This window comes from Humulus lupulus, chromosome 8, assembly GCF_963169125.1.
Source record: "Humulus lupulus chromosome 8, drHumLupu1.1, whole genome shotgun sequence".
In the NCBI taxonomy this organism is placed as follows: Eukaryota; Viridiplantae; Streptophyta; class Magnoliopsida; order Rosales; family Cannabaceae; genus Humulus; species Humulus lupulus.
Window position 1 is genome coordinate 5,918,166 of NC_084800.1, and position 72,089 is coordinate 5,990,254.

Consider the following 72,089-nt stretch of genomic DNA (forward strand, 5'->3'; position numbering starts at 1 on the left):
TTATAGTGCAATTTGCACTATGGCCTAGTTTCAATAGTTTTTAGCTAAATAACCTCTTTTATTAATGAATTTTTTATATTACCCATTTTACCCTTAAAATAAAATAATAATAAATTAAAAACAAAAATCCTAATAATAACTATCATCTTCTTCCTCTCACCCATCCACCCACACCCATCCACAACTACCCACTATCATCCCCCACCGCCACCACCACCACCACCACCGGCGACCACTGCCCCCTACCGCCGGCGAACACCGCTCATCACCGGCTGCCACCATTTCTCCGCAAATCCGGCCACCACTCATTCAAAATATTGGTTTATAAAGCTTTTTTTATTTTTATAAAATATGAGATTTTTTATATTGTTTTTGTAGATTTAAAATGCAAAATGATTGTTTTAGTATGTTGAAAGTATAAGTAAGAATTTAGGTTTATTTCTTGAGTTTTATGGAGGTTAAACCTTGAAAATCTGAAAAAATTAATGGTGGTTTCGGTTATTTTCGAGATTGAAAAATCCAGAATTTTTGACAGCTTGTCTAATTTTTCGACAAGGAGTCTAAATTTTAGACCAGTTGTCTAAATTTTAGACCAGTAGTCGTATTTTTTCGACCATCTGTCTAAATTTTCGACCACCTGTCTAAAATTTAGACAGGTGGTCGAAAAAATATGACTACTGGTCTAAAATTTAGACAACTGGTCTAAAATTTAGACTCCTTGTCGAAAAATTAGACAAGCTGTCAAAAAATTCTGGATTTTTCTATCTCGAAAATAACCGAAACCACCATTAATTTTTTCAGATTTTCAAGGTTTAACCTCCATAAAACTCCAGAAATAAACCTAAATTCTTACTTATACTTTCAACATACTAAAACAACCATTTTGCATTTTAAATCTATAAAAACAATATAAAAAATCTCATTTTTTATAAAAATAAAAAAAAGCTTTATAAACCAACCTTTTAAATGAATGGTGACCAGATTTGTGGAGAAATGGTGGCAGCCGGTGATGAGCAGTGTTCGCCGGCGGTAAGGGCTGGTGGTCGCCGGTGGTGGTGGTGGCGGTGGCGGCGGGGGATGATAGTGGGTGGTTGTGGATGGGTGTGGGTGGATGGGTGAGAGGAGGAAGATGATAGTTTAGAGTTTTTAATTTTAATTTATTATTATTTTATTTTAAGGGTAAGATGGGTAATACAAAAAATTCATTAATAAAAGAGGCTATTTAGCTAAAATATTTTGAAAGTAGGTTATTGTGCAAAATGCACTATAAATGGGGTCTATTTCCACCAATTTCTCTATTTTTAAAAACTACCTATTTTTCGTGTTTTCGATATATGAAAATATTACAATTAAAAAAATATTTATATGACGGTGTATAATATAATTATTTAGAATCTCTACAAATTTTTGATAAATACTACAAATTTACAGTGCTAGAAATAAAAAATAGTTGTTTTGAAACTTGTTTTTTACGCGCGTGAAACAAATTATTTTAAAGTTTACTTTTTGTATTATAAATTATTCGAAAATTTTTAAAACTAGTATAATGATCTAAATAACTATAATATACAGACTCTCATATAAAAAAATTAAATTATAATTTTTCTAATAAATAAAACAGAAACGCCATTACGAATGGAAGGGGGCAAAAGCATGCCCTATTATAATGGTCCCCTATATTTATAGTATCTTATTTCATGTGACAAGCTATATATGCGTAACGTGCATTTGGAGTCATAAGTCATTCCTTAATAATTTACTATATATATATAAATATATATTAGGTAATGGGAAACCACATTGAAAATGTTCATGCATTTGCATTTAATGCACTAGCTTTTCTGAAGAGTAAATGTGCACTAGTTGTTTGTACATGTACAGTCGTTTCTTACGAAGTTTATTTATTTATTTATTTTGAAAAACGAATTAGAATTCATTATTAATTACGATCAGCAATTATTTACAGGAGAACTCTCACGAAGCTTATTTATATTTGTGTTAATATAAATTTGAATTAGAGAATTGATAAGAATAATAACGAGTTAGCATATTGTTATAGGTACAATTAAATATTAAATTTTATATATTTAAATTTAATAAGTATTATAACAGTGGGCATCCAAATAATAACACTATTTGAATTAATATATAAGACTGCACTGCACTATCTAACAAGCCGCCTCTTCAATCATTTAGTAGCTAGCTCATACATATATATATATATATATATATATAATATATGGTCCATATCTTAGTCAAAGGTTAAGACTATCACGTTGTGATTAAACTATGTAGTACCAGCTAAGAACTCCAGGAACAGTTTCATATATTGAAAATTAATTGATAACGTCGCCGGGGAGTGGCACACAGGAACGTACGTAGCCACTAGCCAGTATAGGCAAGTGGGTAATTGTTTAGCAGAAAAGAATATATATACATATATATATATATAAAAATTAATGTAACTGATGGATAAACCCCACCCAAGCTTTAGCAATGGCTTATAAAAAAAAATTTCATCCAATTATTACCAATTCAAATCGTGTCATCTAGATTTTTCAACCTGTATAAAATTCTCAATGAATTGTTCATGTTACTGAAACATGGGACTTCCGTCTAATTTCACTAAAAAAAAATAGTGATGTGGCAATTCGGACACTAATGTGATATTGCTACGTCAATCTCTTGTTTATAATTTAAATAATAAATAGGATTTTTTTTCTCCCAAACTCTTACCATTAACAAATTGTATCCCCCGAATTTTAGAAATTTAAAATTAAATAATCTTTCAAATATTAAAAAAAGAAAAAAAATGATTAAACTAAAAATCAATTGAAATTAAAAAAAAATTGATGGTGACAAAAAATTGGCTTAGTCTGAGTGAGCTTGAAGTTGGTTGGGTAGCGACACCATTAATAGTCTAGACTCATGTAAATTCCCCAACGACATTCAGTTTTGGTGTCGCTTATGTTTTCCTTCTGCATCTCTCTATTTCCTTGCCCATCTCATATCTCTTTTCTCTCTCATTTGTAAAGTGTCCTAGGGGATTTGAATGGTGTGCCAAAGTGTGAGAAAAAGAATAAAAATTTTGAATTTTTCGTTATGTTGTTAATATCATATTAAAATGTGTATAAATTGGAGAAATTGAAATTTTAATTTGTATATGTTGTGATAATTTTTTTTTTAGTTTTGTTGTGATAAATTGACGAGTATTGTTGAGATTGTTTTGTTAGTGCAAAAGTGATGGAAAGTGAAAGAAAGTAAAAAAAAAGTGAAAGAAAATAAAAGAAAATTTTAATATAGTTTTGTTTTTTATCTATTTGATTTTTTTTAATTTTGTGTGATTTAATTTAATTTAAATGGATTTTTAGTTTAATATATCTTTTCATTTTTAATATTTAAAATTTTGAATTTTGAGGGGCGTGATTTGGTAATGGTAATAGTCACGTCAGCATGTCGTTAGCAACATTTGACAAAGTTGGACAAAAGTCACACTTTACAACACTGTGAATAGTTCTGGGAGAATTTTTAATGTCCCAAAAAATCAAGGAGCAGAATAATGTATAAGTCATAGTTCGGGGGCAAAAGTTCTAAATAATCTTTAGTAATTGTATGAATTCATAATTTCATTGTGTATTTGTTATTGTTATAATTTTTTTTAAAAAAATAATTTTATCTTTTTTATATATATAAATTGATTATAGTTGTAGTTGTAGTTGATTAGCTGAATTAAATAAAATTAAAAGTGTGTAACTTTCACATCATGTATGTTTGGCACGATTGAATAAAATTCTAAAATTAACTTATAAAAATTATTCCTATATTTCTATGCCAAAAGTTGAACCAATTTTTTTTCTATTTGTTTTTATATAATTATAGCTAAAGTTGGATATGCTTTTATCTTCTTTTTTTAGAGGAAAGATATGATTTTATCTTCTTTTTTTAGAGGAAAGATATGCTTTTATCTAAGTATATATTTTTGTGCATATTTTTCAATAATAGTATATTTGAAAGTATGAAAACTCATAAGATAATGAATAAATTATAAAATAGCTAATAATTCTTTTAATAGTGTAAGTCTCTTGTTGACCAAATCAAATTCTTAGGATGTACATGTGAGCACGTGTTACGCATTATACTGAAAAGGCTTTTAAATAATTAATTGAATGAGTAATTTTTTATGTACTAATCGGTTTGTGATTGAAATTTTGTATTTTATAAAGAGTGAAAATAAAATTTTCAAATTTAGTATGTGGAAATTTATTTCTAAAAATGATTGGTTGTAGTGTTATTTAAAAAGTTGAATTTGAGTCTGGTGTAATCTTAAAATGGAAAAGTAAAATAATGTTGAAGTCTTAGCAAAAAAAAAAGAAAAGAATGTTGAAGAGTTTTTGGAAATAAAGTTCTGAATACTCAAAAAACATGACAAATTTGTTTTCATTTTTTAAAATGAAAACACTCGATCAATTACTTATATGTAGACTCCCAATAAAAATAATAAAGCTATTTTGTTTTCTCAAACCGATAAGATTCTTAATAATTTAAGTTTTCGTGTTGACCAAAATTATTAAGGGCGTAGTTCTTGGGCACATCACATTAAAAAATTGTAATTAGCAGTAGTGTTTCAAAGAATCAACTAAAACTCAAATATGTACAACACAAGAGAGCGAATAAAGCAAAAAACAAGTCATTAAGGCAGACTTACATCAAGCAATCGTGTAATTTTTGTTGTATATATCTTCACTAAAATAAAATTTATATTTTTTTTTTACTAGCAGTTGTACGTGAGTGTGTGTTGTATAAAAAAATACTAATGATATGTGCACTTAAAATATGCACCAAAACACACTGCAAGAATTGACCACATTAGCGGCGGGGTCATCTGCCGCTAATAAGTGTGACATCCGCCGCTAATGACCCGCCGCTAATTATTTGTTGCTATTAATGCTTATTAACGGCGGAGCTCGCCGCTAATATCTTTGTCAGATGCATTATTATTAGCCATGGGGTCCGCCGCTAATATTGTTTTTATAATATATTTTAAAATTTATTTGAAATAAATTAATAAATCAATATTTATTAAATTTAATTATTTTAAAAAATAATTCATAATAAAATTTTAAAAAATAAGCATTTAATTAATTTAAACATAAATGTTGACCGCGTTTTTTGCCAACGACGTGAGAACGTCAAAAACGATAAAGCCTTCAAGAGAAATAAAACGACACAGACGGTTTTTGAAAAGAAAGTAAATAACACACGCAATTTTTATAGTGGTTCAGCCCCAATATGTTGGTAATAGCCTAATCCACTTAGAGTTGTGATTATAGATCTGTACTCAAGATCAGATGAACTGAGCCAACTGAGTTTCTTCAGTACAGATTACAATAATACAAGAATTCTTTAAGATACAAGCACTTTCTCTCTCTAGAAAATTCAGACCCCAAATTTTCCCCCAAAAGTCTCAAAAGAAGAAGCCCCTTTTTCTAATCTCATAAGCCATATATTTATAGGCTTAGGATCATACGTCTGATATCCCCTAGAATCGGGATATTTTATTATATTTATTACATTTAAATTACAAAAATATTGAAAATGTAACAGAACACCAAATCTGTGGGAAGAATGAGAGATTCCCGTGTATGCCAAGACCGATTCTTGTTGAATCTGTTTATGGAAATCTTGACGTAGTCATGCTCTATCTAGTCGATCCATATCACCTTCAATCTGGTCGAACACACCTTCACTGGGCAGATTGCCTGTGTTGAAGTGCATGCCAGTATACTCTATGTGCACGCCAGTTGAAGTGCACGCCAGTATACTCTATGACTGGGCAGTCATGCACTTAGCTGGTAGGACATGCACTTGCATGACACATCTCTGGTCTAACATGGCATCTCTGGTCTAACATGACACATCTCTGGTCTAACATGGCACACTGGTCTAGCATGACACATCTCTGGTCTAACATGGCACACTGGTCTAACATGGCAATCTGGTCTAACATAGACAATCTGGTCTAACATGACAATCTAGTCTAACATGGCACACTGGTCTAACATGGCACACTGGTCTAACATGGCATATCTCTGGTCTAACATGACACATCTATGGTCTATCATGACACTTCTCAAGCCAGTCAAAATTCTTCAATGGCCTACTCGGCTACTCCTAAGCCAGATCACTTTATCACAACTCTCAGGAGCCAATATATTTATTGACTTATTAATATGTCTTTTACGGACCATGTACTGCCACTTGTCACCTTTATTGCCACGTCATCGATCTCCAATTTTTGGGGATAACATTTGCCCCCCAAGTTTATTATACGATTTTCTTCGTATGATAAACTTTTCTTCTAACCAGATGTACTCGAGGTCATTCAAAAGCTCCCATCCGATTGATAACTTTCACGTAAACCCCCACGACTGAACTTGTCTTGTGATTTCTTCAAATTCTATTTCTTGATATAATGAAAAATTATCATGGTATCAGAAACAGGCTGTTGAGTATCCTTGATTTGGTTGAGTATCCCCACGGGCATGCTTGGCTTGGACTCCCACGGCTAGGCACCATGTCAAGCCTGGTCCGCTCGGACCAAACTCGCACCTCTCCTCGAACACCTCCTCGGACATATGGTGTCCGACCGGACACACCCTAGCTCCTCGTACGCGCCTGCTTGGATGCACATGACTGGCCACGCATTTCCTCGGACATATGGTGTCCGACCGGACACACCCCTAGCCCTTCGTACGCGCCTACTTGGATGCATACGGTTGGCCACACATCTCCTCAAGCCAAGGGTGTCCGACCGGACATGCCCATCAGCTCCTCGTCGGATGCTAAGTACTTGGACATTAGATGTCCGATCGTATATACGGGCTAATGTTGGCTCCTCGGATGTTCTCTTTGGATGCCTAGCCTTCCTTGGCACTAGGCACAATTTTAAGACCAAGCATGGTATACTCCATGCCATATGCACTTTGAACACTTTTAGGAAATTTTAAACATTTTTTGGCACTCTTAGGCATTTGATTGGGCACATAGCATAGCCATTTAAGCCTATGCCTAAAACTTTCCCTATCAAAAACCACCAAAGCACCTTGCTCGAACCTCCCATAATTATTTTGAGAGATTGATTTCTCTCAATCAATTTTGGTGAAAACTTGACTTCTCCTCTCAAAGACATTTTTTCACTATGTAGTATTTACTTTGCATGCATTTGTTTGATTCACTCCAGGGAAGTTGATCGGTGATACATGCTTAGCCGACCAGGGAAGTTGTATCTGCTCTCCTGAGCAGGGAAACTCTGCACCTGATCAGTTAAACTTGTACCTGGCTAGTAGTTTACTCTTTATTTTTGTATAGCTGAGATGTTGGCATTTATACTTTACTTTTCTTTGTTAACTTAAAACATTCTAAGTCTCCTCTAGACTTAAAAAGTTATAAGTTTTTTGTGAATAGTAAAGTCACTCTGGTGTATGCCATATATTTTCGCGTGAGTACTTAGTTTTCTAACTTAGAAATTCTAGACATTTCATAAGTCCACACTAAGTATACTTTCTCACACTCTTATTGCTCTAACATTTTATGAGCATGATGTTTATTGTCACACGAATATCTGCTCCTAACTTGAAATTTTAAAAATTCCAAGTTACTTAAGCTTTGTCAAACAAGTTAGCTTAATGGCCTTTTTGGACTTCGAAAATTTACAAGTCAGCCTAAAAACAGATATATTAACTCATGCTCTTATTGCCTGTGTTAAATTATATACCAGTATACCCCATGTGCCCCCAGGTGATTGAGGGTTGAAAGATCCTTAGTCACTTACTACTTGACAGAATCTGTTCGAGCAGTTAAGTACTCGTGAAACACATAGAATATATGGAAAATATTCGAGCAGTTGAACACTACTTGAACGTATCGACCAGTTGAACACTGTCCGATTTTACCGACCAGTTGAACACTGCTCGGATAACTAACACACATGCATATTTGTAGCAAGAATCAACCACACTACGCGTAGTCTCTTTTATTACTCGTAAATTAAAAAGGACAAAACATGTCTAATAACGAGTCTTAAACAACCAAAATTGTTCAAAAATAAAATGACTGGTTAGCAAATAACCAGCTCATAAACCAAACTTAAATAACAAGTCTAACAACTCGAAATCAAGCTACCACTCTGAAAGCGGTATTTAAAAATAATATATCCTTCGGTGCTCGCCACTCCAGTGGTTTCTGATCCTAGCACTTCCGCTCAGCATACTTCTCCTTTGCTTCGTTGCTTTCCTCAGCCAAGTATGGACCTATGTGCACGCCAGTATACTGTTGAAGTGCACGCCAGAATACCTTATGTGCATGCCAGTATACTCTATGTGCACGCCAATATACTGTATGACTGGGCAGTCATGCACTTAGCTGGTAGGACATGCTCTTGAACTCAACTTTGCTTTCTTTTCCTCATGGTGATCAGACCCGTTATTTCCATGTTTCTTTCCACCATCCTTAGGAGAGCCAGTTGATCCGCCCGAATTATTTATGCCATTCTCCTCTTTCTCTATTGCATCATCCAATTTCATATACTTGTCCGCCCGGTCAAGAAATTGTTGAAGTGTTGAAATTGGATTTCTACGTATGCTATCCCACAAAGGACTCCGATAAGTTATCCCAGCGGATATGGCAACCATCTTCCCCTCGTCTCCTACAGCAGTTGCTCTATTGGCTTCTCTCATGAATCTCTGTATATAGTTCTTTAGAGACTCATCTTTTCCTTGTTTGATATCTGCCAAGTGGTTGGCATAAACTGGTGGAGTCCAGGCAGTGCTGAATTGTCTACAAAACTCCTTTCTGAATGCTTCCCAAGAGGTAATGGAGTTTGGCTTAAACATCCAATACCATTCTTAGGCAGTATTCGTCAATGTGGTGGGGAAGACTCTACACCGATAGTCATCACTCACTCCGAGCAATTCCATTTGGTCCTCAAACTTCCCAACATGTCTGATGGGATCTGCCTTTTCTGTATATACTGGCAGAACTGGTGCTTTATATTTTGCCGGTGGCTAGGCTGCTCTAATTCGAGCACAGAATGGGCTGCCACTCCTGTGGTCTACTGGATCGATCGCAGAGGGTTGTTTCGTTAGACCTTGAACCGCTGCTGTTAGCATATCAAGCTGGGCTTGGATGGCTGGTGCAACTGATGAGGTTCCAAGGTCTTGACCGCCTGGTCAGGCATTACCATCTGGTGCGCCACCATCAAGTATTTCTACTTGACTGGCAGGGCGGTCCAGATCTTGCCCTTCGACCGAGACGGTCCTCCTCTTGTTGGTGATAACGTCCCTTAGATCCTTCCGGGAAGCATGCTCTCCTGCCCGATCAAACACCGTACTCTTCAATTTCCCAGAGGGCTTACTACGCAGGATTTCCTTTCTCCTGCTACGCCGCTGGTCGGGGTGCAGTGGAGGCTTTTTGGCGCGCTCTGGGCAGGTTTCTCCTCCTTGTGGGTTGTTGTCTTCTTTATCCTTTGACTGGTCGATGTGATGACTATCAGCCTCATCACGACCATGCCCATCTTTGAACTGTGAAGTCCTCTTATCTTGAGGAGCTTTATTTTGCTCCTGCCCAGGTGGAGTCTTCTTACTACCCGATCGGTGACTTCTGGAGGGGGTTCTAGAGTGCTCCCTTTGGGTTGAGGCAGTGCCCGATCGGACCCCATCTTCTTCCCGACCAGGTGGGTTACTACCACTCTTATTTGGCCCTCGAGAATTGGTCTATCAGTGCTCTTACGACCAGCTTCCGTGGTCCTTGCTCCTGGGGTGGCTGCTCCTCGTGCTGCAGCTTGGGCATTGGCCTGGGCCAACTGGGTAGCTGCTTCTAGAGCAAGTGCTGCTTCACGATGTCTCCGATTGACCTCCTCATGTTGTCGTCGGATCTCCTCACCCCTAGCGTCCATATCGCGCCTTTGTTGCTCTAACGCGGCTTTCTGCCTGGCCATCTCCTCAGCGAATGCCTCCTGTCTGGCGTGGAGTTGTGCCATCTCCTCCTGGAAGGCCCCCATGGCCTCCTGGAGCTCTTCAACTTCTGGAGTCACGTCCTCGAGCATGACCCTAGGCTCATTCTCATGGTCTTGTGGGCTAGGACCTTCTGATCTAGCAGGCTCTTTAGAGGAGCTTGTCTTCTTGGAGGCCGCATTGGTGTTCTTAGGTGCCATATGACTTCAGGGACCGTCTGTCTTTCTCTTCAGGCTCGCAATGAAAGCACCAAAATGTTGACCGCGTTTTTGGCCAACGACGTGAGAACGTCAAAAACGATAAAGCCTTCAAGAGAAATAAAACGACACAGACGGTTTTTGAAAAGAAAGTAAATAACACACGCAATTTTTATAGTGGTTCAGCCCCAATATGTTGGTAATAGCCTAATCCACTTAGAGTTGTGATTATAGATCTGTACTCAAGATCAGATGAACTGAGCCAACTGAGTTTCTTCAGTACAGATTACAAGAATACAAGAATTCTTTAAGATACAAGCACTTTCTCTCTCTAGAAAATTCAGACCCCAAATTTTCCCCCAAAAGTCTCAAAAGAAGAAGCCCATTTTTCTAATCCCATAAGCCATATATTTATAGGCTTAGGATCATACATCTGATATCCCCTAGAATCGGGATATTTTATTATATTTATTACATTTAAATTACAAAAATATTCAAAATGTAACAGAACACCAAATCTGTGGGAAGAATGAGAGATTCTCGCGTATGCCAAGATTGATTCTTGTTGAATCTGTTTTTGGAAATCTTGACGTAGTCATGCTCTATCTAGTTGATCCATATCACCTTCAATCTGGTCGAACATACCTTCACTGGGCAGATTGCCTGTGTTGAAGTGCACGCCAGTATACCTTATGTGCATGCCAGTATACTCTATGACTGGGCAGTCATGCACTTAGCTGGTAGGACATGCACTTGCATGACACATCTCTGGTCTAACATGGCATCTCTGGTCTAACATGACACATCTCTGGTCTAACATGGCACACTGGTCTAGCATGACACATCTCTGGTCTAACATGGCACACTGGTCTAACATGGCACACTGGTCTAACATGGCAATCTGGTCTAACATAGACAATCTGGTCTAACATGACAATCTGGTCTAACATGGCACACTGGTCTAACATGGCATATCTCTGGTCTAACATGACACATCTATGGTCTATCATGACACTTCTCAAGCCAGTCAAAATTCTTCAATGGCCTACTCGGCTACTCCTAAGCCAGATCACTTTATCACAACTCTCAGGAGCTAATATATTTATTGACTTATTAATATGTCTTTTACGAACCATGTACTGCCACTTGTCACCTCTATTTCCACGTCATCGATCTCCAATTTTTGGGGATAACAATAACTAACATTAAAATTAATGTGAATAGTTTTAATATTTATCAACCTAACTAATATCGCTATTGTTATTAAAAATAAATACAGTATTAATTCAATCCAAATACATAAACTAATAACTAAATAAAAGCATTAAGATTAATATTGAAATTGTCTTCATCTTCAACATTTTGGTGTGGCTGTGAGGGCAACGGCTATGGCTGTGGCTGTGGCGGTGAAGGAATATAAGGTGGCTGTGATGATCGTCCGAGTGTGAGGTCCCCAAACTGATCTCGAGGCAGTGGCTGCGACCCCCCCCCCCCCCCAAACTCACCATATCTCACATATGGTTGCTGCGACGAACCCCCAACCTCCCCATATAGCGGATACTGCATCGATCCTCCTTGAAAATCGGTAAAGCTAAAATATAGTGGAGGAGACTGGGAAGAGCGTCCAAAAATGTATTGGTTTTGATACTGAGGAGGTTGTTGCGACAACACATGTGGTGGATACGGTGAATGAGGCTGGAACTGCTGTTGTGGCGGATACTGTGAAGGAGGCTGGTATTGCTGCTGTAGCGGTGTATGAAGGTCAGGATTGGCAGTGTTACTCTGAGAAGACGAACCACCTTCGGATTGTGGTGGAAAATACCTCTGCAGAAAACTGTCAAACCGTGGGTCATACAGATTACTGGGTTGCTCAGGTACCACCTTCTGAATCGTCTCACGCATTGCCTACATCATCAGAGCCATAGTAGTCATATCTTCATTAGGCGTAGTAGCAGTATTTGCTTGGGACTGACTTTGATCTGTAGAGCTAGAGGTTATCTTTCTTGCCTTCCCTTTCGCCCTATAACCCACTCCTCTTTGGTAGTCAGATCTCTCCCCGAGTACTTTACTTAGTATCTCGTATTGATCGACCGGGGACGAATCAACACCAGATACATTAAGAGATGCCTCACTCTGTTGTTGACTTTGTCTCTCAAGTTTTGACCTCTGAACCTCTGCCGCCATATTTTCCTGTATAAAGATAACATTATAAACAAAAATTAGAAACAAGAAAACAATACTATTCACTTACATAATCCTGTTGAGCTGCCTCATTGACAAAAGATTTTGTCGATTTTTTCATATGAGCTTCCTTCCAAGTATCAACAACATGCGCATCAAGGTTCTCCTATACAAATGTAAACAAAATGTTTCAAAATGTGTTATTTTATAAAATTAAATTAACATATTCACTTACATATTGGTGACGCTTAGCTGCCAATGACTTTGTGTCTTGTGTTGTTACATACTTCATTTGTTTTCTGTTTGCTTGATTTTTAGCAGAACGAGCCAAAAATATTTTGCTCAAAAACAATTCACAAATATTCTGCCAAGCCTCCTTAGTGCAATGGTCAGGTGGCTTAGAGAGGACATTCTCCAAATCTTCTGGTCCATCATAATGACTTTTGAAGTGTTTATGTCTATTGTTCTTTCTCTCGTGATATCTTTCGTCCATTTCCTTATTGGCAGTTGCCAGCACAAACTCACATTGTGGATGACCGTCTATATTATGGTAATACTGCATTAAGAAAAAAAATTAGATGACTTTGTAAATAATAGAAATAAATAATGAAAAGTACAAGATTTGTAATTTTTTTACCCTTATACGATCAAGCACTTGATCCTTAAACTGTTGAGGTACATCAGCAAAATCCAAGTAATGTCCCGGACACAAAATGGTAACTAGAGTGCCCAACATGCAAATAAAAGCTTGATCCTCCTGCCCAACCACTTTGTTCGTCACAGGATCAAGCTCTAGATCCAATGGTTTCCCAGCTTTTTTCCTTCGTTCTTCAAGAACATTATTACTAGCAAGGCCACGACCTTTTCTTCTCGTCGGCGGGGCTTTAAAATTTATTAACAATAACCAGTATTAGTATTGATGTTATATTTCTCTAACAATATAATTTCTAAAAATAATTTTGATATGCAATATTTAACCTGACTCGTAAGATGATGGTACCCTAGAAGGATCTGGCGGGTCTTGACCCCCACCATCTCCGCCGTGACATTATACTTCAGTTTAAAATTTATTAGTTAGTAATTAGCATTAAAATAGAAGTATATCACATTCAATTCATAATAATAATAATTGCAAAAAAAATATTTATTATATTTAAATATATAGCTCTGTTACACAAATAGAAAAACTAAACAGAGTAATCACTATCATTTCCATCAGTAATCGGAGATACATTTTCATCTTCACAAAGCTTAACTAACAATTCATCCTCTGCATCTGCGACTTCCTCATGTTCTGACATATCAGTTTCGTCGTCACCCTCTTCATCAGCTCCAACATATGCAGCAGGTTGATCAGATTGCATAATCAACTCTCTGAGGTCCACAGTCAACACAAAATTTGATGAACTTGTTTCATGTACAACATCAATAACATCATTAACCTCATCAGAATTGTCCTTAATGTCCCAAATCTGTCGATGATTCACATCTTCTACAACTTTCCAATCACGACCTCTAAGTAGATCATCAACATAGAAAACTTGCTTAGCTTGAGTAGCAAGTATGTACGGCTCCTCTTTGTACCATTCACCATTGACATTTATACTGGTGATATTATTTTCAATGACTGTTTTCTTCATTCTTGGATTTGTATTAAACCATTTGCACCGAAATAATGCCACTAAATATGCACCAGTGAAAGATAGTGTCACTGCTTCTTCAAGCGTGCCGTAATAATTAAAACATTCTATTCCAGCAACAGACACCCCATTATTCTGTGTGGTGCGCTTTTTATCTCGGTCGTGTGCAATAAATCGAACACCATTGACTATACAACCTTGGTAATAGGTTGCCAAATGATCTGACCCAGATGCTAAAGCTAACAATTCATCACCATTTTCCAAAGACCTAAGCTTGTGCAAGTCATATATCTAAATACATAAAACGGTATTAGATTCACAAAATATATCATTAATAAAATGAATGTTCAAAGTTCAAAGCTACCTTCTTATGAAACCACGAACGAAAATTTTTCATATGCAAACGATCATGATCACCATCTTGGTATTTTTGTCTAATCTCTTTTAGGTGTTCGCTGTTAATTAGAATAGTGTTACGATTCTTGATAACAAAAACTGATAATAACCACACATGTTCTAATTTATAAGGGAATAAATTTACTCTAAATAAGGCTCAATTTCAGGAGAATTCTCAAGTATGAACCACTCAGCTATTTCACGAGTGTTATGATTGAGAGACTTCAAAGTTCCCTTTGTGAGTGGACGACATTGAGATTGAAAAACTGTAAGGTTTCGTGGGATATAAGTTGCATCTTCATTTCGATCAAGACGGTTAAATCTTGTTTCAATGTCTTTGAAATACATTGAACAAAAGGTCAAAGCCTCATCTACAACATAGCCTTCGGCGATCGACCCTTCAGGGCGAGCTTTATTTCCCACATAATTCTTTAATTTTTTCATGTACCTTTAAAAAAGATACATCCACCTCATAAATACTGGGCCACCCAATATAGCTTCTTCTGGCAAATGTAATACCAAATGAATCATTATGTCAAAAAAAGCTGGAGGAAAAATCAACTCCATCTTGCACAATATCTTAATAAGATCATTTTGTCCTTCCTCCATATCTTTAACATTTAAAGTCTTCGAACATATTTTCCTGAAGAAAATTGCACAATTCCGTAATAGTGGTCGATATAGATTTTGGAAGAAACTTGCGAACACCGAAAGAAAGTAACGTTGCATTATCACATGACAATCGTGTGACTTCAACCCAAGAATATTTGTATCATTCTCGGAAACTTTCTTCTTCAAATTTGAACAAAAGCCATCTAGAAATCTAACTCCTTTTATAAATTGGCAAAACTGTTGCCTCTGCGCCGGAGTTAACACATAAGGAGCGTGCGGCTTCATCAGCTTCCCATTCTCATCTTCAGAAATCCACAATGATTCTCTCACACCCATCTTTTTCAAATCATGTCTGGCATTAGTGGTGTCCTTAGATTTATCATTGTCTAAGATGGTGCCAAGGAGACTATCACACACATTCTTCTCAACATGCATGCATCTATATTGTGTTTTAATTTGTTTGTACACCAATACTCAAGCTCGTAAAAAATACTTTTTTTCCTCCAACTACCTTCATCTACTCCTCTTTTACGTTTCACACCCCCAAACTGAACATGTTTTCCAGGAACTTGCGCTACAAGAGCATTAACTTGTTCTAGTATATCCTCACAAGTAAACCGTCTCAGAGGACGTCTTCTCTCAACTTCTCCATCGAACTCGGTGTCTCTTCTCATTCGATTAGTACTTGGCAAGAATCTTATGTGACCAACATAAGATGTCTTACTGATCACTCGAATGGAAGTTGTGTCCTCATTACACGTAGGACAAGCTTTGTATCCCTGACCACTCCATCCAGACAAACTACTGCGAGCTGGAAAATTGTTCACTGTCCACAAAAGGGTTGCCCGCATCTTGAACATCCTGTTGGTCGTACTATCTCTTGTATCAACTCCGTTAACCCACAGATCCTTCAACTCATCCACCAATGGTCTCAAAAATAAATCCATGTCCTTACCGGGTGATTTTGGCCCAGGAATAAGGAGGGTCAACATGAAATAATTATCTTTCATACACAACCAAGGTGGCAGATTATAGTTTTCCAACACCACAAGCCACATGTTGTATGCAAGGTTCATGTTACCAAATGGATTAAATCCATCAGTAGCTAAGCCCAGACGAACAATTTTGGGATCCCTTGAAAATTCAGGATGCTTGGCATGAAAGTCCTTCCACGCAGAGCCGTCCACCAAGTGTCGCATCACCCCTTCATCTTTTGATTTCCCGGCGTGATGCCATATCATGTGTTTCGCTGTAATTCTTGAACTGTATAATCTTTTCAACCGAGGGGTCAACGGAAAGTAACACATCACCTTGTGTGGCACTTTTTTTCCTTTCATCATTTCGGAAGTAATCCATCTACTACTTCCGCATACTGGACATGTCTCTTTAGATGCATGCTCATTGTAAAATAAGCAGCAATCATACTAACACACATTAATGGACTCGTAGCCCAACCCTAATTTTTTCAATCTCTTTTTCGCCTCGTAGTACGATCTAGGAATTTTGTTTTCCTTAGGAAATGCAAGCTTTAACAACTTCAACAATTCATCAAATATGTTGTTAGGCACCTTCCCTTTAACTTTTAGATGCAATAACTTTGCTAAAAAGTTCAGGAATGAAATCCAATCACATTCAGGATACAACTCCGCTTCAATCTCCTCAAATAACTCGTCATAATACTGACTCCCACCAGGATCCCTTTCTACTTCCTCAGTTGTCGATAAAATGAAGTCTTCCACAACGTGAATCATCTCATCGTCTTCATTCTCATCAACCACCTCATCAGCAACAATTTCTTCCACCTCACCATGAAAAATCCACTTATCATAAGCTTGATGAAAACCCCTATCGAATACATGTGCCTGAACTACATCCAAAGATTCAAATCTATTATTATTGCATCTCACACACGGGCACCTAATTCTTCCATCAGAATCTTTATGTTCCGACGCCATCCTAAAAAAAGCTTGCAGACCATTCCAATATTCTTGACAACCACGATTTCTCAATATTGTCCAAATCTTGTCAATCGCCATCTAAAGTGTTATAAGAGTGTGAGTTTTAGTAATGTGAATAGGAATGGATAACAAAGGAAATTTGTTATCATTGTTGAAATCTTATGCAATATTATAATATTTTATGCTATTTTATAATGTTTTATTAAATAATGTTATTTATAAACAAATTAATATTTTTTCCTAAACTAATTTATTATTTATTCTTAATTTTTAAAACTTTTATTAAATATAATTATCAATTTCTATATTCATGTAATTTATAACTATTTAATATTAGATAATGTTATTCAATAAAAAATTAAATTAAATTATATTATATCAAACTTTTATTATTTAATTAATTAAATTAATAAAAAATAATTAAAAATAAATTATTATTTATTCATAATTTTTTAATTTGTAATAATAATAATAATAATTTTACAAATTAATTATTGTTTGACTTTTAGACTAATTTATTTTTTTAAATAATTAGATAAATTTTATTAATCTTTATCATTCATTATTTTATTAATAATATTTTAAACTTATCATTTCTGTGCCGATACCCCTGTAATTGATGATTGTAGTCAACAACCATCAATCACAAACATATCAGGACAGAGAAAATAAATTAACTTCTAATTAACTACTAACTAATTTTTTTCTTCTATTTTTACAAATTATAATAATAATTTTACAAAATAATTATTTGTCATCAAATCATTCATCTTTGCAAGATTTCACAAAACCAAACCCTGCAAATATGAACTCAAAATAAAGAAAAACAATCCATCAAGTGATAACAAGAAGCTAGATTACAACACATCAAAAAAAACATAGTGATTAAACAAAATCTTCATGTAGTTTTCCTTTCAATAAATTAAGAATTGAATCGGGAACTTGGGAGTAAGTCTCTGCTTCAAGAATCTAAATTTCAAATAAAAATGTATATTTTTTAATGAAAAACTCAGAAACACAATTAAACCCAGAAGAACAAAAACAATCAAAGATGAAAATTCAAAACTGGGTTAAGATTATCAGAAATGGAGTTTATGAAAAAGTTTTTAAAACAAAACCTTGAAAAATCAATGGCCTAGTTTTGACCGACGATCTTCTTTTCCAACAATTTCTCTGGTGAATGGTCTTGTTGCTGCTGTTGGTGGATGTGTTGAGAATTAAAGTATAGAATTCTCTGAGAAAGAGAGAGTCAATGAAAATGGCCTGACTGAGATGAACTAAATCAATATTACAATTTAATCCTCAAGTTTTAATTATAGTAATTAAATTCTCAAAACCTAAAAGTTCTAGAATTTTTACAATTTTTTATGTTAAACATTTGAATACCGTAAGCTCATATACAAATGCGAAAAATATATATCATACCCATCATCTAGTACAAGGAATTTCTACAGTTTGAGTTTGGGTATTGTATTAATAACAATATTATTTTGGATAAAAAGCCAAAATAAAAACATGAACAGCAATTAAGCATTCAAGATTAATAAAAAAATAAAATTTTTGAAGTCTGAAAAATTACAGAGAAAGGGGGTTGAAGAAATTGTGTACCCTAATTTGAGTAGAGTTCCAAAATATAAAGAAATCATATGACATATCACGCATGCCATCAGATTTATTTTTGACAAATTCAAAATTAAAATTTATGAACACGCAGGTGCTTCTACATTAAAATTAATACAAATCTGTCAAGAAACCTCCTGTATCAGAGAATACTATAATTAGAGTCAATGTATTGGGAAGATTTTATAGGACTATCAGAAATATCACTCAAGAGCTAAATAAAGAAAAACATAATATATGTCCCTACCTCAAGAAACTTGAAGTTTAGCTCCAAAGTGAAACAGATTCCCTCTTGAGTCAATAAAGAACGAATAACAAGAGAAAACCTCTCTGGGATATGGATGGGATAATTATAGACTAATTGATTAAATTTCCCTGCAACACAGATGACACTAATTTTAACAAGCTGCTCCTCATTAGCACGTTATAGAAATAGGAACTATGTAGCAATTGAAAATGAAATGTAGCAGGTATTTTCAAGTGAAACTGAAAGGAACTTATGGGAGTCCCTTCAAACGACGAAGGGTGGCGACTGTGGGCGACTGTGGACGACGAAGGAGAGAGGAGAAGTCGCTGTGCAATGGAGGTTTTTTGGAGAAGAGAAGAGACACGGAGAAGAAAGGGGCTGTGCAAATTTTAATCTCTTTATTAGTATTAGCGGGGCCTGCCGCTATTATTAGTTGCCCGCAGCTAATACTAGTATTAGCGGCGAGAAGTCAGTTGCGAATACAAGTGATTAACTGCCGCTACTACTATTAGCAGCGGATAGTCCACCTCTAATAAAGGTGCTATCCGCCGTTAATAAAACTCAAAAAAAAAAATTCCCAGGCTTTTCATTACGTATATTAGCAGCGGAGTCCGCCGCTAATAGTGGTAAGTCCACCGCTAATGGATATTTTAATTTTTTTTAAAAATACTCAAACATTATTAGCGGCAGACCACCTAGTCCGCCGCTAATATCTTATACAATACAGGTGGACTGTGCCCGTCGCTAATACCCACGTCGCAAATTCATGTAATTGTTGTAATGACACTACATATAGTGATGTGTCAGTTTAGCATAGTCAATCACATTTATTAAAATTTGGACCACTATTTTAAAAAAATAGTGATACGTAACTGTGTGTAATATTTAAGTATTTTGGATGCACATATCATTACTAAGAAAATTACTCTTTTTGATTTGGCAAAACTACTATTGACTAAACACTACAACAATTTTGATATTCATTGACTCTCCCTACAATGTCTTACATCATTGGTGTAAGACATTAAAAATTATGAGGGATTTTAAATGACTTATGTTGGGAGACATTGAAAATTTTTATTAATTAATACAATTGTAAGACATTAAAAGTGCACAAAGACGTTATAAATTGGGACTCTAAACACGTGTCTGTGGGGACATCCAACGTCTCCCACTGGGAGGCGTGCCACGTGTCCCACATCTTTCATTGGGAGAAGTTAGATGTATATGACTTCCAACATCTCCCGTTGGAAGACGTGGGACACATGGCACGTCTTCCAGTGGGAGACGTTGGATGTCCCCACTAGTATTAACCCCCACTTTTCTCCCACTGGAAGACGTGCCACGTGTCCCACGTCTTTCAGTGGGAGACGTTGGAAGTCATATACATCCAACTTCTCCCAATGGAAGACGTGTGACACGTGGCACATCTTCCAGTGGGAGACGTTGGATGTCCTCACTAGTTTTAACCCCTTCTTTTCTTCCCTCTCAGACACACACGCACAAACCAGATGCATTCAAGGCGATTTCTAGGACACAAAAGGTAAGGTTTTCTCTCTATCTTCATTGTTTTACTCAGTTTTTTTAATAAAAAAATCTTAGGTTATGCATAAAAATGAATAGTAAATGCGATTTTGTGTTAGTTTTACATTATTATGAACTTTTCTCATAGATTGTAGGATTTTCTTAGATTTTCCATAGTTGGTTTCTAATAAAATTTATAATTTGTTTACAATGTAGAAATTATTTTAAACTTACATATCATAATATGTAGATTTCATTAAATATATATGCTTATGATTATTTTTAATTATTATTATTATTTATTTCAAAATTTAGCTATATTTGTTTATATATCAAAAAAAATTATTTAAATTCAAGCTATTTTGATTATATATAGTTATATTAAAATAAATTTATTAAATACTTTTAAAAATATAAATATATGAAAAGTTTTTTGTTTTTGTTGATTATTAAGATTTTAGATTATGAAAAGTTTTATTAATTTTTTGTTTAGGTTAATTAGTAGCTTATTGGAGTTTTTTTATTTGTTTAGCAATCATTTACTTATTAGATATTTAGTGATATTTGTTTAGTAATATTTTACATATTAATTAATTTAATTTCGTAGATTGTGATTTTGTTGGTGAGATTTTAGAGGATATTTTTTGCATCAAAATTAATATATCAAACACACATTTGAGGTAATTAAGCTTCTAAAATTAGAATAATAAGTTATATATTGCTAGATATTTTATTTATTATTTATTAGTTTCTAGATTTAATAGCAAATTTGATTACTACGTGAAGTAATTTTGCTAGTTTTTGGATTATAAATTGCAAGAGGTACATATATTCTCTTACTTCTACTTTTAATAATATTAAACAAATGTTAGAGGAGTTTGAATATCTTAAATATTCATCCATAGTGAAGTAGGTTATGATATTAAAATTGTGTGCCGCGGTGAAAACAGAAGGTTAAGAACTTGTGTGTTTTAGTGAAGTATGTTGTGAGAAATTGGTTGTGTTGCGAAGCTATAAGGAATAAACTTATTGTACGTTGCTTGAATTATTTGTTTTGCTATTCACATGCAGGTGATTAGTTCACTATTATAGGGGAAATGTTGCCCGATTTTATCTAGGATGATAAACAATTAGCTTTATATAGACATCAAATTTTACCACGTGCTTATTTAGTGTTGTTTCTTTTATTTTTCATAGATAGTGGATGTCAGCGAATAGGTTATCTGCGGAATATAGGAACGGGGTTGATTTGTTCTTAAGGTTTTGTTCGGAAAATGTGAAAGACCAAAATTTTACTTATTGTTCATGTCTTAAGTGTGGAAATGTTAAAAAGATGAATCTTAAAAAGATTAAAGATCACTTATAACAATTTTCGTATTTTTGTATTAGGTTCATTTACAAATATGTGGCACATCAAGGTCGCCAAAATAAGTTTTTATTTGTCAATCCTAATATTGTAGCCACTCAAGGAAGTTCATTCGAAGATCGTGTTCAAAATCTGTTCGGACAATGCAATGACGTAAAATCAAAAGAACAAGTTATGCTTGTCCTTTTGAACCATGGGTAAGTTTACAAAGTTGTCATTTTTCCAACCCATATCAATACTTTCTTTGTTTAACATTTGAGTTATAATTTTTTTATTTTTCTTATGCAATGAACATTGGATGTTGCTTATTTTCGCACCATATGCATATCATGTTTATTGTTGTGATCTGGTGAATTCAGATCTAAATAACCGTAAGGAGATTGTATCAGTGATCGTCAGCACTTTCAATCTTTTTTTCTCTATGAATCTTCCTGATGTCGAGATCCATGATACTCTACGCATTAAGCAACCTTAAGTAAGTAATTGCAACTTAAATTTTTGAACTTTTATAATTATTAAGTATAATAATATGTATGCATTTTTTAACAAGTTTCAATTTAATAATGAATTACTCATACTTTTAAATAATTAGTGTCCGCAGCAACCGGACAATGTGGCATGTGGATACCACATAATGAGGATGTTGAAGGATTTGATTGAACATGTGAATCCCGGACATTACTTGAGAACGATATTATTAATTAAAATTTAAAATTATTTTTGAAACTATGTATATATAATAAAATAATTAATTAATATATTTTACTTTATATTTTTTGCAGCTAACAAGTACAGCATATATAGAAGCACAAATTGATGAGTTGTGACATATATGTTACCGATAATCCAAAGTTACTAACCTCATTGTTAGGTTTTCCTACTTTTTACATTGTTCTTTTTACACAATGCAATATTTATTAATTTTATATATGTCTAACAAATATTGTGTTTCTTGCATATTTTCATGTTATTAATTATGTCAATTTCAATTTAAATTAATATTAAAATAATTAATACTAAAATAATTTCAATTTTAATAATTATTAAATAAATTAAAATTAATATTAAAATAATTTCAATTTAATTAATTATTAAATCAAATTAAAATTATATTAATTATAAATTAATTTAATTTTTTTTTAAAATCTGAGAGAGTTTCAATGTCTTTCCACGTTTCCCAATAGAAGACATTGAAAGTTTCTCATAAACTTTCAACCTCTTCCACTGGGAGATGTGTGAAGTCTCTCACCTCTCCCAGTGGAAGACATTGAAAGTCTCTCACTAGGAGAGGTAAGAAACTTCTCATGTCTCAGAGTGGGAGAGGTATACGTCTACGTTTTTTGACACATTTCAACATCTTCTACTGGGAGATGTGGGATGTCTCTCACCTCTTCTATTGGGAGACGTGAGATATACACTTATAATGACTCCACCTACAACGTCTCTCCCTATAAAAGACATTGTGGACTTTCAATGTCTCTCAAATAAAGTAATAAAACTCTTATTTTGTTATAGTGAAAGTACTCTATAAACATAAAATATATATAAATTTTTTTTTCTGAGTCATTTTTCTTCCTTGATGCATATCCTTGTAGAGAACTTCAAAATAATAATTATTATTTATGTGAATTATATATATTAACAAATCGTGCAGATAAACATGATCATTCAATTACTAAATTTAAAGCCATGAGTGAGCTATTTTCCAAACCAGCCCATTTTACAAATAGTATTTACATTGAACGCATATTGTAATTCACATAATTAAATGTTTTCCACATTTTTTTTAGCTGATATGTAAATGTTTTAGTTATTTACCTATTTTTCTCAATATTTCCCGCAAAACCGAAAAAAAAATACACTCTGTCGTAGGCTGGTTTCCGATTGTACAGGTCTTTCTAGATAAAGGAAATCTTAAAAGAAAATTAAATTACTATTTATTTCTTAGCACGCTACTTAAAACATTAATCGTATTACTTATCTACTAGACACAATAAATACGAAACGGACGTTTTTTTTTAATTTTATTTATAGAATTTATTAATATTTTTATTGAATTTATATTAATGTTATATAAATTTCAAATAAATATATTATTTTATGTAATTATTTATTTATTTTTGTTTAAGTTTAGGTTTGTTCTAATTTTTTAATTTGGAAATGACAATAAGAGATTATATATTATATGTTTAATATAATATTAAATATTATATATGGATTTTAAATTTAAGTTTATTGCCAGTTTTTTTTATAAGAAATTTGTTGCTAATTAATAATAAATTATATTATATGTTTAATATGATATTATTATAATAAGTAAGTTTAAGTTTAATTAAATTTTATTTAAGTTATAAAAAGTATGATTTTATTATTTTAAAATAATTAATATTGTAAAATATCTCAAAAATATCATATTTTAATTTGTTTAATTATTTATTATTTTAAAATAATTATCATTGTAAAATATCTCAAAAATATTATATTTTAATTATTTATTTTATTTAAATTTAAATAAGGTTTACAATCTCCGTTAAATATAAGAATATTTCATTAAAGTTAACATGAAGAAAAAAAACCGTTAAAACCAAAAATTTCCATTATCTACACATTTTTTTTATATAAACTAGGTAGAAGCAACATGCAATACACATTTGCTTAGTTTTAAAGTTGTGAACATTGTCTATAATTTTAATAAAAACTGGTTCACTATTTTAAAAAAATATATATTTATAGAGAACGACGACAACACATTCTCTTTTTTGCAATACCGGTGCATCATTTTTCTATTTTCGACACCTTGATAGATATAATCCAAAAAAAATTTATATGACAGTGTACATTGTAGGTATTTAGAATATCCTGCAATTTTTTAAGATAAAAAATGATATGTATGTCTTTATTATTTTTAAATAAATATGATTTAATTATTTAAGTTATCATAATATATCTTTAAAATATTCTATTTAAATTATTTAATTTATTTATTTTTGTTTAAGTTTATGTTTGTTCTATTTTTTGAATTTGGCAGTGACAACAAAAGATTATATATTATATATTTAATATAATATTAAGTTTAAGTTTAATTAAATTTTATTTAAGTTAGTAAATATATGATTTTATTATTTTTAAATAATTATTATTGTAAAATATCTCAAAAATATCATATTTTAAATTTTGTAATTATTTATTATTTAATTTTATTTAAATTTAAATCATATTTATAATCTACCGTTAAATATAAGAATATTTTGTTAAATATAAAAATATTTCGTTAAAAATAACAAAAAATAAATAAAAAATCATTACAACTAAGAATTTATCTCCACACTTTTTATACCGTTTTTATTCAAAATAGATATAAGAAAATTCTAATATATGGAAGCCAGTTTCTTTCGGACCTGTAGGGAAATTTTTATGACCATCCATCATTGATCAGCGGTTAAAATGCATAAAATAAACATGAGAGCTATGGAAGAGGTTTCTATTCCAATATATTTGATCATATTTTAGGATTATCTTATAATTTTAATAAAAAGTCCTTGTCGTTGTGAAGAAGTATGAACGTGACTTTATATATACAAAATTATTTTGTTTAGTTAATACAAATGAGAAATTTCATGATAGTTATAATAATTAAGTAAATTTTTTTAATATTCCAACAAAAGTTATCATCTCAAATATATGATAATTTTAAGTTTTTGAACAAAATATTTCCTAACCTTCAAACACTCATTTTCTCTCTCAGTCCGAACTCTCTCTCTTTAAGGTTTCTCATTATCTCACTCTCTCTTATTCTAATATTGTAGATCTTGAAAAAATACAAAAAAAAATTTAAAAAAAATAATCTAAAACTGACATTTGAGTAAAAAAAATGAACATCTAAAATTTTCGTTAAATTTCAGTGTAGAGCATCGAAATTGCATCGAAAAAGCATTGTTTTGGCCAAAAATCAAGTTTTCATGATTGCATCGCAATAGTATCGAAACATCATCGATTTTGCATCGAAACACCATCGATTTTGCATCATTTTTTTTATTGAAAAAACATCGTTTTGGCAAAAAAAAAAAAGTATTCATGATTGCATCGCAAACGCATCGAAATATTATCGATTTTGCATCGAATAAACATCGTTTTTACCAAAAAATCAAGTTTCATGATTGCATCGCAAGAGCATCGAAATTGCATATATTTGGTATCGAAAAAGCATTATTTTGCCCAAAAACCAAATTTTCATAATTGCATTGCAAGAACATCGAAACACAATCAATTTTGAATCACTCTCCTCCCCCTTTTTCTTTACACCGTTAATTGCCAGCTTTCATAGAGCTTTCTCTTTGCTCCTTTACCTCACTCATGACAAGACTATAGACTATTATGTTTTAACTTTATTTTTAAACTCGTATACTACTCAAATGTTAATTTAGAATGAGATTGATTAACATTTTTAGTATGTTCTCCTAATCTATGAAAAAACCAAATAAATATCTAACTTATGATCCGAAAAATTGATAGGTCCAACAAATGAAATTCTTCAAAATATTTGTTTTAATTCAAATTAATAATGTGTGAATGTGTAAAAGTGGAGAAAATGAAACAAATATGTTCTTTTTTGGACTGAGGCTATCAAAACCTTTAAAAGTTCATTTTAATTATAAATTAAGAATATCTTCTTAAGGAGAATGGCATTTTTTAAATTAAAAAAATATCCTAATACCCAATCTAGCCCCATTTTTACTAGTGTATTTGCATGGGAGGAAAGAATTCCTCTAAATGCTAAAATTGCACTATTTCAAACAGTGACTCATATTGGCAAGGTTTGATGAAACAGGCCCAACAAAATGCAGAATACGACTGGGCCCAATAATAACTCAGAATACGACTGGCCCCAACTAAATTGCAAAACACAAATTGGACTTTTCTAACTCAAAGGTATTTTAAGGTGTGGAAACTACATCAAGTGGGCATTTTTATATAAGTTTGATAAATATGGAGTTTTCAACTTTATACTTTTTTTTATGGCTTTTTCTTTCTTTCTTTTTTTTTTTTTGCATTTTTATTGGATTTTTATCTCATAAACTTTTTATGGTAATCAGTTACTACCACATTAATTTTTATAATGATTAATTTGACACTACTAATCGATTACGACTATCAAAATAGTTTTGTAAAACTAATTTCATAGTAGTATAATTGGTACCTTCTTATTGCTAAAAAACTACCAAATTAATTTTTAAGATGACTAATTCGACACTAGCAACCGGTTATGACTATCAAAATAGTTTTTTTTTTAAAGTAATTTCATAGTGGTAACTGGTACCTTCATATTACTAATAAACAAAAGAAATTGACAGTGCTAACCGATTACTACAAAAAGAAAAAACTATTTTGATAGTGGTAGCCCATCCATTTTTAAAATAACTAATTCAATACTAGTAATCAGTTAGTGTAGACAAAAAAATATGGGAAATCAAAAACAATTTTACCAAAAAAGGGGAAATCCCCATAAAAATGTTTTAAAAAAACAGAAACTAAGTTTAAATTTACTATTTTTTTGTAAATTTCTCTTTTAAAAATTAGTTATTTATATTTTTGTATTAATAAAATTAATTTTTTTTCTTAAATAAACATTTTTTTTTTTACTTTTTTACGGTTCCTATTTTTTTCTTCAAAAATACGTACTTAAGTTTTCAAAAATAAGATTTTCAAAGTTTCATAATTACGAAAATACGTTTATTAGGAAAAACAACTAAAAAACAATTTGAAAACAACTTACTGGACGAGCTAAATATCATCCCAAAAACAACTTGAAAACAACACAAAAAATGAAAAAAGACAAAACCGTAAAACTGTAAAAATTTCCTTAAAACCGTAAAATTGAAATAAAAAAATGTTTGACTGTAAAAATGTAATTTTTTTAGCGAAAATTAGTATTTTATGTAATTTGATAATACTTTATGCTAAAAAAATGGTATTTTATAAGTAAACGAAAATATAATAAAACTCTTTATACTTATGCTAAGTTTGAAATTATAAACAAGGGAGTTAATAATACTTTATAGTTTGCTTGATTTTTTGGAATATATACTTTAAAATATCTTATGTTCTACTTATTACATTTTCACGTGTTTATATTGCACTAATACAAATATTTTTTTATTAAGGGAAATTGATAAGCTTAAAAGCCATGCACGTCTGTTCCTGGATATTATAAAATTTTAATCAGAATTTAAAAATATGCAAAAGTTAGGTAGAGAGGGAGAAATATATAGGATATGGCTTACATTTTATATTTTATGTTACACCAAAAATAATTAAAAATCAAATGTAGAAGATTTTGACATATATCCATATATACTAAAGTGGTGATGAATAGCCAAGTAATAAAGTATACATCAACATCACCAATTGTGCATTTATTTTGATCATTGAATTTCAGTTACAATCTAGTACATACATATATAGCATAACAGAGTACTGTGCTTTATCCTATCTATCCAGTTTTCAAAAGTATCATATTTAATCAGCTACTTTCTAAGCATACAACACTTGTACTGTTATTTTCAAAAGTATCATAATTTTATTGGAAATTTTATTTTCTATGTCTCTCATCGTTATATAAGAAGATTAAAAGACCGAGACAATTGCATAAAACCAGATCTTAAAACCCTTGAGTCGAGGAACGATGAGATGAGTTTGCTAAGTATATATTCTATAGCACCTTTTTTTTATTTGTATCTATAATTTGGCATAAAATTAATTCTAATTTCTTTAAGAACATGATTGTGGTCCTCATTTTCTATCCAATGGACATCATTTATAAAGCTTCCCCAATAGGTGACTAGATTAGGTGTGGGGAAAAAAACGCAACAACCCCAAACTAGTTACATGGTCCTATATATACATATTTATAGACGAAAAATAACACTAGACAAATACTTAAGCGATGACCACATCACTTTTAATTGTGCGATTAAAATCAATTAAACGTGATTATGCGTAAAATAATATTTACAATTTGAATGTGTACCAATTATTACTAGCATTCGAGAGAGAAAATGATTTATTAATTGTTATATCTGAGCCAATGAGATAGGTAAGGATCAGTGAGAATGGGTCGAGGAAGGGATCCATCGACAAAGGCAGTCTTGTTTTTGGCTGCTAGGGAAACGGAGATGCCTCTTTTCCAGGATTGATAATTGGGATCAGTGAGAAGAGAAGTTGTGAGGATGAGGTTTGGGTGATCTGCCGAGCTCAAGAAATAGGGAGTGTCTTCGACTTGGAGACGAGGCCTTGTGTTGATGTGCTCATGAACAAGAGAAGCTCTTTCGGGAGGAGTTTCAGTGGCCATTGATTCTTGATGCACACGAGGGAGAGTGCTGGTTGTGGTGTCGCCATGGACATGGTCATATTCTGGGCGAGTTGCAGTGGGTGGTAGATCCCCGGAAGGGGTTTCGCCATGGGTGATGGAGCTTCTTGTGCGTGGTCTAGCCATGGAAAAAGAGGAAGAGCGGCAGAGCAAAGAAAAAGAGGGAAGAAGATTAGGGTTGTGTATTATTCTCTGATACCATATTAAGAAAGAGAAAGATTGAATATTATTTTTTGAATAAAAAATACACCTGTAATTATCTTTTATACAGAGAGAACCGAAAAAATAGGAAATGATTAGTCCCTAACTAACATGGTCAACAAGCTTAACTAATCTACAACAGAAATTGTAACAGAGTATTCTAATAAGATGGGAGCACATTGCAGCCTCAATTGCTTGTCTATTCAAATGATGTATTGTATACCAGCAAAGTCCAATATGAACAAATCCCACTACTTCACATTTCACAACACGTGTGTAATTAATGCGTAAAGTACCATGTCACGCATGCACCGCAAATGGCATCCATTTTCGGCTATAGAGTGCTCCACATGAACCCACCCAGTCTTTATGGTTTGTTTTATTGGAAAAACTTGGGTTTGGGATGGATCAGAATTGTTCACAAACATAACATATGGAAGAGCCAATATTCTATATTCTTTACTCATTTTTGTACTCTTCACATTTAAATAAATTGTACGCATATATATATATATATATATACTTAATAAGAAGAGTGATAAACCCTTTTAATATTATTCGATATATGGTGCTACGTATGGCAAAACAGGCCGGCCACATAACTTCATTTCTTTTGTCATATTATTAGGCTTTGATGTGAGTCCCAAAACTTTGTTGGCTTCTCCTTGAAGCAAAAGCCAATCGTAAATATCAAATAAATATCAACTGGTCAACTTCAATATCATTATTAAAGATAGGTATTATACATTTTTTGATTTTGTGTTTTGTCTCATTACTTGTTTAGACCCTGTATTTTGATAAATTATTTTTTAAATCCTATGTTTGGTAAAATGATTAAAATAAAACTCTAAATCCGATTTTGTCAATGATTTCTCAACTAAAATTACAAATAATTTACCAAATTAATAATTCAGAAGAAAAAAAAAATCATTCTGCTTAAAAAGCTGTGTTGTTATATTTAATTTTTTCTTCATCAATATTGAGTTTAGGGTTCTATTTTAACTATTTTATAAAATATAGAATCCAAAAAATAATTTATTAAAATACATGATCCAAATAAATAATGAGACAAAACACAAAATCCAACTAAATATAAACCCTCGAAGATATTTAGTCGGATGGTAATTGAAGTATACGATACGCTCCACATTGCGTCACACAGTAGCACTGTTTCAGCCAATAAAAAATACTTGCAGAAAACGATTTATGAACTACTCTTCACATTCACATATATATATATATTTATATAAATATTAGGTAATAATTAGATCACATAACTAATAGTCACTAAATCAATAGCCCAAAATACTTCTCCCTTATGAAAATAATAATAATAATATATTTATACCCTCTTGTGTGGTTAAGAAGAATATTAATTATTCCAACTAAAGTTTGTTTATTCAGCTGGTTCGGTCGTGATGCAAGTGTTCCTGTCTCGTTGGAGCCGCACATAGCTAGTAATTATTATTATTATTATTATCGAAATTCGACAATAATTAATTACTAGCAAATTAAGGAAATAAATCTGGTGAGGCACTGCATGAGATGAGAGTCAACTCCAGAGATGATTGATTACTTATTTGATTATGTATGAAACTTCTCGGGCAACCATATGCATTATTAATGTTCCAACTCATCAACCGCAATTTGGATAGGACTAATTCTTTCCCCATAATAAAAATCATCCAAATTAAATTAAAAATCTAATACGCCAATAAGATGATTATAATATATATATATAAATAAATAGGTACCTTCTTAGTTAGAGACGTATATTTTTCAATAGTGTATGAGTATTTTTTATTTTTGGTATTTAAATAAATTATAACCTAAATTTTTTTATATTATAGTTATAACAAGGTATCTAGCTGATTTTCAATAAATTTTGATAAATTTACAATGTCAAATTCAAAGTTCAAATAATTTATTTTCTATGCATATAAAAAAAAATCAAACACGTATGTAATTGACTGTTTAAATCTTGATTTCTGAATGTCTATTATAATTATAATGTACTTCATATGAAGAAAAAAAATTAGGTTATAATTTTAACAAATGTCAAAAATAAAAAATATTTTTACGGTAAAGGCAAAAAAGATGCCCATATCTAAAAAAAAAATTCATTTATAAATATAAAAATTTACAAGAGATAATTGTGAATTTGTATTTCTCCACTCTGATTTCTCTTGGCCCTGAGTTTCCTGTATCATGAATGCACTGTAGAATGGGACAACAAACTGTAGAGGACAACCGGCCAAAAAGAATATAAAAATGAAGGTTGTAGAAGAGGAGACTAACAAAAGTTCTAGCCAATTACTTAGTCCACGTAGCCCATATTATGTGGTGAGGGGTTATGACCTCACCCGATTTCGAGAGAAATGTTATCACCGCATTATATTCTATGTACCAAGTGTCAAATTCAAATATTATAAAATATTAATATTATAATAATATTTAATATGACTTCATATATAATAAGTATATTAATATAAATTTAAATTTAAATTTAAATATTATAAAATATAATTATTATAATAATATATAATACAAAACTAAATATTTAATAATTATATTAATATAAATTTAAATGTTGCAAAATATTATTATGATAATAATATATAATCTTAATTTTTTATTAATTATATTAATATGAATTAAAATATTATAAAATATTATTATAATATTTAATACATGACTACAACTAGATATTTAATGCTTATATTAATATAAATTTAAATATTATAAAATATAATTATAATAATAATATATGATACATAATTTTTATTTTTATTAAAAAAATTATCATTGTTTAAAAAATTTATTATATTATATATATTTAAAAAATATATAAAAAGTATTTTGGTTTAATTTATCATTTAATATATGTTTATGTCATTTTTATATATATAATTATTTATTTATTTGAAATTTATATGATAATAATACAAATTTAATAAATATAATTAATAAATTATATAAATAAAATTAAGAAAATGTACATTGTATGTTGCCTGTATCTAGTACATATATAAATATATGAATTTTTTAAGGTGTGATTTTTTCTATTTTCGATATTTAGAGAAATTATAATCTAATTTTTTTATATGACAGCGTAACATATAGATATAATAAGTTTCTCGCTAATATTCAGAAAATTCTGATTAATTTACAGTGTCAAAATTATAGTTTAAACAGTTACTTGCACGTGTGTCTCACTTTTTTATACGCTTGAAAAACATATTTATTTAAAATCTGATTTCGGTACGGTAAATTATTAAGAATTTTCCAAAACTTAACAAAATACCTATTATAACTATCATATACGTTGTCATAAAAAAATTAAGTTATAATCTCTTCAAATACCAAAAATAGAAAATATCCCCATAGCCTACGATAAAGGTCCACAAAAGTGATCCTCTTACTTAAGAAGATCATATAAATATATTTATTTAAATATAGGGTCATATATAAATATATATATTTATATATACTTTCAACTTTTAGCTAGCCATTCAACGTCTCATAATTAATTAAATGTATACACTTAAAGCAAATTAGAGACAGTATGAATAAAATATGATAGAAAAACCATGAAATTTGAAAAAGGTTGATTGTGGATTGGATCCTGGACCTGGATGTATAGATATAGCTTTAAATTGTTTATTAATGATGATGGTTGATAACCGAAACAGAAAAGAATTCGTGATCATGATCATATATTAATGGAAAAAGCTTCTTTTTGTTTCCCACTTATGTGAATGAGAAGCAAAGAGGCAAATCATGATCATATATTTCGTATGGATGACTAAATAGCATTAACATGTATTTTTTTTTATAATTTTTTAATTGGGTTAATGCTTAACGTGTCGGGATGTGATTGTACAAAAAACTAGAGTTTTCATATCCATGTATAGAGAGCCAAATTAAAGTACCTCAAGTCAAGGCCATGGCTTTTATTTTATTTTTTTAAAGTAAATATCCAACAATTTTCATTTAACAAATAACACGGGCAAAGTTCTCACATAAGTTAGAATGTCAAATCACTACTCAAAGGAAGAGTGAAGAACAACAAAGGCCAGTAAAATTATCGTAGTGTGGCATATAAGTCAAAGTATGATTGTTATTAAATAAAGCCAAACTATACCTAAGATATAAAGTAAGTAAGGAAACATACCGAAGATAATTATGAAGAAAAAAAATAAATGTAAATAAAAATCACAATAAAAGAAAAATAAATATGGATATAAATTACAATTTTTATTTGGCTAGTTAATATTATCTCTTCTATATAAAAAAATATGTAAATAACAAAAATTATTGATTTTGAATAGTTTATTTCGTTAACTTCAACTGAATATTCTAAATATTTAATAAAATATACTTTTAAAACTAACTTAAGAATAGATATTTATCAATTATATTAATATAAATTTAAATAATATAAAATATTATTATTATTATTATAATATTCAATATAAGACTACAAATATAATAATTATATTAATATAAATTTAAATTTAAATTTAAATGTTATAAAATATCATTATCATTATAATATATAATACAAAACTAGATATTTAATAATATATTAATATAAATTTAAATGTTATAAAATATTATTATGATAATAATATATAATCCCAATTTTTTACTAATTATATTAATACAAATTCAAATATTATAAAATATTACTATTATAATAATATTTAATAAAAGACCATATATTTAATACTTATATGAATATAATTTAAACATTATAAAATATCATAATAATATATAATACATAATCTTAATTTTTTTTTAAACAAATTATCATTTATGTTCAAAAAGGTTATCATATTATATATATTTAGAAAAACTATAAATAGTATTTTGGTTTAATTTTTCATTTAATATGTTTAAGTAATATTTTTGTATATAATATTATTTATTTATTTGAAATTTATATGACAATAATACAAATTTAATAGATATAATTAATAAATTATTTAAATAAAACTAAGCAATCGTGCATTAGACGTTGCTTATATCAAGTTTCTCTTCTATATAAAATGTGTGATATATAACGGAAATTCTTGATTTAAACAGTTTTTATTTTTTTCTCGTTAATTTTAACGGAATATTCTTATATTTAACAGAATATTCTTATATTTAATAGTAGATTGTAAACACGACTTAAGCTTAAATAAAATTAAATAAATAAATAATTCAACAAATTAAAATATGATATTTTTGAGATATTTTTACCATGATAATTATTTAGAAATAATAAAAACATATATTTTATAACTTAAATAAAATTTAATTAAACTTACACTTAATATTATATTAAACATATAATGTATAATCTTTTGTTGTCACTGCTAAATTCGAAAACTTAAACAAAAATTAATTAATTAATTAAAATATGATATTTTTAAGATATTTTATGATAATTTAAATATTTAAATCATATTTATTTAAAAATAATAAGGGCATACATATCATTTTTTTTATTATAAATTTGTGTGATAGTTTATTTTTTATCAAGTGATTGGAACTTTTTTTCTCCATCAAATTCACCAAAAGACATTGTGATATATATTAGAAACTAAAAATAGTTGATACATGTATACTTCTGTCTACACTATGCCTTTATATATTCTTATTTTATTTCTATTATTAATTTCTTTTAAAATATTATAGTATTTTATATATATGTCATGTAGTCACGTAAATATATATATATATATCAATATTGTGTCTAGAAATCATATATGTAGACATTATTAATCATATATATTATAAAATTATAATTTATTCTATTATATATTTTTTTTTTTAAAACACTGAACTAGCTTTTATTAAAATGATAAACAATATTTATAACCTTAAAAGTAAGCAAACGTTTATTACACATTATTTCTACCTAATATATATATATATATATGAAGAGTAAGCTCTTCAATTTTCTAGTATATTTATAATTTTGTAATTAGAAAATTTGTCAAATACAATTTAAATTTTTGTTTAGCTAGTACTACCCGGGGACAATTAAATGTAAATTTAAGCATATTTAATGCCGGAGATTTGAACTGGGTTTGAGCATTGCATTGCAGCTAATAATATTGTTCTTCCGGTTGGTCTTTTTTAATTAATTATATATATATATATTTATGTTTTTTTGTTTAGACGTATTTAATGCTCGCAGTACTATAGTTCAGTATTTCAGTTAATATAGCCAAATATTGTAGATGCCTTTCACATTGTGTTTAAGCCCAGTAACTACTACATACGTGGCTCGACAGACGAAAGTGTTGTACGTACCGAACCCTAGCTAGCTACCTACCTAGACATATATACATGACATGATATCACCTTCATGTTCATGTAACTTGCGAAAGCCAAGCCATTCTTTGAGCAAAGTTGCATACTGTCACAATGAAAAATTCGTTGACCTCTTCTCCAATTGGGATTATATATATCATTTATTCTTTCGGTAACAATGAAAAACTGAAAAATGAGATCGAGAGGAGAGGAGAGGAGAGGAGCCTTTATGAGGTCTCTCTCCAAAATCATTGCAGTCCTACTCATTTTCTTTAATTGAGGTGGGACGGAAACGCATAAAATTAATAATATGAGTCTGTCTTTTTTTAATATATATAAATTGTACACTTGTGTTTTTTGGTCAAATTTTTTTATAACACACAAATATCTCACTAGTTTTTTTAAAAATTATCAATAATTTATTATGTCCAAAACAAAATTTAAAAGAGTAAATTGCACATAATGTATTTTTTTTATAATCACACAATTAATTATTTTGAACTTATTTTCGGCATAGTAAGATATTTAAAAAAAAATTGAAAATTAGTAGCTAGCTTACTATAACTAAACTATACACCGTCATATAAAAATATTTGAGTTACAATTTCTCTACATGCTAGAATCAAAGACGCCTCTACTAGTAAGGACTAAACCAGTACCTTACTATAGAACTTATATACATGTGCGTGTGTTGGCAATAATAAATATAGGACATTGTCCCCAATACTTTAAAATATGACATATCATTATTGGTACAATTTAATAATATGTATTATATATTTTAATTTAAAATTAACTTAATATGAGAGATTTGATATTCATTTGCATTAGTGAGCACAATAAGGTATTCGACATTCTCTTTAACATTTCTCATAAATATAATATAAGTAGAAAACATATATGTTATAGGAAGTCTTTTTTTACCCTTATAACATGTTTGTCTTGACCCTAATTTTTTATCATGATAGTGTTCATTCTATAACAAATTTTTTTGTAGGTTTTCAAATTTTTTTGAATAATTAAAGAGTCGAAAACAAAAATCAAACAATTTGTTGTAAGTGTGCTGTTATTATTATTATTATTATAATACATTTTGCATGGTTGTTTATAAAAAGTCGTATAAATGATTTTATATTTTGTATAAATAATATATATATAGATATAGATATGCTACGATATTATTTTACAAAATCCAACCGAACGATAAGGAGCAATTACTATCATCACATGGAGGTTTGCTTAATTTTCTAAAAAATCAAACAATTTGCTCAAGTAGATGCAATGAAAAATTATTCTATTACACTTAACATTATATGTCACGTGTATATAGTACTATATATAGATTCCTTTACTTTTCATAATTTTGTTTTACTATAGGATCCTTTGTATTAAATAGATGACCACATCCACACACGGATTCAAATAAATATATAATTAATTGCTATGTATAAATGTCTTGTTACGTCTCATTCCAATGAACATTTAACGCTTACAATTCTGCAAACCGTGGCCATATACGTTTGCATCATCTCTCCACCTTTTTCTTAATAATCCCTCTCTCTATAATCTTTTAGCCTCTCTTATTGATATTTTTATTTTTTATAAATAAAAACAAAAATGGTTGATTTGTTTATATGTAGTTTTATTCATATTTGTATCACCAAGCTACCACAATAATGAGATTAGATCTACGTACCATACTCCGAACATTGTGAGGGCACCAAAAAAACTAGATGACGAGGCATGAAAAAATTAATTTTTTAATATATTTTATTATGTATTTTAACAAATGACATTTTAATTTTTATGTTTTTAAAAAAATAGTTTAAATAGTCTTCTAAATCTGATTTTAATCAAAGTATTTTTTTAACTTATATTATTACAAATAATTTATCAAATTAATAACTTGGAACAAAATACAATTATTTTACATAACAAATGTATTATTATATTCAATTATTTATTCAAAATTGAAATCTTGAGTATATTTAGACAATTTTATAAAACACAAAATTTTAAAAATAATTTGTTAAAATATATATGGTGGAAATAAGTAAGGAGACTCTACATATTATAGAGTTTAAAAAAAATAAACATTTTTTTAAGGGTTTATATATTTTTTTAGAGCATGTATTTTGTTTCATTATCTGTTTGGATCCTGTATTTTGATAAATTACTTTTTAGATCCTGTGTTTTCTAAAATAGTTCAAATAGACCCTTAAACCCGATTTTAATCAAAGTTTTTTGAACTAAAATCACAAATAATTCACCAAACTAACAACTCAGAAAAAAAATACAGTCATTTTGCCTAAGAACTGTGTTGTTATACTCAATTTTTTGTTCATCAAAATCAAGTTTATGGGCCTATTTGAACCATTTTATAAAACACAGAGTCTAAAAAATAATTTGTTAAAAAATAAAATCTAAATAAGTAATAATGCAAAATACATAGCTTAAAAAAGTATAAACTTTTTTTTAATTTAATTTTTAGAATTTTATGGTCCGATTTTTGAATTTTATAATAGTAAGTAGGAGAGAGACTGGGCCTGGTATGTTCTGTTGCGGAAAGGATTGATGAGTTTGTCGTGATACCTTACAATTAAGTTTGGTTTATTCTCCCTGCGTTGCTGTGCATACAGTACTCCACACATGCATTATTTACATATTCATGATATGAAATGATATGAGAAATGGGTGTCATTGTAGAAGAGTTATTAATTGACACCTGTCTTTTCTTCATTAGTGGTTCAAGAGCTAGTTGCTTTCCTATCACTACTCAACATATTAAAGTTTCTATTTTTAGAAATATAATATATAGGATTGGACAGTTTAAAAGAATAAAAACAAATGCTAACATTTTTTTTAAGGTAAATAAAAATATACAGTACCCTCAAACCAATTTCAAATAAATAATAAATAGTATAGGGAAGGTAGATTGATTGAATAATTTTAAAGTATTATTTGAAAATTTTAAATATGTGTTTCTAAAATTTAGTTGTTTCTCTAGATAGATAAATATGATTGAGATAATAATAAAATGTTGTTTTCAATTTCTATGTGTGTGCTGTCTATTTATTGTTTTTTAATTTATAAAATAACTTTCAATCCTAACTAATTAAGTGATGTTTAGGGGTATGAAATTAATAGAACGAAAATAAATTTATTTTTATTATATTTCTTTCTTTTGTTGCATTTTATGTCACGTTTATTAAAGTGTAATCGAAATTAAAATAAATCAATAAATAAGAATAAAATATAAAAGAATTAGAATTATTATTTGTATTATGTTGTTTACTAAAATTATTTAGAAATAGAATCGAATCATTTTTATGTTGTTTACATCATCTAAAAATCTAATTATGTTGCTTAAATTGACAAATTACTCTTTTTAAAATATAAAGTAGTTATTTTGTGAGATATATTTTAAAGGACAAAATTGTCTTCTAATTTTTTATTTAAAAAATATATAATAACAAAAATAGAAACCATTACCATTGTCAATGAGAAACATTACCATACAAATATGTCATTAGACTATTAGAATGAAATTCTAATAGAATAATTTTTCTACAATTTTTGTGAAATGTCATTCCATTTGAAAATATAATAAAAGACTATTCCAATGCAAAATTATAAAAAATTTAATATTTTTTTATCATTTTTTTATTCATATTATTTTTATTTCATCTTATTCACATTTTTATTTCTCTATGTTGATTCCCTCTAACTAAACATTACTTATTCCGTGATTTTCTGCCGAAAGCAATTACTCAAATAGTTTTATTCATAATTTGTACTTGTTACAGCATTGTGTGCCTAACATGTGCCGTTGATTATATTTTAGATAAACCAATTATAGAGGTACAAATTTATACATATATATATATATATGCAAAAAACTATATTTATATACGTGCTGACAAAATTACAGGAAGTTTTCGGCATATAATAATGTCAAAATGGCATGAGCTGGAAATTGATTGAGTGTGTATATATATATATATGTGTGGTAAGAATTATGTCACCTTTCTTGGAGAGAGTGAGAAAAATAATGTATACATAGTTTATTTATCTGGATCAGCTAAAATTTGCACCTCTAAAATAAATTGTTATTCGTACGTAGTATGGAATTTTGGAATAGAAAACGAAAAATATGGCATGTTTTAATAAAACAAAGTTAATATATTATCACTATATCACTATCACTTGCATAAATACATAGATATTATTTACTTGATCGTTCCACTTGCGCTATCAAATGTAGAATGAGACGAATTTTTAATCTTGATTGGGATATGAATGAATGTTTGCTATATAAATACATAGATATTATTTACTTGATCGTTCCACTTGCGCTATCAAATGTAGAATGAGACGAATTGTTAATCTTGATTGTTGAATGTTTGCTATATAAATATATATATAAGATTTTTTTTAATAGGGGCATCCTTATGTATAACTTAATTATTTTATATGATTGTGTATATTGTAGTTATAGGAGACATCCTATTAGTTTTTGAGAAATTTTAAATAATTTTTAGTACCGAAATCAGAGTTAAAATAAATTGTTTTATACATGTATGAAAAAAAATATACACGTGTACGACTAAATGTTTAAATTCTATTTTTGATACGGTAAATTAATTAAAATTTTCTAAAAATTGATCAAATATATTTTATAATTACAATATATATTATGGTATACAAAAATTTATATTATAATTTTTTCGAATGTCAAAAACAAAAATTACCCTTATATGGAAAAAGTGACGACTCTACCTATTTAAGTTGCTCCCTATATTTATTTATATATTATTTACTACTATCCAGCGTACACATCGTTATTAATTAATAATCGAAATTAAAAACACTTGTTGATGTAATTTACATTTCTATTACATACATTATATATATATATTACTGGATTACTATATATATATATATATATGTTATATTATGTATATCGCTCGGTCATTTTATACATAGAATAATGATATGTGCAATCAAAATATATACTTAAATATTACTGATAGTAATGTAATATTTTAGACTAACCAATAACATTTATCAAAACTATGACCTACTATTTTAAAAAATAATAATATGTTATTGTGTGTAATGTTTAGATGCATATTTTGGATTCACATATCATTAACTCTTACACAAATAATAAAAGTAATTACGTGTGAATAATTACATATACACTTAAAATATACACTCAAATAATTTTTAACCATATATTTCATTTTTTTTTACTAATATGATTGATTAAATTAGGCTGTCTCCATGTTGTTTAGGTGTGTACTTACCATTACTCATTACATATATGTCTAGTTTTACCACAATTCATTTTCATTTGTAAGGAAACACATAAATTTGGGAGAGAGAAGAAGAGTAGGCACGTAGTAATTAGTAGGGCTTAATTTCATTCATAAATTTGGGAAAATGCGATAAGACCCCAATGACAGGCGCCACAACTTTATTAATTGCGTCATCGTGTGCCTTTGCATGTTTTTTTTTTCATGGTATCTTTTCTTTATATAGATTATATATATTATCCGTTAAAATAAATAAATTAAAGTAAATATTGATACATATTCATTTTCCACTCATGCTTTTAATTTATGGACACGCCATATGCTAATTCTAAACAATATATATAAATATAAGATATTAATTCTTTAGCTTGAAGCTGGCGCAGCCTCCATTTCTGCTTCTATTTCAATATTGCACTCCATTCATAAATTAAGTAATAATATCTTATGCGAAAAATGGCACTATGGAAAGACCATACGATGAAAGCACTAATTAAATTTATTCTTTAAAGCCACAGTAAGTTATAATGATAATAATAATAATAAGCAAAATCCAACCCCACAGCCGGGCCAATTATAGATTAATTACTTGTTTGATTCACCATGTGCTGTCCCACTATAGCTACCCATTACTTCCTTTAATTAATCCTTCGTGGTTTCATATAAGCGCGCGTGACGACCTGTAACTATATTACATATGTATAAGTTGTATTTTATCAATATTAATATAAATATATATTAATAGTTTTAGTTTTCTCATTGGTTGTAGTCGATTCGTAGTTTTTGGAATAAAAGTCCAAAACTAATTTGGCATTGGATTTTATAATAATTAGCATTATGAATTTGAGATGTATTCTGATGATGATGATGATGGTTTATGTGACCGGAATTTTAGAATATTTGTATTTATATGTATATACAGAGAGATATTTCTTTGGATTGATATTGCAAATAAGCACACACTAGGGTCCTCTCTAATGGAAGATGCAGAATTAGTGCTAAATTTAGCACAAATAATTAGAACATCTCTATTTCAGTGTTAAATTAGTAATACAGTGCTAAAATATAACTCTGCAAAAAAGTTGGCTCATAATATAACCATAATTGTATCACCATAAATATTTTACTTTTTTTGTCATTTTTATTATTTTAGTATTATATTTATTTATCAACATTAATTGTTAGGCTTTTTACATTAATAATTTATTATTATTTTTAACTATAGTAATAAAATATAAATAAAAATTATTACTTTTTGTATATTTTCAATAAAATATCACATGGGCATTATTGAAAAATTGATTTTTATATCAGATATTACCATTGTGCATTAGAGAATAATACTAAAAATTGTGTCAAATATATCACATATTTTTTTTTTGTGTCTAATAATATAGCACAAACCATTAGAGATGGTCTTATTAATAAATGACACATATTTAGCACAATTTTTACAAAAGTACTTAAATGTTAAGAATAAATAAGATACTAAAATTAATAATAAAATAATAAATAATAGCAAAAAAAAAACAAATAAAAAAATATTTAATATCAATAATAAATAAGATATAAAAAATATAAATAAAAAAGTAAATATTTATTGGTGATCCAAATTTCAATCGTGATATATTTTAATCGAAATTTAGATCAACTATATTTTAGCGATTTATCGTGAATTTGCATGTCCAAATCCAATCGTGCTCTAACATATATATCGTGGCGCCCAAAGTTGCAGTTTAGGGATATACGTTATCCAGAAAACTTTGGCTTTAACACGCAATTATCAAATATTTATCGAATTATTTTACGAAACAAAGGAAGTACTGGCCCACCAAAAAGTACACTAAATCTTTGAAAGGTTGCAATTAAATCGAAGTCTCTATACATTATTAATGTACACATAAAGTTAAGAACTGGATCATTTCATCTTTGAACTTCTGTCGATCACAGACTATATATTATGCAATTAAACTAAAATTTAAAGAGGAAAAAAAGGCTCTTTCGAAGGAAGATAACCACGATTTTGATTGGGGTGCTAAAGTCCTCAACTTTTTCTTCTTTGTACTTTTATATATATTTTAATGAAAGAAAAATAGTAATGAAATTTTATAACACAATTAGTTCCCTTAACAAAAATATATTTCTCCGTAACTGTTTTGATGCATATATATGTGAATATGAATCGAATTTTCAACACAAACCTCAAGTATTTTATTTGTTGCCACCACAATCATGTTATAGAATATTGTTATTTCAACATTTGGATAAGAAGTTGAAAATTTGTACTTCAGTTACTGAATAAAAAAATATTAGGTCCATAGGCCTCCTACAATTCCTATTCTTTAAAATATTATTGTTTACATTTGAAAATTATGGCACAATTGCTTAGAATACTACACCTTTAATCGCCTTTGAATTAAATTAAACTACTTTTTCTTAGTTTTGATGTTAGAGAATCTAAAAAAAAGGTCATTTAAGGTTTTGAACTCATCTCTAGAATTGGTAGGTATTGATCTTCTCCACCAATTGGAGTTTGTTAAAGATGATATCCCACGATCAAAAGCAATATATCTTAGTCTTTATTTTTAATTAATTCTTTTTCTAAAAAAAAAAAACAAATTTTTGGAGCTATTGGAGCTTTATTATTTTTTTTAGCTTCTCAACTATAAATGCCTCCTGAAAAAGATTAATAGTAATTAGGCCAGAAACATAAAACCACAAAATCATATAAGATTGTTATTCGACGACTACTTTAATTAGCAAAATCATATAAGATTGTTGAGCTAAAATGAATTGACAGATTGTCAGAGGTATATAATAATTGAGAAGGTATAACTTACTAAATTTATTTATTAATATTGGTGAGGGTACAGGGGGCCTTATCATGGGCCGACTGCGTGAGATGTCCACACCCTGTATTAACAATTATGTAAAGTTTGTAAACATTACAATCATTATATAAAAACATAAACAAATAATTCTAAAAACATCAAATATATATATTTTTTTTATATATAATTGCTAAGAAAACCAATCTTATAAAATAGATAATAATAAAGGCTAAGATATTGTAGTTTCCCAACGTTTCTTTCCTAGCAAACACCCACACACGATCACATCCTCACTCCTTCACAATTCTCTGTCTCTTCCCCTGTAACCAAATCTCTCTTTTTCTCGACAAAATCACACCTCCAATCACACTCTTCAAAAGAGAAAAATCAGAGCAAGTTCCCAGTAAGCCTCTCTGCATTCTAATTTCTAAAGGCTTTGTCTTTTTTGTCAAAATTCGATTTTGACGCATCTCCAGGTTTTGAGAAATTCTCCAAACCGACGAAGAAGTTGAAGAAAGAAAATCCCATCAAGGTATTTTCATTTACTTTTTATTTCTTCGTTGTTCTATCACGAGAGACTTGTCTCATACGATAATATTAGTTTATTCAGACTCAACTATAGCTTTGACTAATTCTTATTTTTCTTGATGTGGATTAGGCTCAGGTGGTTGATAGCTGTTCTACCCATTGGCTACGCAATTTCCGATTCTGTACATCTCTTCTTCCCATCTCTCTGTTTTGCATTTTATTTTCCTGGGAAACTGACGGAAATGGCAGAAAATCCAAAGCTGGTCAGTATCGGTTTTCAACACCTTTTCGCTCTTATTTCGTTATCAATCTTAACAACTGTTTCATTGGGTTTCATTCTTTTCTTTGATTCCTATGTATCTCAATTCAATTATCGATTAACCTCCTCGCCCAGAAAATTTTCTTTCCATATAAACTAACCCAGAAATGAATTTCGTTTTCAGGCTCATGGATTAGAAGAAAAGCTTCAGAAAATCTCAGTTTCGGATCATTTAAATGGTTTCCATTACGCAGCAGATAAATCCGATAGCTTTGTAATTGACATGGAAACTTTCTCTAATGGGAACGATAAAGATACCACTACGACTAATTCAAGAACTATGGTTAGTTCCGTTTCTTTATTTCCTTCTGGGATGATTTTCATTATTCATTCATATTTGCAAATTCTTGAACAAATTTCATACTTGTCGTTTTTTTCTTTTTTGTTTAAAATTCATATGAGTCGTCTTCTGTTTTAATTAATTAGTAGTCTCGTTATTAGTAATGATATTGTTGAAACAAGGAAAATATTGACGTCATTAATGAAATTTCAAATTCCTTTCTTATTTTTTTTATCTGTTTTAGGCTAAGTTGCAGAGAAGTCAGTCTAGAAAAGGTTCTCAGCGTGGTTCAATTACAAATACTAATGAAAGAGATTCTGGGCCATCACCAAGAGGTTAGTACATAATTAATACAAAAAAAATTAATCTTCTGTATTAATACTATCACTATTTCACATGAACAAAAAAATTTCAGTTTACTACCAACCAATTATTCCCCCTTGGCTATACTCATTTAAATGGTTTGTCATTTACTCGATGGGGTCCAATCTTTAACTTATTAACCATTTGTTCATATATGACTTATTGAGATTAATACGGATACAACGATCGACCACACAATTAAAAGATAAAATTCTGCAAATTGAAACTACAATTGGATGTATGCTACATATTTTACTGTTTCCTAATTTTCCTCACCAACTTCACTTAAGGTGGGTGACTCAGGACTTGGGAGGATTACCATCATGATTAATCATACTAATTTTATTATTAAACTTCAGCAACTTGTTTTAGTTTGCTGATGTTTGTGCAATTCAACTTGTTAGTTGAAGAAGTTTTCAACTATTAAAAAAAAATGGTAGTTGAAAATTTGTTGGGATAGGTATTATTTTCAAGTTCAATTATGTACAACAGTGACTTTGTACAAACGGGTCAATTATAGATTGCAGAAGATAAAGATTTAATTTGGGGATTTGGGTGCTGGGTTTCCATAAGTTGGTACAAACAGAGATGGTTTATTATCTTTTTGCCTTTTCGTTGGTATTTCAATATCATATTTGGGGTCATATCCTCTTTTAATTGTTAGCATTATTCCAAGTTTTGGTTGTTAGTTTCTAATTTTTTTTTTCTTTTGGGCAATAGAATTCTGAATCTTAATAAGTATGCAAATCAGGGAATGGTGTTATTAAATTTTGCAGCTTTTGCTTGGTTTTGTAGGGTCATGCACGCCTGAAAAGGCCTCAGGGGTGACATTAGGGACCATAGACAGTTCGAGTAACCCACAGCAAGTCCATCATCAGATCACCATCACAGCCGGCAACATTAGCACCGTCACTGATGGTAGATCCGTTCTCAGAAGAAATAGCTTCAAGCGCTCTTCTTCCTGGGCCCTTGATCCCAAGAAAATTCTCTTCATTTTTGCCACCTTGTAAGTCTTTTTACCATCTCAGCTCTTTACAACTAATTCCTTTTTTATTTTATTTTTTATTTATCGAAGTAGAATTGTTTTTAAGTGCTTTTCCAAATGCTGTGATTTTGGATGACAGATCAAGTGTGGGAACAATCTTGCTGATATACCTAACCCTTTCAATGAGCAAGTACAATTCAGATGACAACGGTCTTGATTTGCAGCAGTAGTGATGCATATAGTTATGTTAGCCTTTGGACCGGGATTGAGATTGGGATTGGGATTGAGATTTCCAAGGCACAAAAGGGCAAATAGGGAAGGATCCAAAATTGTTTGATAATGTACAAAAAAAAAAGGGAGATACCTTTCTTAAACCAATTGGCCAATTCTATGCAGAGCTTTCTTAGAGAAAACAGACAAAGGAGAAAAGAGGCATAAAAGAGGAAGTGAGCTTGATTTGGATCGGAGACCACTTCCTTTTTTTTTTTAATTTTCGGCCAAGCCTTTTAACCAAAATACTCCATAGAAATGAAAGACAAAGACATAATACACTGTGACAAGGAAAGGGAATCTTTTTTTTTTTTTTGTTTATGTTAGATGGATGAGATTGTAACACATGATGTGCTCTTCTTTTTTTTTGTAAAGATTTGGTGGCTCTAGACAGCCTTAATGGAAGATCGGTGGAAGATCAGAGAGTTGAATAGCACTTTCTTTCTTTCTTTTTTTGACACCTTTCTCCTTCTCTAAGCTTTAGCCACTTTCCTTTATTATTTTGGCAAATCCAAGTTCAAAAGTGACCCTTTTTGTTGTATATGGCTTCCATGTGGGAGAGTGGGCAACCATGAGTTTGCCGAGCAATAAAGTATTCATGTTTGCACGCGCGCACTTGAAGCGTATGCTTTTAGCCAAAGGAAAATAGAAAGAAATGAATTCCTTTTCAAGTTAAAGACAAAGTATGCTTGTCCTGTTTCACCAGGCTCTGGCACTGAATTTTAGACTGTGTTTGTGGATCTCTGCAACCAACCCAAAATTCAATACTAACAAGTTTCACAGATGGGCTTATTAGTTTTTAAATAGATGTCAACAAAATATGTCTACATGCATGTGATTTCCAAAGGGTTGGTCTCTAGATTAACAACACATAGGCATAAAATATATCCATTAAAAGTACCAAGAAAAAGTACTAAGAAATCATTTCGCGATTAATGAATCTTTCTCTACTTTTTAAAATTTTTTTTTACCTAACCCAAGCCGAAGCTTTTTCTGAACAAGGAATCTCTTACCAGCCCTTGGGTATGGGTCGGGGTCGGGGTCGGGGTAGGTGTGGAATCTTGAAAGCACCACTATATGTTATATGATTTCTGGCCTGATTGTTTTTGTTTTTAAGCCATGAGCTTTGTAATAACAACATCTCACTGATGAGATCTCATCGCACTCCACTTAGAAAAACATAAAAGACATCCGCCACAATAAAGCATGTATTTTTTTTAAAAAAGAAATGATATGTGTGATCATAAGAAACAATAAAATACGTAAACACCATGGTACCATTAAAAAAATAGTTTTTTATTTATTTAATTAAAAATTTGACAATTAAACATAAAATAGCCTTTGGTAACTCTATTTTTATTTTTTATTTTTTTAAATTTTAAACAAAATTTATTAAATTTTGAAAATAGAAATTTTTTCACTTTCAAAATTTTTTTAAACAATTTTCATTTTTTCCTTCTCTTCTTCAAATTAACACATCACATTGTTAAACAAAAAATAAAAATAAAAATTATCAAACACGTTTATTATTTTTTGTTTTTAAAAACAAAAATAGTTACCAAACATAGACGGCAAAATCCTAAAGAATATCACTATTGTCATATGTGGAAACAAAGCATGTTATTAATAAGAATCAATTGGAATCACACATGTAAAACAAACCAATAATGCAAGAAAGGATAAGAAGAAGAAAATAAAGCAATTTGTTCTATATATATATATAAAATGTTCTGGATTATAAAGGTGTAACCAAACAACATTAAAGTTTGGTTATATGTATTTTGGTCGGTCTATTTCTACTTTTGACTTTTAAGTGGTACATGTATCTTGTCACAAAGGCACTTGGGTTTGATACAAGCTGAAACTGAAACTGCAGCTACCATTCGGCTTTAATAATCCAACTCGATAAGAAATTGACAATGGACCGAAAACTAGAAGCTTCGAAGAAAACATGAATTTTATGTTATGGAAAACCTTTCTGAGGCGGTGCCATCACCCCACAAGAAAAGAAAAATGGTCCAACAAATAGTTCTGATGAATAATAATAATAAAGAAACGATGAAACGATCCTTCAGTCCACAAAGACTATAAGAAAATTTTAATGTAGCCTGCCAGATTATTTGCGATGATTATATCTCCTTATTTTAAATAAATATATTTTTATCAATTTTAAAATATTTATTTATATTAAATATAATTTAAATTATTTTAAAAAAAACGTATGAGATGGACCAATTAGAGGCCGACATGTGTAAGCCTAATCAACTATAATATTTGTTAAATGTTAGATATTTATACCATAAATATCCTTAATTTGTTTCTTTTGATTTAAATTGTTTAAACATGCCTTAGATTACCATTCAAATTTGTTTTCTAATTGTGAAACTCTAACCCTATGTTTGGTAAAGAAGATAAGTAGGAGGAAAAAAATTAGAGAGAAAAGTGTTGAGAATGAAAAAAAAAATTTGTTTTGATTTGAGAGAAAAGAGAATAGAAGAGTAAAATAGGTAGAAAAACAAATGGTAATTTACCTAAATATGGGAAAAATATATATAGTTTCTAAATTTATAAGGAAAAAATAATTATACAAAATATGGTAAGTTTTGGAAAAAAAAATTTTAAATATGATAATTATATCAAATATAAAAAATAAATTACCATAAACTTAATTACACAACTCTTTCTTATTTTCTCTTCTCTCCCTTACGAAAGCTCTCTCTCTCTTCTCATTTCTTTCTTTCTACTCCCTCATTTATAAAAAATAAATTACCATAAACTTAATTGCACAACTCTCTCTTATTTTCTCTTCTCTCCCTCACGAAATCTCTCTCTCTCTCTTCTCATTTATTTCTTTCTCCTCCCCCATTCAGTGTCCATCTCAGATATTTACTGGTGATGCCACCTTCGTCGCTTCCCCCGACGACGACAACCTGGTTCTTCTTCTTCTTCTTCTTCTTCTTCAAATCTGGTTTTATTATTCTTCTTCTTCTTCGCATTTGATTTTGTACTTCATATTTGATTTTTCTAGGTTTTTTTTTTCAAATCTGTTTAAGTAACCAAGTACCATGACGTCTGATTCATTTTATTCATATCTGATTTTTTTAGACTTAGCTGTAACCAGTTACAATAACGATTAATTTAGATTCTTTTGTTTAGATTTGATTTTTTATTTTCAAACATCGCTGTAACCAGTTACGATTATAATCAGTTTAGATTTTTTGTTTGAATCTTATTTTTTTCCAAGTCTGGCTAAGTAACCGGTTACCATCCCAACTGTCTTTGTTTTTTTTTTTTTTTTTTCAGACCTAGTTGTAACCAGTTACCTTCACGATCAATTTAGTTTATTTTTTTCATATCAATTTTCATTCTTCCAAATCTCACTAAGTAACCCATTACAATTCAATTGATATTTTGATAATGGTACATTACTTAAAAAAATTAAAATAAAAATTCATAGTTGTAACCAGTTACTACAACACCACTTAAATAATAAAACTGATTTTTATAGTTGTAACTGGTTACCACACATCACTAAAAAAAATGGACAGTGGCATACGATTATTATCACAAAAAAGAAAATCAAAATTATTTTGATAGTGGTAACCAGTTACTGTGGATAAAATGTTGATTGAAGAAGATAAAAAATGGAAGAAAAGAATAAGAAATGAGAATAAAAAGTATGGTGATGAATATGTCTTAGTTTTTTCTTTCAAAGAATTATGTAAAAAAATATTTTATCAAATATAAATGATAAAAATTAACACAAATAGATTAAAATTATAAAAATAATCTCAAAATATATAAAAAATAGTTACTAAAAATGTATAAAAGATAAAATATGGTATACAAATAAAGTTTTACAAATATATGGGAGAAAAACTCCCATAAAAATGTAAACAAAAAAAATACCATAAAAAACTTAAAAAGAAACTGCCATATTTTTCAAGGTTTAAAAAAAAAAATCTCATATTTGGTGTAATTTCCTCAAAAACAAATAGTACCCTTCTTCTAAAAATGTTGAGAAAAGTGGAGATTTTTTTTTTTTACTATATACATTATAAAAAAAAAATGTACCATTAGAGTAGTGATTATTTTTAATCACAAACTATAAGTATATTTAGTATTTTTTATACATAAATAAATTGCAACTCTAATTCTTTTAGAAGAAGATGTGTAATGTAGTTACAAGTGACCTTTCACAAACTTTCAGAAATTACCAAATAATTTAGGATGTCGAAATCAATATTTAAATAACTTGTTTATGTTTGTTTTAATATTTATACACGCGTAAATTAAGTTATTTAAATTATGATTTCAACATCCTTAATTATCCAGAATTTTCTGAAAACGCAATATCAAAAAAATTACTTATCCATACATCGAAAATACTAAAAATACTTATCGGTAGTAATTAAAAACAATCACTACCTAGAAAATTTCCATAAAAAAATTACCAATTTACTTTTATTTTTAATTCAAAAAAATTTATACAAAAATTTTCAATTGTCTTCCTAGACATTTTCTTTTCAATCACCCCTATTTTCGTCTTCAATTTTTTCTATCCTCTCATTCTTCTTTCCTCCATACCAAACATATAGAATTCAACTTTGCCATATCACTTTTTAAACAAAATACATTTAGAGTAAAAGTTATTCAAATCGTTCAGCCTTAATTTGAAGCCCATGAATAGCAGATTAAACGAACTTATGAATTAAATGATCTCAACAAAGTTTGTCTTCAAAAATATGTCTACTGATGTTCAAAACTTTCTTTTTGATTATGTAAATTAGTATGGGTTTATACCTTTTTGGATCCTGTGTTTTTTCCCATTACCTGTTTGGACCCTGTGTTTTGACAAATTACTTTTTAGACCCTCTGTTTTGTAAAATAGTTAAAATAGAACCCTAAATCTGATTTTGGTCAATGTTTTCTCAACTAAAATCACAAATAATTTACCAAACTAACAATTCAGAACAAAAATAAAATGATTCTGCTTAAAAACTGTGTTGTTATATTCAATTTTTTCTTTATCAAAATTGAGGGTAGGGTTCTATTTTAACAATTTTACAAAACATAAGGTCCAAAAAATAATTTATCAAAACACATGGTGCAAACAGGTAATGGTAAAAAACTCAGGTCCAAAAAGAATAAACCCAATTAGTATTGGTTATTGACAAAAGCGATTTTCTATTTTTAGACGGGCTGGAACTGCAGCAATGGGCCTGTTATCCAAAGATTGAATATTCAAGCAACAAATTAACATTAAGGATTACGGATACAATGCATAAGACAATGATTTTCTCCATTCAAGTGACCCCTCCACCAAATGCGGACAACTCTCTACATACTGATTCTTAATTACACGAAATTCTTGTACGACTTATAATATTTCCAACTAATCGATCAATAGTTTCAGCTCATAGGTTTGGGTTCATATAAGTTAAGCATCTTCCCTATATGAAGTCCTATCTCCTGGTGAGCTATATAAATCGAGTTAAGCATATTTAAGACATAGTCAATAGTATACAGTATACTTATATTTTATAATATAATATGATACAATTTACACAATTTTTGGAATATGATGTATAACCATGACAGTTTAAAAGGCAGAGCAAACTTTTACCTTATCTTATATCAGGTAAGAACTAGGCAGATGGCTCTATTGCTACATAAATATTTAATTTGTGCATGCTTTAAGATAATAAATCACTATCTTCAGTAACGCTTTGAGATTCTTGGCATTGAGCATCTGTGCTTCCTATCCTGATAAAGCCTCAACACAACAGCAGCAGTTTCTTCGATTGCTTTTCCTGTTACTTCTGTATTCAAAGAATGAATATCCATCATCGCCATTATGATAAACTAATTATGTCAAGCTGAGAAGTATTTGAATGAACAACCGGTTAAACATGCTTACCAATTACTGGCCAAACAGGATTCCGGGCAAAAATTTTGCCAGCAAATTCAAGCTCCCTCCTAACATAATTCATTTCTGAGTAATTATTCCCCACTTCGTTAGTAAACCCCAGGCTCTTAGCTCTAGCCCTCCTAATCGTCTGCAGCACTAATGGGTTTATAGTCAAACCAAAAACCTTTTCTGGGTCAACCTGAAAAAGCGTTTTGGGCAAATCAACGCCCATAACAATGGGCACATTTGCCACTTTGTAGCCCTTTTGAGCTAGATAAATCGACAATGGCGTCTTCCCAGTACGAGAGACACCAGCAAGAATAATGTCAGCCTTGTGCAAGTTCTGAGGCAAAGCCCCATCGTCCTGCTTGATGGTAAACTCAATGGCTTCGATCCTCCGGAAGTAATCTTCGGAGAGAGGGATATTCCGGCCAGGAGCCCCGCGAGGTAGGCCGGACGGCGAGACACCTAGGTGAGAAGCGATGGCCTCTGTAATGGGGCCCAGTATGTCAGTCGACGGTAGACCCCACAACTTGCAGGCTTGCTCTGCAGCTTCCGCCATGGAAGGATCAGCCAAAGTGTAAACCACCATAGCGCCCTCTCTCGCTGCTTGCCTCACAATCTCCATTAACGGCTCTACATCATCAATCTGACATCAAAAAAAAAAAAATTATAATAAATAAAGGCAACTCATTTTTTACAAAATTCTTTTTATTTAATAAGATTTTAGACTTAATGCATTATGCACCTCATATTTTATCAAATTAATTTTTTAAAATTTTTATAATATCTTAATATAATATAAGATGATACAATATAAAAGAAAATTTATTATATCTGTTGATTATTTTTTCGTAAATTTATATTTTTATATTATTATTTATTTTATTTTAAACTAAATATATCATTTAAAAATTTTAATTTTTAATAAATAAAGTTTATAATCTTTTTTAAAACATATAAAGTGTAATTATAAATTATTAAAATATTTATAAATATTTTTTTTTTTGACAAATGAAACTTGTTATATATAATTTGAAGTGTATTTAAAAAAAATCTTGCAGCTAAAAGATATTTAGATTATGAAATTACAAAAGTACCCCGGAAAACAAGTGGGTGTGTACGGGACACCCACGGTCCACCAAACAGTGCTCGAACTGTCCCAACGCTGCGTTAACTGAATGCTCCGCCGTCCATCCAGTTCCGTCGGAGATCATGTAAATCGATTTCGACGACGCTGCCACCCAGTCAGTATCGGCGTCTGCTCCAGCTGCGGCGGTAGACTCAAGCTCTCCGCTCTCTCTGAGCTGAATTTGACGGTCTAATTGAACCGCCAGGGAGCGATGAGTAGGGCGGTCCAATTTTCGACCGGAGCGAATGGCACGGGCCCTTGACCATCGCTTCAGCTGAGGACTGCCCTTGAACTTGCGGACCTGATTGTCTGAATCAGAGTCGGGTTCGTAAGGGGTTTCAGGTTTGGTATGGAGAGAGATGGTTTGGGGGTTTGGAGACTCGGGGATGATCGAATTCGAAGCAGCGAGTGTGGAACGTAGGTTGGGTTTGGGGAGGTTGAAGCTAGACGAAGCAAACATATTTTTTCTGTGACTTATTTTATATTTCATTTAATTACTGGAAATTCTTAATAGGATATAAAACACTAGACACACAGTGAGCTTCGTAGCATCCGAAGCCAAGAATAGATGGGCCTAATTGATTGGGCCCATTTTATTGGGAAGGGTACAGTTTAATAAGCCCAAGGGCTGAAGCCTTCAAAGCCTGCAGCCAACTACATCATTATCTGACCCAATTTTTAGAGATTATCTGGATGGCATGTTATGTTATTCCTTTATTTTTTATAGAAAGATTTAATTAAAGTTTTGTAAGAATAGATTTTGAATCATTTTTATCTATATTTATAATTTTGTTCATGAATTTTTTATTTACAGATGTAACACAATTTCAGATTTTAGTATACCGAATTTTGTAACATATCTTGGCTTTTATTTGTTACATTTATATGTTGTAATTTTGTTTCATAATTTGTGTTAACTTTCCTGATTTTTCCGAAAAGCTTGCTTCAAAATGATAAGAATAGAAGTGTCAATGGCGGCAGAAAGACAGTTAAAATATCTACTGCAATCAATATTAAAAAACACAAAATTAACAACCGAAAAAAACAGATATATGATTCTGAGTAGTGGAGGATTCAGAGTTTTTTTTTCTACCGGATGATAAAAAATTAACGATTGCATTTTATATACAAAATACACATGTTAGTAAAATTAGTAATGACATAGCAATAAATATATAAACAAAGAGAAATATATGTATGTTATACCTAAAATTCAAATAAAATAATTTAGCATGGCAGAAAGTATGAAGATTTATATGAAAAAAGGGCTAGCATGCCTCCTAGGCCCAAGGTAGATCCGCCTTTGCTTCTGAGTTTAAGACAAAGGAAGAGGAACTAGCTAGTTCCCCAAAAATTTAAGGTTGGGTCTCCAATTGAGTTTGTAGGATTCACAAATTTTCTTTTTTTGGAATTCAACTTTTATTTTTAGGATTTATTATTGTAATTTATTTTGAAACTTTAATGTTGATATGATATTGTTTTGATCTTTGAGTTTAGATGCATTTTAATTTATGATCTTAGGTCTAAGTTTTGTTAACGACTTGGCTTTGTTTTTAACATTTTGTATATTGTTGTGATGTGTTTGTGTTCAAGGTTGTTTTTGGTGTTTCATTTTTGGTTTCCTTTATCATGTATGTTCCAATGTGTTTAAAAGTAAAAGTCTAATCGGACCCAATTTTTTTTCCTTCCTTTTTGTCATTTTGGTTTAGTTAATCATTGCCATTCTTAGATAAGAAAGTCGTTATTAGTCCAAACACGTAATAAATAGGGAATTTTTAAAAAATATGGCTTTTATGTCATCATTGTGCAAAAATATGAGAATTATATATTTTTTAATTTGTATAGAAAAATTTATTAAAGAAAAAAAATAAAGTGTACTATTGTAAATTAATGGAAGTTAAATTTAAAACCAAACTACATTAGCCAAACAGGGGTACTATTGTAAATTAGCATTCCACTCTTCTCTCTCCCAACCCCAGCCACACAAATCCTTTCTCTCTCCAAACTCAGCCGCACGGTTTTCTCTCGCTCGTCTCTCTACTCTTTTCTTTTCCCTAATCGCCACCTCCCTTGTTTTCCACTCACCTGCCTCATCATCTCCACCATCATCTCCGACCACCCACCCTCACCACCTGTGATTCACCTTAGGCATGCACATCTGTGAAACCTAGCCCAGAACACCCAGCCGCGCCATCGACGAACCAACCCTCAATCCACACATCTCTGCGCAATTCCATTCGCGAGCCCCCAAATCCTAAATGACGGGGCTGGGTTGAGGCGAGGGATGTGCTGGTGGTGGTCAGGGTGGTGCTTGGGCTAAGTGTGATTGTGGTGCTCGGAGCTGCACAAAACAACAGGGATGGCTGGGGTTGAGACTGGGTTCTGCGCGCAAGGATGGGGGGTTTTGGTGGTGGTCAGAGGCAAGGGAGGAGGGTGCTTCGTGGTCATATCTGTTTTTTTTTCTATTTTCATGTCTGTGGTAACTGGTTACCTTCACGTTCTAATGTGTGTGTATATTTTTTGGTTATTTATGGTAAGTGGTTATCTATGTTACTAAAATCATATTTAATTCTTTTTCCTATTTTTAATGAAGTGTTTTTCCTCTTTTTCCTTCAAATTTGATGTTTCTTTTCATTTCTAATATGAGTGACTGTCACTTCTCTTATTGGTAACTGGTTACCCCTCTTATAGCAGAATGTTACTCCTCTCAGGGTAATTGGTTACCCCTCCTGATACATGTTATTTAACATAGCTCTAGGATTTTTTTTACATAACTGTGAAAAATCAAACAATTAAGTAATTGGTTATCCCTCCCGATTCATGTTATTTAACCTAGCTCTATCCAGGTTATTTGTGTAACTGTGAAAATTTCATCAAGTAACTGGTTACCTTACCCAGGTTTTGAAAAAAAGTACAATCTAAAAAAAAATAAAAAATAAATAAATGTTTATAATAAATAAAAAATAATAATAAACACAATTCATATTACAAAAAAAATAAAAAAATAAAAAATTGTAAAACAATCACAGAAAAATTTAATATGAAAATAATTATATAAAATTAATATAAAAAAACCAGATAAGCTAAAACTATGGCATAAACAAACTTTTATAAAAAAAATATGGGAAACTAAACCCCTAAAAGTGAAAATTATTAAAAAAAAAACATAGATTAACTTTTCTTGAAAAAAACTATATTTTTACAAAATCTATTAAAAATCTCATATAAAATGTAATTTCCTCAGATAAATACTCTCATTCTTATATCAAACTATTTTTGTAACGCCCTGTTTATCCCAGAATCGTTACGGTGAACCGGAAATTTGACCCGCTACCCGAGTCTTTTGGTTAAAAACGTGCTCTAAGTGTTATTAACAAGCTAAGGTGAAAACCCACAAAAAGGAAATGATACGTTTTATTATATACATAAAACTGTTCATGGGCCCACTAGAACATTTACAAGTTATTTGCAACTCAAAATGGTCATTACTGTTTCAAAATTACAAACCCGCCGACCTAAGCGGCAAAAATAGGGTAAACCCTCTAGTTCCTCTGAGAACTCCTTGGCCGTGGTGGTCAAGCGGCCGCATATGTACACATCACCACCTAAGCTCTCCACTAAAGGCTAGGTGTGCTTTTCTTTCCCTTTACCTGCACCACATAGCACCCATGAGCCAAAGCCCAGCAAGAAAACACAGTATTACATGTAAACATTATCAAATGATTATTATTATAATCATATAGAGCTTGTAGCTCTTAAACAAATAAGTGAATATCACTTGAGGTTCTAGAAAAATCATACTGGGTGACTGACAAGCAAGTCACTAATTTAAACAGAAGAGTGGCTGTTAGGTAAGCCACTAGCCTTAAACAGACAAGAGACTGATAGGTAAGTCTCTAACTTTAAACAGAAGAGTGGCTGCTAGGTAAGCCACTAGCCAGTGACTGATAGGTAAGTCACACAAGCGCTTATAGTATTCATCAAACTTAAGGTCGGTCTGGCATTAATGCTCTTTGAGTCATCCAATGCAGATATCGATTAGATCTAATCTTTATTGGCTTGCGTTGAACACGCTAAGGCCGTCTTGACTTATGAGTCAGCACCGTGTGACCAGTGCCCAGTACCACTGCCGAACCTGACTAATGAGTCACAACTTCACAGTTGATACTGACACCTTTGCCACTTCTGACAAATGAGTCAATACCATGCACAAGTGAGAAAGATTCACTAAGCATTCCATGATTAATCCGTCCACATTTACACAATCAACATGCCTCAAGAATAGCCATGCATGTCACATACGGGGTGTAGTTTTCTTACCTCAGATTCGAGCTAGAATGAATAGAAGAACAACCCTTGAGAATGGTCTAGCTTTTAGTACTTTAGCGGTCACCTAATCATAACACATTATAGGATACCATCAATAAAATGATAATCAAGGGTTCCCAAGCCAAGATCTAGCCTCCGAGACATCAATCCCCACTAATCTGGGTAGTAGGAGTGATCCCGAGGCCTAAAACCATGTTCCCGAGGCCAAAACACTCAAATGGGCTCAACCCTGCTCAAGGGTTGCGTCCCTGGCATCAAGGGCCGCGGCCCTTGCTTGAAGAAGCAGGTGGGGAAGGTTGTGCCTGCTGGGTGCCGCGAATAACTTGTAAATGTTCTTGTGGGCCCATGAACAGTTTTATGTATATAATAAAACATATCATTTCCTTTTTGTAGTTTTTCAGATTAGCCTGTTAATAACACTTAGAACACGTTTTTAACTAAAGGACTCGGGTAGCAGGTCAAATTTCCGGTTCACCGTAACGGTTCTGGGTAACCAGGGCGTTACAACTTGGTATGAGAGCCTTGACCCAGCCGGAAGTGTGGCCGACAGGGACGTCGGACCCCTAAGGATGGGTGATTGTGACAGTCAGAATCTCGTGATCCGCAGGAGGAAAGACCGGCTAAAAAGGTTGTGCAATCCCACATCATCTAGGGAATGTCAAGTGTGATGATTCTAAGACTGTGTAGGTATGGGACTACACAGTTGAAGATGACTTAATTGGGTTGATGGGTACTACCTATGCCAACATGATGCATCTTCTTTTCGATAGCCCATCACTTGAGAACTCTAAAGTTAAGCGTGCTTGACCTGGAGTAATCTCAAGATGGGTGACCTCACTCGCACGCTGGAAAGAGTTTGCAGGGTCAGTTATCATTCCAGGAAGCAGCCATAGTGACGTGGGGCGTTACAATTTTCTTCGTGTATATGTTTGTACACATATATTTATTGGCGATGTTTCATATTTTTCATTTGTTATTGGTTATTTACATTTTGAACACTTCTCTTTTGTGTCATTGAAATATTAATTATTTTCCATGATTATCTCTTCTCTATGCGTAAAGCTTATCTTTCTCCATGTGCATAATGCTTATTTTTGTAAAAACTAAATATCGAGAACTGATTTGATTATTAATTCAACAATTAACACGTACTATTCTTTGTAAATGAATCAATGAAATTTGTACAAGATTCCTGCAATTTAACTAATATTTATAGGGGCCTCAGACATGCTATCGGTTTAGGGTTTGATTTATTGAAAAAGTTTCAGTCTTGTATTGATATCAAATTGCTGAGAAGTATTAGTTGATATATATTAGTTGACGTCATTTTAAGGTGATTTATTTTTCCAGGTAAAATTTCTTAATCATTGCTTTAGGTTCTTAAACAGTTTTCTTTCTTCTCACAAACGTTTTTTATTAGCAGTTAAGTTTCAAGAAATTTGAATATGTAACTGCTCCTTGCATATTCAAAAATAGTTGTTAATTGATATATTATTTCAAATTAATATATTTTTTTTTAAATTATTTTTCTAAATAATAGCGTTTAGCAGTCAACAACCAACAACATAATCAGTTGTCTCATATCTTTTGGTATCATTATTGATCCAAAGATAAGTTTTTCAATTGTGTCCAATGGGATTCAAAATCAACAGTCTTGGCCTTTGGTGCCTATGGTGGGATTCAATTTCTACACTTGACAATTTGTTGTTTTGTATCTAATTTGTTTTGTTTTGTTCGGTTTCATCTTTGTAAAACAATGAGAATTCGGTAGACTCTGAAGATGGCAAGAATATGTAGATAAGTTTTCCTCGATACATTGAGATTTTAATTTTTTTTTACTTCGTTAGTTGATATTAGCTAATAAATATCAGTACTATGTAGACTACTCTTTTAATTATTTTTGTTAGAATTTTGTATATCTGTTGATTTATATTTAATAGTTATATGTTTCTTTGATAAAAAAATTTCAATTATAGCCTTCATTTTTTTTTTACAATTTTAATTTATAAATGTTACTTAGATCTTATCAGTTACATTTTTGTATGTTCTCATTTAGTGTTATATTATTTCTTGTAGGGAGTTTCTTTATCATCCAGCAAGAAGTTGTAACTTTGATGGTGGTTTTGGATTGGTCTTTTCTGCTCAAGCTACCTTTACATTTTATAGAATCTGATTGTTTGGCTTTAATTTCTGCTTTATCTAGCAAATCCGCGTTTATTATTTGATTTTCCTAAGATATCATTAATTGATGTACGTTGCTCGATTAATAAGGTCACTCATGAATTGGCCGTATGCACTTAAAATGAATGGTGAACTTGTATGGATAGAAGACTTTCCATCATTATTGGATGTATTACACTTTATTTATTTTCAATGAATTATTGAAAAAAAAGTGTTGTTATCAGACTTTCTTTGTTTATTATTATTACATTTTTTTATCATTGATGTATGTTTTACAATTAAATATTATTTTGTATATATTTTAGAATTAGAAACATTTTCGCTGATGGTTTACTTTTAATTTTTGTATAGCTAGAGGCTATAGGGTTCGGGTTTAGATAATTTTTTAGTTTATGATTTTTAAGTTTTAATTTTGGGATTTTTAAGTTTTAATTTTGGTATAGGTTTCTTGTTTATTATTAACACTATTATTTTTTTATTATTTGGTTTTTGTGTGTTGTTTACATCTTTATTTTTATTTTGATGCATTATATTTGCGAAGTATTCTATGATAGGACTTCAAAAAGAGCCCTACTGGTGAGATTTTTTTGTATTTCCAATCTGTGAACAGTTTTCGGTGTGATTTTTTTTATGACCGTGTATATTGTAGTTATTTAGAGTATCATTCAAATTTTTCAAAAAAATCCGAATAATTGCATCCCAAAATTTAATTAACACATCATATTTATTAAAAAATTAATATATAATATATTTTTTCAACTTATAAAAAAAAAATTTAAGAATGTCAAAAAATTATTGAAAAATAGTATTAAAAATATATTTTTTAATTAATAGGAGGTCTATATATATTTTAGGTGTAAATATTATGCCTATTTTATTTTTGATAATTTTGTATAATTGTTGGTTTTTTTCAACTTAAGGGTCTGGAATAACAGTGATTTTCCTCCCCCTCCCCTTCTTTTTTTTCAATTTTTTTTACAGATATTCTTCTTAGTCAATGTGCTCGGAAGGTCAACTCTGATCAGCAACAATAGTATTCTTCTAATCTATATTTGATTTTGACATTTTGGTTTTAACTTGGAATGTATTTATTTATAAATGATATGATTCTTTATTGTTAAGGACCACTCACTTGTTTATGGTCGATCATAACGGTTCAGCAACCGTTATAATAATGTAAAGGTATTACTTCTACTAAGTAACTGCCTTAATTAATGCAAAAGTTTATAAATTAGAAAATCTTTAACAGAGTGTCAAAATGCTGATATATTGCTAAAATATAACTTGTGGTGCCAAAAGTAACCATAAATTTGTCACATGTTATAAGATTGGGCTAAATTTGGCACACAATGTAACATAATGCATATTTTGTATTACCATAAATGCTATATTTTTTAATTTATTATTTTATTTTTATCTTATACTATCAATCATAAAATATAAAGCAAAATAATTATTTTTTGTATATATTTTTAATAAATATCATATTAGCATTAATAAAATATTAAATTTTAAAATTAATTTATAATTGTGCATTAGAGCATAATGCTATAAATTATGATAAATATGTAATACATTAACTTTTGTGCTAAATATAACACACTATATTACTAATCAAGTACTCTCAAAAGTGACATATACATAAGACATCTCCCGTCCAATCATTCTAAAATATTATCTTTCTTTATTTTCTCTCTCATACATGTAGACTTGGGGACCTACATATAATTCATGACAACTGCAATAATAGTAGCTGTGTTGCAAATGCTCTAATAAAGAGTATTGTTATATGTCATTTATTGTGCTTAACATTACATTATATTGATTGATGTAATTTAATATCAGATCTTACAAATTATATTTTAAATTAAAATATACGAGATAAGGCACTAAATTGCATCAATAATGACACACCGTATTGTTGCCACCACCAGTATAACTTAACAATGCTCTAATAATAATAATAATAATAATAACCCTTATCAACAAATATGAGGTAGATAAAGAAAACCTTTTGATTTTATTTTAAAATTTTTATTTAATGACCTCTTAAGTTTATTCTTCTTAAAATAAACCAATCTTTATTCCAAAACAATGTTCTTTTATCTTGACGTTCTGATATATATTTTGACATATACACAATTATAATTTTGATTTTGTGTGGAACTCCAATTTTTTTTTCCTTCAGATCTTAAAATCGATTTTTGAGTAGAGCAATTATGTTGGATGGGTTGACGATCCTTCTCTTACTTTGTTGCTATTTTCTGTTAATATTTTTTGAATTTAGACTAAGATTTTACACATGTTTACAATAATCTAAATAAGAGACTAGTGTAACTAAAACCCATAGAAAATAAAATACCCATATGCCCTCCATTTTCATGTTTTCATTAACAATAAAAATAAAAATAAAAAACAAATCTTACCTTTAACTTTTTGCAATTTTAAAAAATTACCTATATTTTATCCTTCTTCTAAATTATTTCACATTTCAATTTCAAGTACATGGCATGAATTCTGACGACTGAGACTACATAAATAAATAAAGAAAGAAAAATGGTGCCACTAGCTTATATTTCATTTTGTTATGATTCTTTACTGTCAATTCCAGATGCATTATTGGGCTCTATCACTCTGTGATATGATGCATAAATAAATGGGATAATTACATCTACTACGGTAATATAAAAAAAAAATTGTTTTATACGGTAGTTTTAATAATTACAAAAATACGGCTTTCCCATTCATAAATTCCAAATATACGCTCTCCCCACCCACTGTGTATATATATATATATTTACTTTTATTTTATTTTTTTTTGTCTTAATTTTTAATAAGAATTTAAGCATATCAATTAATATAATAATAAAAGTAATAATAATTATAATTACTACCTTCAATAAAATAAAATAGATTAATTTATTTTTATTTAAAATAAATATATTTATTAGTATTAAAGTTAATATTTATACAATTACTCAAAAAATAAATAAATATTTATACAAATTACAATATGCTGTTAATTAAAATTAATATTAATAACTATATGTTATAATATGTAGTTAAAGATAATCACAATATTATTATTCTTTATAAAAATATTATATATATTTTTTAAATCATAGCTAGTCAAGTCTCAACACTCAATGTTAAACCAAAATCATAATCTAATCCAAGTTTCAAGTTTTGTTACAAAAATATATTTAAAGTTAAAAAATTAGTTTTGTAAATCTTTGTAATAATCATGTTAAATAAATTTATAAATATTTATGTAAATGTGAGTTACAAAAATAAAATTTTTAGTTGTGAAATTAGTTTTGTAAATTGTTGTTACAAAAATGTAAAACTTGTTTTTAAAAAAATATTGTATTTCACCACTATATTCAATAAAGTGTTTTATAAATAATGAATCTCTTAAATTTATATTTTTAAGTTGTATAGCATAAATATAAATATGATGGTTCATGTAATTTTTTGGTACAATATTGTAACAATATGAAAAAGTATAATAATTTTATGTATATTTTGTTTATGATTTCTTAACTATAAAATATTTTCGTAAATATTAGTTACAAAAATATCTTTCTTAGTTGTAAAACTAGACTTGTAAACTATTGTTACAAAAATAAAAAATTTAGTTACGAATTTGTTTGTAAGTTTTATCTACAAAAAAAAAAAAAATCTACAATTCTATAACTGATTTTGTAAATATTATTTACAAACACGTAACAGATATTTACAAGTTCGTAACATATATTTACTAGTTTGTAAACGTTGATCACAAGAAATTGTATTTTACAGCTTTTATTTATGATTTTGCCACTCCGTATTTACAATTTTGTCATTCCGTGTTTTTATCCAAAAATTCCGTATTTTTGTAATGTACCGTATTTTTCAGATTTTTTTAAACTTTTAGTGCATTTTTGTAGATTTTCCTAAATAAATCAATAGTAATAGTTTGATGATTTAATCATATAAAGTGCTAACTGTGTTATATATAATTTAAAGTGTATTATACATAGTGATGAGATCCACATTATTGATGATGCAAGCAACAGTCCAAACAATCAATAATCATAAAATATGCGTTTACACCAGAAAACTTTCCCAAAATTTCAGAAAGTAAATAATTATGTAGAAAACAGTGAAACACGCGGAATTAAGGCACGTGTTGAATTATCAACTTGCAGAGTCGAATAATGAATAAGAAAGTGAAAAAGGGTTTTGAATTCAATGACCTAGACCAATGTACTCTTTACATTTTTTTTAAATATATATAGATATATTTTTTATATAAAAAGATGGGTAGATAACGAAAATTAATTTTTATTTTTTTTCTCTTAACTTTAACCAAATATTTTTATAATTAACATAATATTTTTATATTTAATTATAGATTATAAATATCACTTAAACTTAAATAAAATTAAATAAAAATAACAATTAAACAAATTAAGATATGATATTTTTGAGAAATTTTATAATGATAATTATTTAAAAATAATCAAACTATACATGCTATAACTTAAATAACATTTAATTAAACTTAAACTTAATATTACATTAAACATATAATATATAATCGTTTATTGTAACTACCAAATTAAAAAACTAGAACAAATATAAACTTAAATAAAAATAAATTAATTAATTAAAATAAGATATTTTAAAGATATTTTAGGATAATTTAAATAATTAAATCATATTTATTTAAAAATAATAAAGACATACATATTATTTTTTTTATATTATAAATTTGTGTGATAGTTTGTTTTTTATCAAGTAATTGAAACTATTTTTTATCAAATTCACCAAAGGACACTGCAAAATACATTAGAAACTAAAAATAGTTGATGAATGTATATTACTATCTACACTATAACTTTAATTTATTCTTATTTCATTTCTATTATTAATTTCTTTTTAAATATTATTGTATTATATATATATATTATGTAGCCATGTAAATATATATATATATCAGCATTGTGTTTAGATGTTATATAATTATTGATATAAATATTTATATATATTATAGAACTATAATTTATTCTATTATATAAATATATTATTTTTAAGAGATATTTGCGGCGAAAATACCTAAGTTTTGCAAATTATGACACTTAAATACCTAACTCTTTTTTTTTGCGGCTAAAATACTTTCCGTTACACTTTCTTGGCACCCGTTGGTACCTCACCGTTATCTAACAGGTTAGCGCCTACATGACAATTTATGATTGGTCCACGTTATTAATAATTGAATTTCTATTTAAAAATTAAATAAAACTCATTAAAAATCTAATAAAAAATTAAAATTTTATTTAAAAATCATACTTTAATTAAATTAAAATTAAAAATCATTATTCAAAATACCTAAAACTAAAAATCTAATTAAAATAAATACATTTTTTCTCTTTCTCTCTCCCGATTCTTCATCTTCACCGTTCTTCCTCTTCTTTTTTTTTTTCTGGATTGCTAGGTTGTAGAAGATGGATGTAAAGGCTGGGATTGCTTGGACCGAAGGAGGATAAAGAGCACAGATTTGGGTCTGCTTGGATGGAGCTCAACAGTCGGCATCTAGGCTGGAGAAGATGGATCTGCGATGCTGACGGGGCTAGCTTCAGACGGAACTCCGACCACCCTTGAGCATGGAATGGCTGGGACTGATGGGTCTTTGTGCGCCTCTTCAACATGGGGCTGAGATGGAGACTGAGAAGTGGCCGTGGTTGGGCTCCAGTGATTGAGGCAGGCTTGGCATCTCCCGATGCTACATCTTCTGTTCAACAAGGCAAATCTTCAAGGGTGGCTTCAATGCTAAGCTTCACAACAGAGGCGTGGATGCGAACTTGGCTTCTCCGAGATCTGGGGCTTCGTCTTCGTGGAGATCTGGGGCTTCATCGAGAGAGAGGCGTGGATGGCTTCGCGAATGGGTCGCTTCAGAATTGTGGATTTCTTCATATTTGGGTAATGTTTGATTGATTTTGTAATGTTGTTTGTACAGATTTTGAGATTAGTTTTGATTGAATATTTGTATGGATTTGAATTGTTTGAGATTTGAATTGTTTGAAAGTTTATATTGATTTTGAAATTTATTTTGATTATGAGATTGGATTGAAATGTTAATTTTTTTTATGATCTGGGAATACATACTTTGTAATTGTTCTTAAGTATGGGTTAGCTTGGATCTTGTAAATCTAGGTTTGTAAATCTGGGTTTTAGATCTTATCGGCTTGGGTTTGTAAATCTTGGAAACAATGTCTTATTTAGTTCTTAATTGTTTTAAATTTATTTTAATTTTGATAATGTTTTAATTTTAATTAGTTATTAATCAGATTTTTGTTTTATTTTTAATAAGATATTTATTTTTACGGATTTTAATTAATAATATTAAATTTTAATTTAATTAAAATATGCATTTTAAATTATTTTAAAGTTTTTATTATATTTTTATTTAATTTTTAAATATATAAATAAAAATTTTTAATTAAAAAATAAAAAATATACACTTAAACCAATCAGAAGCCACCACGTAGGCGCTTTCCTGGCACTTAACGACCAGGTACCTACGGATGCCAAGAAAGTGTGACGTTAGGTATTTTAGCCACACAAAAAAAGAGTTAGGTATTTAAGTGTTATAATTTGCAAAACTTAAGTATTTTTGCCGCAAATATCTTTTTTTTTTAAATATTAAATCAGTTTTTATTAAAATAATTGACAATGTTTACAACTTTAACTAAACAATATATTTATATATATATACTTTAGATTTCATTTTTATTTTACTGTTATTCTATCTGCTGAATTGTTTTTAGAATCCATTATGACTTAAGTATGGTAGGTTTTGCTTGTAAGTACTCCCATTAGATTCTTTTTAAAGTTCAACTCAAGAACACATTTGTAATTAGAATGTGTAATGAGTGGCCACTTCAATTAATGAAGTTTGAAGATTTAATTTCTAATATCTTTTTATTACTCCTCAACAATTAAGTTCTTTGGAGTATTTTCTCTTCCTTCAACCTACATACTATATCTTTCCCCCTAAAATTTAAAAAAAAAAAATTATAGTGTAGCAGTATAGTATTTTGGTAAAATAATAAGACGTATTCTCTTTTTTTTTTAATTTATTTTTTAAAAGAAAAAAAAATAAGAGTGAGATCTCATTTCTCTATCTCCTCTACTTTCTTTCTTGTCGAACAAGATTTTTGTTCTTTTTATCTTTCTCCGTCCAACAAATCTTCATTTTTCTAAAAATCCCTACTCGATCCCATTGGCTTAACTAAGTATATATGTGTGAATGTGAATGTGAATGTGAATGTGATGTGAGTAGGTGAATATGAAGGAATTGTGTACAGTAGAAAACAATGCACATGAGTTTTGGCAGGTTGGGTGTGGGACTACATCTACACGTAACAACAGCTAAGCTAATAATGCCCAAATACACTGCACCTCAATAATGTTACCATTTATTCATTTTTGGTTCCATTATTATTTAATGCACAAAAGCACTAAATCAAAAGAAATAGGAAATTTTTTCTTTTTTTTTTGCAAACAATCACAATTATTTAAAATAGGACCATCCCAATTCATACAATATTATTTTAATACATATATTGTGGGAATACGTATCAATAATCTTATTATTGTTTAAATATGGAAAGGTTCAAATCTTTTGGGCCTCGCAATCAATCATTGATTAACTGAAATTTCGTTCCAACAGAACCTCCTCGACCCCACTCAACTGCTCACTTCACCTCACTCCTCTTCTTTCACCATTATCATCACTTCACTCATTTCTCGAGTTTAATTCACCCCTAATCTAATCTGTTTATACTCACAACTCAACTTTTATAAGTTAATTAAATGAGACAATACAATTAATGTGTTACTACATATAAATATCACATGAGACTCAAATTGTGTATAAATCTATAAAGAAGGATAATAAATTATTTTGCAAAAGAATATATCACGATTTTAAAAACAGATTACTTTCGATTACTATGTGCCTGCGTCTACAACCACAACTAAATGTGTCTCTGAACATTTTTTGAATTTATTATAGAAATCTTTCGGATTTGACGGTCAACGGAGACCTCACATTGCCAAATCCCAAGGTCCCACAACACTTGGAAAGTGAAAAAATACAGTTATAATAATCTGAACCGGACTCGACATTATCCACCGTCCACGTATCTTTTTGTCTGTTATTACTCTAATTCATAATGTACGTACTATTTTGGGCCAGAGCAAATTTTTTTTTTCTCTCTTTTTTTTTTAATTTTATTAAGAAAAATAAAAAAAAAAACAATAAAATATCCTACGACATGACCTGCGAAACCCATCCCACGTTTTTCCACCGCTCACTTTTATAAACTCAGCACCACCACCAGCCAGTGACAAGTCAAGCACACATCACACACACACACTCCGCAAGCACTTTTTTTTTTTAAAAAAAAACATTAAAGCGATTATAATTATCTATTTAGATAATGTGTTTAAATTCTATCAATTAGATTAGACATTTTCAATCAGATAATTATATTTATATTATAGATAAATGAGTCATGGCCACACAGACAAATAATCCAACCCAAGTTGGCTCATTTTACAACCAAACGACATGTCACTATTTTTTTTACACAGGCCAATAATGTAAGCCGAGGCTGGTACATGGTCACATTCTAATTTTGTATATATATCTACATATATATATAATTTATTAAGTATCGATTTCCTACAATAATGAACTATCTAGATTTTTCTGGATTCAACCAGAAACAAAAGGAATATATACAGGACTTGAATATTATATATTAATCTTTGTCAAAATATATATATATATTGAATCAGGTAGCAGATATATACTTAAATAATGTACGTAAAACTCGTTTCACCACTCGTTCTCCGAACAAGAAGGGCTGTTTTAGATATCGCTGCTTGGGGATCACAGAATCAGCCATGTGTTGTACCATATCATATGATTCGTCCCACAAATTAACTCAACGTGGGAATTGGTTTAATTATTTTATAAAAGTAATATTCCTGAACAAGATAATTAATTATTTTTTTAAATTTACGCCTCGTACACACAAAATAAAATATCTTTTCAATAAAATATTAATTAAAATGTCCAACTTAGCTACTTATTGAGATTAATCAATATTGGAATATGTAAATAAGTAGACGTAGAAGAACTAATTTAGACACGGAGATATGAGTTTTGTTCCCGAGCCATGCTTTGGGTTCAGAAAGTGTGGGAGAGGTGCCCTACATACATGTACAAATCAAATGAATACCTAAGGTATGTGTATATATATATATATATATATATATATGCACTACACAACATTACAAAAATAAATATTTTATATTAGGGAGAGAGAGTGATTTGTAGCAGCTAAGCAAGCCACGTTGCGGCCCTGACTCTCAATTTCCACCAAAGGTTACTGGATCGGTTACAAAGATATAGGACCCAATAAAAGTGTTTAGAAAAAGTACCCGAACCTATAATAATATATATATATATAATAGGTAGAACTAACGAATATTATCTATAATTTTAATAAAAATTAGTTCATTATTTATAAAATATATATATAATAGAATAAATTATAGTTTTATAATATATATAAATATTTATATCAATAATGTCTATATGACATTTAAACACAATGTTAATATATATATTTATATAACTATAATAATATATAGAAAGAAATTAATAATAAAAATAAAATAAGAATAGAAAAAATTATATGCATCAATTATTTTTAGTTTCTAATGTATCTCACAATATTTTTGGTAAATTTGATGAAGAAAAATAGCTTCAATATCACTTCATAAAAAATAAACTATCACACAAATTTATAAAATAAAAAATAATATATATATACATCTCTTATTTTTAAATAAATATGATTTAATTATTTAAATTATCATAAAATATCTTTAAAAATATCATATTTTAATTAATTAAATTTTTTTAAGTTTATGTTTCTTCGAGTTTTTAAATTTGGTAGTGACAACAAAATATTATATATTATATGTTTAATATAATATTAAGTTTAAATTTAATTAAATTTTATTTAATTATAAAAATATAATTTTATTATTTTTAAATAATTATCATTGTAAAATATTTCAAAAATATCATATTTTTATTTATTTAATTTTATTTAAATATCTACCTTTAAATATAATAATATTCTATTCAATATAAGAATATTTCATTAAAATTAACAGAAAAAAATAATAAACCGTTAAAACAAAAAATTTCCATTATCTACACACTTTTTATATGACAGAGAAATGAATATTTTTTAGGTAGGACATCATTTTTTATTAGGGGTGTTTTCTATTTTCGGTACTTTATAAATTATTTAAAATTTACCAAAAATTGGCAGAATGTCTATTATAACTATCACATATGGTGTTATACAAAATTGAATTATAATTTTTTCAAGAAAATAGAAAACTTCCGGATAAGGAAAAAGCAATAAACCTATGTAAGAAGCTGAATATATATATATATATTTGTACTATTGCATCTATGAAAAGCAGCAAATAGGAGAAAATGGTATTAGTTTAAGCGTACACATGCTGTTGGATAGACTGAGAACCATAAATCCTTATAGAACAGCGATCTATACATTCATACACACACACACACATATATATATATAGAATTGTCCATATTTTGGTGTAAACAATGCACATGCCACTTCTCCCTCTAAAGGTTTTCACCCCAGACCGATTCGCTCGAGTAAGAAGATTGCATGTGTGACGTGAAACGTTAAAAACTTGCATGTGACTCCCAATTCTGCCACGTAATTAAAAATGTAGATATACCGACATACAGTGTTTAAACGTTACAATTATATATGTTGGGTCCAGTACCAATCATGTCTCCTGTTTCTCAGATTTCATGTTTCGGAAAGGTATAGTGATTAAGATCGATCGAGAAAAGAAAAGAAAAAAGAAGAAAGAAAGAAAGAAAGAACACTATCAATTGGTGCATATTGAACCGATCTATGACTTTTAATTTGCACCAAAGGTTACTGGATCGGTTCTCTCTTTCTTCTATGTCTTAGCCTAGCTTTCTACCTTATCTCTTTTCTCTGTTAATCTCATTCTCTCGTTTAAGAACCATATATATAATGAGAAGGTAAGAAAAATATCTCAGTGTTACTCTTTTTGTTAGCAAACATTTAAAGTTCTAATAAGGGCCCAATTAATATTACCTTTTCTTGTCCTTTTTTTTTTCTTTAGTTTTTGTCCTTATATATATATTTTTTCTGATAGCGCAATGAGAAGCGTGTTCTACTCTTAAGCATAAGACCTCTTTTCTTTGTCTCCGCACATATGGGATTTTCCTTTGGTTTATCAAAAAAATCTGCTTTCTTATAATAGGAACCAGTAGATCTCAATATATTCCTCTTTTGAATTCTCTCACCCATCCCACTTTTTTTTCTTCTTTTTTATCAACTACATATTATTATTGTTATTATTATATATATATATACAAAATACTATACATCATTGCTTATCAATTTCATCAAAGATTTACTTGTAAGTATAGTAAGTAGTAAATATATATGTTTCCATATCCATCATCTTTCATTTTCAAATACTCAAAAGTATACTACATCTATTTCTTGCTTTGTAACACTCATCAAATTCAACATGGAGATATAGACATGCGCTTTTAATACATATATAATTTTCTTTTTGGAGTGTAATATATACTTAAAAAGAAAAGCGGTATTGTCATTTATATATATATATATATATTTATACGTCAACATCTCCTTGCATTGCCATGCAAGTAATCGTTTTTCTTCTTGCAGTTATCTTCGTACTTTTATGTCACTCGTCAATTTTATCGGCTTGGGAAAAACAATTACATATATAAATATTACTTTAAGCTGGGAGGGCTGTCAGGATTATAATACGTGAACATTGACTTTTTTTTTTTTTTTTTTTTTTTTAATCACCGTGTATATTGTGTATATTATAGCTATT

The 72,089-nt window shown here is 29.9% G+C and overlaps 3 protein-coding genes across 4 annotated transcripts in view; 2 read left to right on the forward strand and 1 right to left on the reverse strand.

The window, feature by feature from the left end:
- The first annotated feature begins 43,938 nt into the window (after positions 1-43,938).
- LOC133794321 (uncharacterized) lies at positions 43,939-46,973 on the forward strand. The gene is made up of 6 exons (XM_062231531.1): positions 43,939-44,302; positions 44,429-44,561; positions 44,742-44,900; positions 45,142-45,232; positions 46,056-46,266; positions 46,385-46,973. Exons 2-6 carry the CDS (start codon positions 44,541-44,543, stop codon positions 46,473-46,475), a joined length of 573 nt encoding a protein of 190 aa, XP_062087515.1. The 5' UTR covers positions 43,939-44,302; positions 44,429-44,540; the 3' UTR covers positions 46,476-46,973.
- A 5,061-nt stretch (positions 46,974-52,034) lies between these two features.
- On the reverse strand, positions 52,035-54,057 carry LOC133794322 (pyruvate, phosphate dikinase regulatory protein 1, chloroplastic). The gene is made up of 3 exons (XM_062231532.1): positions 53,527-54,057; positions 52,436-53,075; positions 52,035-52,337 (listed from the first exon to the last, which is right to left on the reverse strand). Exons 1-3 carry the CDS (start codon positions 54,046-54,048, stop codon positions 52,234-52,236), a joined length of 1,266 nt encoding a protein of 421 aa, XP_062087516.1. The 5' UTR covers positions 54,049-54,057; the 3' UTR covers positions 52,035-52,233.
- A 17,443-nt stretch (positions 54,058-71,500) lies between these two features.
- Positions 71,501-72,089, forward strand: part of LOC133794323 (gibberellin 2-beta-dioxygenase 8) — a 4,591-nt gene continuing 4,002 nt past the window's right edge. The window contains exon 1 of one of the 2 annotated variants that reach the window (XM_062231534.1): positions 71,501-71,636. The gene's annotated coding sequence lies outside the window, so the exon portion shown is untranslated. The remainder of the gene's footprint in view (positions 71,637-72,089) is intronic. The other variant, XM_062231535.1, reaches the window with a different exon arrangement.

Excerpts from the sequence above, each read along its gene's own strand:
- LOC133794321 (XM_062231531.1), top strand. The coding sequence starts at position 44,541 with ATGGCAGAAAATCCAAAGCTG. Across the intron at positions 44,562-44,741 it reads TGGCAGAAAATCCAAAGCTG|GCTCATGGATTAGAAGAAAA; the intron begins GTCAGTATCGGT and ends TTTCGTTTTCAG. Across the intron at positions 45,233-46,055 it reads TTCTGGGCCATCACCAAGAG|GGTCATGCACGCCTGAAAAG; the intron begins GTTAGTACATAA and ends TTGGTTTTGTAG.
- LOC133794322 (XM_062231532.1), bottom strand. The coding sequence starts at position 54,048 with ATGAAATATAAAATAAGTCACAGAAAAAATATGTTTGCTTCGTCTAGC. Across the intron at positions 53,076-53,526 it reads ACACCCACTTGTTTTCCGGG|ATTGATGATGTAGAGCCGTT; the intron begins GTACTTTTGTAA and ends TTTTGATGTCAG. Across the intron at positions 52,338-52,435 it reads TCCTGTTTGGCCAGTAATTG|AAGTAACAGGAAAAGCAATC; the intron begins GTAAGCATGTTT and ends CTTTGAATACAG.